Below are 72089 nucleotides of genomic sequence, written 5' to 3' on the forward strand. Positions count from 1 at the left end.
AACCAGCTCAGACTCACCTCCTCCTCTCCCAGATTAGACATTACTCTACAGGCAATGTTACCATACGAGGTGGGATTCCACTTCTGCACAGAAATGTTTGTACTTTCCTAACTTACTGTCATTACTCTAGTAAGTCAAACTACAGAAGAAAACATTTATCAATAGGTGCCTTTACCCCAACTAACGCAGTTTTCTGTTGTATGGAAAAGGGAATTCAAATTGCAGAGAAGAAAGAAAACAAGTGAGAGGACTGAAAAGTAGATATTTAACTTTAAAAAATGTGTGTAAAGGGACATATAACAGAAAAAAGATAGGAAAAATAAACAATAAGCATCTGAATAGGATAGGGGCAGAAAGGGCAAGGGAATACAGCTACCTACTAGCACCATCATAGATTCTGATAAGGGAAGGCCTGAGCAGCCTGGCCCTTCTCCTGCCACATGGATGGAGGTAGGAGCTGAAGGAAATCAACTTTTCTCCCTAGTCTTACTTCCTTCAACAAATCAATGTGAATGCAGTACCACTTCTTCTAAGAAAGCACTTCACTGAGGAGTTTTTTGTGTCTTTCTTGTCCTCAGCACCTGCAAAGTTTCAATTTCTCCCAAGACAGCAATTTTCTGATCAACTTTTCAATGTTTGCTTTCCCTCTGCTCCTTTTAATGTCTGCTTCCTCTCAGCTCCTCCTTCCCTTCCTCCTTTTCTTTACCTTCTCATGGCTATTCCAGTGCTCCTAGGTCTTGTCCATTCTGCTTCAAGCCAGTATTATCAATTTCTCTTGAAACACCCCCACACACTTCTGACTGTAGCAAGAATCAACTGCCTGTTCAACCACAAGGAACAGAGTTTTATGTAGTATTAACTTTAAAAGGGAATCAGAACCAGACATAACAATTCATTGAGAAGTTTACTTTTTCAATTAAATGGAAGGTTAATGAAGATAACATTAGAAGGAATCATGCTGAAAACAAAAAACAGTTCACAGAGTTCTGATTATTGCTTTTTATGTGGCTTGCCCCTTCTGAGTAGAATAATTAAGCTAAGAGGACTATGGCTAATAAAATGTCTATGTGATTCAGTTCAAGAAAAAACAATGGAAATAATAAGGTTGGGGTTTTTTCACTTTTCATTCATGGGAGTGGGGTATTTTTGAGTGTGGGACTAGAACATGAGAATAGATTAAATCAATAAGAAAAAGCTTATTTTTTAAAGTCTCATCACAGTAAAATCCAAAAATTTAAAATTCATCCTGAATGAAAATTTACCTAACGCATGTTTCTGAGGGCAATTGAAAAGCTTTTAGAAATGGTGAAGGATTTCCTTTTCTTTTTTTATGCTTTAATATAAGTATCTTAAAACCAGCAACAATCTAGTGACCTTCGTGATTTCACCCAAAACCTTTCACTTCTATGCAACATATTCAGACAAAAATTGGAGTACCATCACCTCTACATTTTCAGAAATATGCATAATTTAAGTGATGCTGGTTTGTTGGGTTTTCTTTGGGTTTTGTATTATTTTTAGACAACTTCATGAGGAAAAGCAATAAATCCTGGATAAAAAAAACCAAGCAAAAACAAACAACCCCCCAAAACAAACAACCTCCCCACAAACAAACCAAACCGTAAAACCGAAAACAAAAAACAAACAAACCATCAAAACCAAACCAAACAACAAAAAACCACAAACCAACAAAAAACAAACAGGGAACCCCACAAACCTCTATTTCTCAGTTGGAAGTCATTACACATCAAAGTATATACAGAATGTATATACTTTTACCCAAGAGCTCTAATTTTAGTTGTTAGCTCTGGGTCTGACGTAACATATGGGTTGTGAAATTCACTTAGTCCATTTGATGAACCTTCACAGAAGCAGGCTGTTTCAGCTGATGGTTGAGAACATATCCCTTTTCTTCTGTTAACTGTAGAGAGCCTAATAGGCTAGAGAGATTATACTGGGATGCCTACAGCTGGACAATATGTGTACACTTCCTTCTTTACCCATTGAATTAGAACATAAAACCTTCTTTTGTCCATCTCATCTATTTACGTCTACAATACTCTGAATAAAAAATGTCTTACTACAGAAATCTCCAATCTTGCAAAGAGATTAACTTCACAATTGATACAACTGATAACCAGTGCAGCTTCTAAAGACAGGAACACATGGTGGTCAATACAGAGAATTCCTGATCTCGGTCGTTGCTCTTAATGCTCTATCTCAACAAACACAGTTACCATACTAAGGGTATGGGACTTCCTGACGCAATATCTTCATGTAACTCTGTATTGCTGTCACAATATTATCATTTTGGTAGATTCAGTTATTCTAGAATTGTCACAAACTTTTACTCACTCAGTGATATTTAGTTATTGCCTTTGTGATTTCAGATAAGAAACCATGAACTACTTGAATACAGTCAATTACCAAAATGTAATTCTTCTCCTTGTTCTCAAGATATTAAATGTTATTTTGCATTTGACAAGACCTCAGGCTACCTCAGTGATTGCCTTTGTATCTGCCCATGACTGGGAGAACAGAAGACTTTTCTATTTGTTTTCTCTATGAATACTTACACTGTTGAGGTGGGACCACTTCCAGTTTGGCAAAGAGACAGCAGGTAAGCATCTGTATGGAGTCCCAGAACAGATGCACTATTGAATATAAACTGATACCAAAAAGATAAATATATCATAAAAATATTAAACCATCAGATTAGGAACTCTTCCACCTGCCAAGGTTTTGATATATAAATGCAATGTTTAATGGGCTGCACTAACATAATTAATTTATCGTCATTATAAAAGTACACTTAGTTTGTAGCTCCATTTTTTAATCTGATTTGTCCTAGTAAATTGACATCTCCAGCTGACTTTCATGTTCCCACTTGTAGTAACTAAGTTCTTTAGTCTCTTAACATTTAAGATCTTAAAGAAAATGAAATTCTTCATAATCACATAACTTCCAAAATTCTCTTTTCTTCAGTAAAAGTATGATTAGGAGGAGAAAAAGGAAATGTCACTTTGCTTTTCACTGCTAGCAGTAGAAGAAAATGTCTAGTAACATATGCAACCTTGTAGGCTTTTATCCTGCTCTTAAAACAGTTAATCCAACTGGATCTCATGCATACGTTCCTCCTAGATAGATTTCCCTCATTAATTTAAATAAGAGCAGACATAAATCTTGACATAAATCAGAAATAAATCTTGACATAATCTTCTCCCTGAATTTTACTGACAATAAAGCATATGGAGTCTTCTCTGCCAGAGAGAAACTCAGTCATTTTTACACTACTGGTGTGGATACAGGGGATTGTATCAGTCTGGTTGGTAGGATGAATCAGCAAAATAACCGTACCCTTCTGTCTTTTATTGAATCCTATCAGATTAGCAAGTTTTTGAGGATCACATAAAAGGTTCACAAACTAAGCCTTAAATTTATAACTGTAGATAAACAGGCTGTCAGTCACCACCAGTGCCAAAATGCGTACCTGGTGACAAATGTGAATCTGACATGATGAACACCACCAGGATCTAATAGTCTCTCTCTTTCCACTCACACACCTGAATCAGGGGTACTACAGCTGCTGTAGCCAAATCATTGATTTCCTATTGTAAAGTTGTGTACATGCACATGTAACTCATTTAGCATTTCCCTTTCATGTCATTTGTAGCAGGAAGCAAAGTTTTTCCTGTTGGAAGAGGGAAGGAATTCTGCCTTCAATATGAGTGACGGAAAGTTGAAGCATTGACTTTAGTCATCAGTCAGTTGCGCTGTGGGGGAGGTAAGTCAAGAGTCCCTGAAGAAAGGCATTTAGGACTATGTGAAGAGTAGGAAAAGGCTGAAAATAGAGTCCAGAAAAAATGTAAATTTACAAGGCTTAGAGATGACACCTGGAAAAGACTGAGAATATACTCAAAGCAGCAGAACACTTCAGTAATATGTTGTACTTGAAGACAGCTGGAAGACAGCCAGAAGCCAGTGTGTGAGCAAGAACAGGGGTTGATTGACACTCAAGGGGGACAACTCTTCATTACCAGTTCCAATGGCTTGCCTCTTTCTTACTGATCGGATGACCAACCTTAATTTTCCACAGATTTAACCATCAGATTCGTGATGACATCTGATATTCTTTAATCTACGATATCCTCTAGATATATTTCTAAATCTTTTAAGACCCCAGACAATGATCAAGACTCTTGAGTATCATTACTACTTAATGGAAAACACTGTCATGATAGTGTTACTTCAGACAGATAGACAGACAGATATACAGACAGACATTTATATCAATCACAGGTTTTCTTTCACATCCCTACAGACTATATTTTAAGAACACTGTAAACTATATAGAGTCAGCAGATAGGCAGATTTGTAAAGAAAACAAATTAGACAAATATTTTTTTCGTCTCTTCTCTGTCTTGAGAACAGACACATCATCACTGCTCTAAGTAAAACATGTAGACAAGATAATTTTTAATTTACTTTTTACCCCAAGCCCTCTGGGCGCATGGAGAATAAACAGTGATAAACAAGGATTTCTCATCTCAGTAAATTGTAGATGCACAACAAATCACAAGAGAAAAGTTCCTTCGCAAAAATTGGAAATTTAAAATGATTTCTCAATATCCTGCTCGACAACTAATCTTCCACTTAATCTAACCCATATGGATAAATAATATTTTTCCTGTCAACAAGACTAGATTTAATAAGACTTCTTATCCAGAAATGACAATCTGGATAACTTAGGTTATTTTTTTTTTAATTGTAGCTTTATTTTTTTTGTTGTTATATCAGCTCTATGTCCTATACTCAGGCCAGATCTCTTAAGCAGTTTTGACAGGCATAACCTAGGTGATTGTTAAGGCAGAACATTTCTGCATCAGAGGGAGAGACTTCTCAGGAGAAACCTCATGAGTTTGAAGTGCTCTCTCAGTTGGGCAGTAGGCCTTTCAGAGCGCAGTTTAAGACTCAAATCCTTAAATTCTATCTGGTTTATGTGGAAATCCTCTGTTTCAACTGGTCCTCTTTAACAAAAATCTGTAAATTGCCCTCTCTAGTTGATAACTCCCTGTAGGGTATTGCAAAGTTGAGGGCTTTACAAACTCTTTTAAGTTTACTATTCATTATTCTTGCATTGCTTGAAAAGTCTTGTTTCCTTTTTTCCTGTCCAATGTCCTGTGGGTCAAACTCTGTCTTCATTTGCTTTGTTGGAGATTTTCTAAATCTCCAAATATGCTTTATGTAGTTTCTTAAGGTTGAAAGAGGAAAGCTGAATTTGATTTCTCAGATATGGGAGGGGTCACCCCTCCATATTTTTCAAGCTGGGATAATCAGCAATGGTTTTGCTCAAGGATATGGTTTTGAATGAACTAGACTTTATGCTTCTGTGTTAAAAATACTTAAATATAAAAGTCATCTGTGTACATGAATAATGTTACAAGGTTTCCATTCAGGGTGTAATTTTATATTACACTATGTTTATCAAATCGCTGATCCTCTGACTAAACTCCTTAAATATTGACAATAAAGGGATCAGAAACAAAAATCACAAGGATAACATTGATTCAAATTATTTTCCTCCAACATTTTGCTTTATATGATATGATGAAGTGATAAATATGATAAATATTTCAACTATGATTAAAGTATAAGAAAAAAATCTTATACCAAAAGACTACCTAACTGAAGTACTTCTAACCCTTTAAAATAGAATGTAATGCAACAGCATCCCTGTAGATAGTTGTTTTTCACAAGTAGTTTATAATTAAGGCACCATTCTCTAAAGCAAAACAGTGGGACAGAACTGTAAGTCAGGAACAAATTTATGTTAACACTGATGGAGATAATACAGTAAAGATCCCACTGAAAATATATGCTTTCTGTTATTTTTCATAGCTATAATTGTTTGTTACCATGCTCACAAAGTTCAGAACCAGAAAAAGAATAGATTCAGTTGAAAACTTTGGTGTTGCTCTCGTGATAGGCACTTATGACTTCAGATAAATATTGCAGACTTGAGCTTAAAACATATTTATTCTTTATTTTCAGAGGTCCTCATGCTTCCCCAGATATTTTACCTCTTGCATAGACACAGTGACATGCAATCTTCAGATATAAAATCACATACAATTTCCTCTGTATCCCATCTCATTTAGTATAGAGGGGATGGGGATGGATTATAGAACAGCACAAAGACCTCAGCTGTCATTTAGTATTCCTCAAATTTTGTCTGTTTGATACTATAACCAAAGCAGCATCCTTTCAAATGCCTTATGTATATACATATGTATCAGAATTTACATTTTCTAATAAATATTCATCTTGAAATAAATGGAATTTTTCCATTTTTTTCATGACCATTGTACTTAATTTTCTCCCCATTTACAGATGAATTTTTTTTATTTTTCAGTACTTTTCAATCAGTTGTTGAACTATTATAATTATAATATTCATATTTCACATACAATCTTGGAACTCTCTATTCATTTTTTTAAAAAGTACTTATTGGAGTGATTTACAGAAACTTCCATGGGTAGCTACCATTGGAAAAAAATAAGATAATTATGAATTAAAAGCGAAAAATAAATTTTAAAAAGTAATTTAAAAAAAGACAGCTTGTGTCAGTTCACCTAGATTGAGGCTTCAGTGGAAAAACATCTTTTTTAATTGCAGCTCAGAAGACAAGTTCTTCACAACAGAATTGAAAGAAACTCTGAATCAAGCAATTATTTAAATTTCTGCAGCAGGTCAGAATTTGATTTTGTCTTTTATTTCTCCAAGATTAACTGAGAAGCTTTAAAAAAAAGGCTTTCTGAATTAAATATTAAAATGCATGACAGTCCAAACTGTATGCAGCAATTTCACTCACTTTAATATTTAATTCAGCACCAAAACTACATTGCTAACTTAGTTCATTCTTCCACATAAATTTCAATTCACCGATGCATTTACCTTGGACTATACTTCATTCCTTTGTAGCTCTCATCCAAATGCAGGAGAAACTCACAGAATCCCTGTGCTAGGAAAGATTTTGGGTTTGTGCTACAAGTGCTGGAGTTATCTGTGATATTTTTATTACTATATTGGGGAATTGATGAGAGGAGGACTGTCCACATGGATGTCCACTGATGAGACAGTAGAGTAAGACTATGGAGGTCTGGAATGAAATATTTTCTAGGGCAGACTTCTGCTCTGAACTTGAGCTAGCTGTCTATTTCTCTTTGTCTCAATTCCACCCACCAAAAGACAGGGTAAATGGGCCATAGTAACTCTCAATATTACAAGGATTTTAAAAATACCAAACAGCATACTTATAGTTCTTTCCAAAAGTGATGTGAGTGATAATCAGCTTGAAAATAGCAACAGTTGTTTATACCACACAGAATGAAGAGCAGTGCCACTGTGAGCTGTTCCAGGCTAAATATTTCCCAGCCCTTTTGCACTGCTTTTCACCTTTATTCCAAAGCTCTTCACAAGTAGGCAGCTTTAAACAATTAGCGTAAACTGGAAGGAATGACAGGAGGATGTGAGCTGTTGGGGTAAATGTGTGGGAGGCACCATGTTCTTTGATTTCTTCTTATTTCAGAGACCCAGTCCCCCTAGCTATATTTTCCCTTTCTCCTGCTTCCTTTTCTTCCTATTCCGTTCTTTCTTCCTCAACACCTGAAACTCTGAAAGGCCATTTCCTGGTTTCTTGTTTATATTTTGTATTAGATTGGGTCAGAAAACCTTGGCCTTTGCTCACAGATGCAACTCAAAGTGTCATGCTAACACACCGTCTGCCTGTTTACCCACTCCAGGGCTGGAAGCCTTGCAGCTGCCTCAGCACCATACCATACCTGCATTAATTAACACATGCTGATTAATCAGCACATGCTGATGTAGCTATAATGCTTTCAGAGCCTGAGAAGCATCTGTGTTGTGCTGTGTAGTTATAGGTGTTCTAGGCTGTTACTACACATTGTCACAAATATCTTTGCATTACACTTTATAAATGCTTCCATTGACTAATTCCTACATCACCCACTTGGGTTTATCTTTCCTTGTAATATCAGTCTACCTATCTTTCTTTTCTGACTTCACCATTACAATTGGCCTTCCTTTCAGGACTTTTACCCATAGTCTTCCTTTTCTTGTTTTGGTGTCTCTGTTCTACTGACACCTCACTCTTTTGTTTTCCTTTCAGCTTTTTAAAACATTCTTTTATTTATTTTATTATTTCTATGTTTAACCTTCTCTGTACTCTGAGCTTTCTGAGGCAGAGTACAAAAGCATGACTCACAAAGCAACAGTGTTTTTAAAGAGGAAGTCAAAGTTTAAGGCCTACAGTGCCATTAACCCCTGCAACCCCAATGGGTTGGCAGCTACTGGTTTTTTTCTCATTTTATATTTTTGTAGCTCACTTTCTGCTTTCCTGGAAAGTGAGTCCTAAGGCAATAGCAGGATAAAGGAAGTCCTTATATTAGACCTGCTGCCTTTCAGAATTTGAAGTCTCAGAATACAAAGATTTTCATTCCCTGGTACCTCATGGTATCTTTCTTACACAGAGAGAAAAAAGCTGCCGACAGCTGCTTCCTGTGTTTGCACCAACTCTTGGAATTTCTCTGCTCCCATGGGGTGTTACTGAATGTATCATTCTCCACATGCTCTCCAATGATGGAAGAGCACTGCTAAAAGCATAGCGAAGAAAGCTATCACTTAAGGCCTCATATATCCTATAGCTAAAGGACTGTCTGCAGCTCCTTTTAAGGTTGTTGAAATACAAATTTCAGAAAACACTAATTTATCCTGACAATTTCTATTCTACTTTTGCTAAGCTATCCCTACCAAGTTTTTGCCACACAGTGCACCAAACAAATACATGGTACATCAACAATTTCTTCTTTCTCTGCACAAGAGATTTGTAATAGGAATGTTAAATTTGCTAGGAACAGAGATTGTATGTCTGTGAAAGCACCAGAAGGTGCTCTTATCCCAGAAAGGGAAAAAAGAATGACAAATTTGGATGACACAGACCATCATGAAGATCCCAGCACATCTATTTACATGTGATTTCTCAATAACACCCAGAGTAGGAAAGCAAAGGACAGTCTAAAAGAAAGGATAGACAAAAGCCATTTGGAGATGATGGTAGGAGACGCAAAGAGAAAGAGGAATGTGTCAGCAGTGCTGCCTAAAGGTTCTCAGGGGTCAAACAGAATGGAGACATACCATCCACAGTAACCATCAGATCATAATTCACATCCAGAAACCAGCCCATGGCTGCCAACTGTGTTAACCAAATGTTTCTTTTCTCTTCCTCTTTGTCCAGCCTTACTCCGCAAAAAGGCGGACAGTCATCCTCCATAGGAACTGCATGGCCCACAGTGTTCAGCCATATTAAACATATTAAAAAGCTATTTTAAGGAAAAAAAAAATCTATCAAGACATAAATCCTGAGACAGCAATTTAAACCAATACAATTCCATAGGCACTACCACTTTCTAAATCTTAGTTCCCTTGGAGCAAATACCAAAGATAGAATATCACTATCTGAAGGAAAACTAACGAAAACTTTGTGTTTTCAAAATAGAAGGTTGTAAAATTAACTGGAACAGCACAATGAGAAAATAAATCCAACTCTGAATACAGCTAAAACAGTCTCAAATATGAATACTTATTGAATTTGAACAGATTCCTATTATGCATTCATAGAGTTTCTGTAAAAGTCAACATGCAGTCAAATCATTTACACCAATATACCACAGTGTCAGCAAAACCAAGTATGGTTGGCCGAAAACTTCTGGCACAGCTCTTACCCTGCAATAAAAAACTTCTTCAAATGGTTGTTTAAATGATAGATATCATTCCCCTGTGCAAATATTTTTTGTCTCAATCAGCATCTGTGGTTGATTTCAACTATTCATATCAGGCTGAAAGACAGGTTCAAAGTGTCTTCAGCAAAGCTCTGAATGCAGTATCTTTAAAATATTTACAGCAAGTGGTCTAAACTAATGGTTAGTCTATCTGATGATAAACCTATTCAGTAATTAACTTCTCTGCATTTCACTCTAGGCAAAACCTCTGTTTGTTATGTGATGAATCGGTGCTATATCAATGCCTTGTTGCACATACCACAAATACCACTGCAACTCTGGTTGCAATTGCTCAATTCTCAGACAATTTCCATGAGAATGGGCTGCAAATAACAGAATTTGGAGAGCAGGGCATAGAGGGGTGTTTGTGTGTATGTGTTTCTTTTTGAACCTACATCCTGGGTGAATGCCTGGATACAAGAGTAGGCTCCTGAAAAAGCATATATAAACATATAAGCCCCAAAAGACCAACTATTCTGCAACTTCAGAATCAAAATTAATTCTCTCATACCTTTGGCTGACTCACTAGCTGCTTTCAAGGTTAGAACCAAGACCCAAAATTAACATCAAAAGACTGAAACCAATGACAAATAAAAGGAAATGAAAAGTGTAAAGATAGCATTGTAGAGAAACATACAGAACAATTACAGATTAAGAAGATCTTAAAAGACTTGAGTATTTATCAATCCTCGTGGCTATAGAGAAATGAAGTCTGAAAAGGACATGCAGACATCAGTAACAGTATTATGTAACGTGAAGGAAAATTTCAAAGTACTGAGATCTTATAATTAGATCTGGGGGACTAGAATTCAGCTTCCTAAACTACTCCTCAGAGACAAGTATAAGAAAAAAAAACACTAGAGTTTTAACAGACTAGTAGTCAAACACTTAAAAAAGTGTAGTAATGGGAGCTGCTTTATGCTGATGATGCCACCCTTGTCGCCCACACAGAAGCAGCTCTGCAGCGTTTAACATCCTGCTTTGCAGACGCTGCTGAGCTCTTTGGGCTGGAAGTCAGCTTAAAGAAGACAGAAGTTCTCTATCAACCTGCACCTCAGGAAGTCTTCCATCATCCCCATATCACCATTGGCCAATCAGAGCTCAAATCAGTCCAGCAGTTTAATTACCTAGGTAGCCTCATCTCCTTGGATGGTAAGATTGACAGAGACAGACAACAGGTTGGCAAAGGCATATAGTGCCTTCAGAAAGCTTCATAAAAGAGTTTGGCGAAATAAACACTGAAGAAAAGTACCAAGATCAGTGTTTACAGAGCCGTTGTGCTGTCTACTCTCTTATATGAATCTGAATCATGGATCATCTACTGCCACCACCTGCATCTCCTAGAATGCTTCCATCAGCGCTGTCTCCATACAATCCTAAACATCCACTGGTCAAATTATGTGACCAATACATCTGTTCTAGAACAAGCAGCAGTCACAAGCATTGAGGCCATGTTGCTGAGAACGCAGCTGCGTTGGGCAGGGCACGTCTCAAGGATGAAGGACCACCACCTCCCTAAGACCTTGCTCTATGGTGAACTTGCCACCGGCTGCCACAAGAGAGGAGCCCCGAAGAGAAGATACAAGGACTCCCTGAAACAACATCTCAGCCTTGGCCATATTGATCAGCATAACTGGTCTATACTCTGGCCTCCAATCAGGAGCTCTGGAGACACATCATCTATAACGCTGCTGATGCTTTTGAGAACACATGCAGGATCACTCTTGAGGAGAAAAGACAACGCGGAAAGAACCGTGCCTTGCAGAATGTACCTCCTAAGGAGTCTTTCTGCTGTGCCTTCTGTAACCGGACGTGCCTTTCTTGTATTGGTCATTTTAGCCACCAACGCGCTTGCAACAAACGTGGGTAGAGCCCTTCCCAAATCTTCATTCACAAAGCCCAGCCATGATGATGATGACTTCCCCACTATCAGGGACTGAGAAGGTGGTGTATCTTGCACCTGTACAGCTTAAAAACAGTTTGCTTTTTCTGAAGTTTTTGCAACTAAAACCACAAAATAAATATTGAAAAACAATCCTCTATCCTCAGTTTCCAAAGGTATTAGCACCAATGTGTCAACTCTGTAGAGAAAGCTTCCTTACATGTGTATTGTTTAAGGTTAAGAAACCTATGAGCCTAAGGAGTTCTATGAGCTTTGGACAGCACCTTATCAATCTGTAGAGGTGCTGGGTGACAAGTGCTGCAGAGCAGAAAGAGAAGTTGCTAAATGGAGTCCACTCCCCCACAACATTTAGTACAAGTAAGTTTTACATCCCATTGTGTTCTCTCTTTCTATAGCAACACACAGCCTGGTATTTCTGAAGACAACATTTACAATACAATTGGAGAAGGGTTTCCATTAGCTATGTTACACAGGACTGTAGTTACATTATTAAGCACCTTACATCAATCTACGAGTGAGCAAGTTGCAGCTGTGGGACTGCATACATGAGTGCTTCAAACCTTGATGAAACTGAAATATATACCCTGGCTCACTAGGTGTACAGTCTTAAAGAGGAGTATATCCTTAATCGCATTTGCAATAAAGTGTTCACAAAAGACAAGTTATGGTTGTAAGGGTTGACTGATGGCCCAAATTTTAGGCGTTTGGGATAATTTGGATGGGTACTACTTCTGAAGATTGCAAACGAGAGATTTTTTTTTTTCTCATGAAGTTGGTGAGTCAAAGGGAAGTAGAAGATATGTGAACTGGACTGAGTTCTTATTGATTTATACCTCACAACTGACCCTAAAATGTGGATGTCTCCAGGTGGATTTGGCAGCCTCAGGCTGAAATGTTATGAACTGATTAAATTCATTTGGAAAGGGCATTTTGAAAATACTAGTTAACAAGAAATCACCTTCAAAGGTGATTCTCTGTTTCTATATGAATATAGACATTATTGACAAATCCAGATGGTAAAAAAAATAAAAATATGCAAGCAGGCACAACCTGTATCATTAATATGAAAACTGCCCAATATTTTCTGGTTTTTTCTCTAAAAGAAACACTTAATATTAGCATTTGCAATAGTTGTCTAGAATATTATCTCCTGTATGAATCCACCAGATTGAAAGAAAAGGCAGGTTTTCAATTTTTTTCAGGAAATGTAGATGGGTTTGAAATTTTAATATGTACTTATGCATTTTATTTTATCCTCTGTGTAATTCTTTGGTATTTCTCTAGCTTTTTTAAAACCCAGTAGCTCTCAGAAATATCAGAATCTTTTTTTCGGGTTGATTTTTTTTTTATTGAAGTCAGAACACTCCAAATCAATTCGAATATCAAGGGAAAAAGAAATATGAATGTATATAGTCAATATTTCAGGATTTATTTCTAGCTAGCTAGTAAAATAAATTAATATATCCCTGAAATATTAATTTTCATTAAATACTGCTACAGCAGAAATTTAAACTCAAAATAAATTATGCAAAACATAGTAGTAACAACACTGAATAAACTTAAGTTCTATTTCTTTTGGTAAACTTAACTGCTCTAAAATCAGGCAGAAATACTCAATAGCAGCAATAGATAACAAAATACACTTTACAATATTTTGCCAACTTTTCATGCTAGTGCTTTGTACGGTAATAATAATGGAGAGAAAAGGTCAAATCCAAATCTATTTCCCACTGCATATTCTGTTGATATTTATCTACCTTTAGTATTTAGGTAAAATTACATAGCTGGTTATTAACTCCTTGCTACATGGGATCTTTGATAAAAAGAGTTATTTTCCTGCATAAATACTGACTGCAATAACAATGTACCTGCAGTCATCCCACTCAAGTCATTCTGTGTTCTGAATTATTGAACATACTGTTCTCATCACAAAAGTTCTCTCAGTAGTTTTAACTAGAGAACTTATCCTGAAAGCACATTATCTGTGAATAAGAAAAAACATGCTAAGGCAGGGCTAGAAGAGGTCTCCAGATCCACAAGTCTGACATCCAGCAGGAAAAGGAGCTCACTTAGATTATCTCTGACCAATATTAAACTTATTGACTACATACAGCATTAACTGAAGGAGGTTCCACGCTCTTCTTTGGTAGGCTATTCCAGTGGTTTATTAGCCATACCATTTAAAAGCAGTTTCCTCATTTTTTATCAACATCTAAAGTTAGTCCCATTTTCTCCTAGTACTACTGGGGTGGGGGGAAAGTAATTCCCATCTTTTTCTTAGGAATTTGTGCATCTTGCAAAAGAGGTAATCTCTTTTTAAACTTACCAGAGTTGAATTCTTTCATGATTTTCACTGTTTTCCAGACCTGTTGGATTTCTTTTTTAATGGATATCCTTCACTTTAACTATAGAGTTCTTCAAGGATGATACTTAAAACTTCACACGCTCTTCAAGAGTTTCATCCACATCAGAAAATAATAATTAACTCTCATGCGTTATAAGCAAAACTCCTGCTTCTTCATTTCAGTTTATCTGCTGTTTTACTCCTACAAGAAAAAGAAAAAAAGTTTACTTGACCTTTTTCTTGTTCTAGACATGTGGCTTGCCATCTGCTGCAAGCCCTGGTATCCTCCACTGCAGTACCAGTGATTAGCCACTTCACCATTTCTCAAAGTTTATTCTGGTATTTTCCCGTAATATTTAATATATACCTAAGACAGTTAAATCCAGAGATGTTCTAACTATATGCTGTATTCTAACAGCAAAGCTAAATTTGAAAACATTAGATAGAGCTGTACCATCAAAGGCCCTTTTGATTAGAGAGAAAACCACAGAGCGTGAGGTGGGGGGCAGGAGATCAGCCAGTTGCACATATACTGATCAGCAGTTTCACCTGATCAATGTCACCAGTCATTTTGGTCATATCGCATAAGATGACATCAGAATTCTTACCAGAGTAAAATATCACATACTGCTCTCCCATTTCTTTATCCACTAGATGAGCATTTTCTACTGAAGAAAGTAAACTGATTTTTTTGGCGTAATTTGTTCTTGTCAAATTCATCTGGTTGCTTTCTCCTTATTTCATTATCCTCTAGGTCCGATAAATGGATTCATTATTCATTTGGAGTTCTTTTTTTCTTCCATAGTGCTGGATATTGTGTTCATTTTTTCCTCATCCTTAAACTACATTTTCTATATATTGTTTGTTCTTCTTCAGTCCCCTAGGATCTAATCTGTCCTCCATTATTTCTCAAAAGTAATTAATGATTCAAAAAGAGCCTCTTTATTTTTTTAAGCCCTTGAAGAAAAAATACATTATAGTTTGCCAATTAAAAACAGCCAAGGTAATGAAATACTCTTAAAACTATTTTCTCTGTCTGTATTAAAAATTAATGCATTAGAAATCTAATTACACTGTATCTTTATTCTCCCAAACCAAAAGCTTTAATGATATCATTTGTTCAAAGTGTGATGGATACTTTCCTTTATTTCTCCAATTTTTTTCATGAATCTTTTAATCTTTCTTGCCAATCTTCCTAAGCATTTTAGATGCTAGTTTGGTTCCCTGTAACTGAAAATGAGGACCATGGGCAGCACTGCGAAAATATTGAAAAGATCCCCAAACAAAAACCAAACAAACAACAAAAAAACCACAAAAAACCAAACCAACAAAACAAACCCAAAACAACAGAAAAAAAACAACCTCTCTATATGCTTTCATATCTCTCCTTCTCCACTACTATAGAGTGCTACCGTTTCTTTAAAATATTCCATTTTCTTGTAACATATTTAGAGAAGGTAGGAAGAGAGAGGTTCATTACTTAGACGTTTTTCTCAAGAGATCCTGCCTGTCATTTCCAAAAGACTGATTTTTCCCAAGTTTATTAACTTTACTCTGCCACTCTGTTCCTTTCCATGGAATTGTGAACACTGTCATTTCACAAACATTTCCAACTTTAATAGGTCACTTTAACTTCTCCCTTCATTATCCCTATGGATTGAGAACATAAACCAAAATAGTCACATTCTGTACCTCCTCCATTTTCTGAAACAAAAGCGCAGCTGTCAGTGGGGCTTTGCAATGCCACTCAGGCTGTTTTTCCTCAATAACTGAAGTCTAACATTATCCTGAGCTTCTATTCATGGGATAGCTCTTTAAATTTCTCAGACTCATACATATGACAAATAGCGAACTTCTTCTTCTTCTTCTGATGTTAATCAGTGACACTGATTTGAGTAAGTTTGAAAAGCAGAGCAAGATCTTGATCAGCTATTGAATATATCAAATAGAAAAACTTGCCATTTAGTTAGAAAAATTTTCAATTTTTACTCATGTCCATAGTACCTTACTGCATAAGTAATTACACTGATTTATTTCATTATTCCAGGTTTAAAGATAAATAATGCCAGAAAGAAAACTTTGGCTGAAAGAACAGGTTGGGGGGTTGGTGTTGGAATCAGTGACATGGCACTTTACATTTCTTAATTTAACAGTTCTCTCTATAGCTGCACTTGTGCGACTCACAGTTAAAGACTGGAAAATCATGTTAATGATTTATTCATGCCCAATGTGAAATTTATTTTTAATAAAATACAAATAGAGGATGCAAACATATGCAGATAAAGCAAACTAAGTTGGATAACTATCGCTATTTACATAAAAGTATGAAGCAGCACAATTGAAAAACACGTGTAACGTACAATGTCTAATTAATAATTTAATTCTAGAATACAAACACTAGAGAATTCAGAGGTATGTTTTTCTTCAGTGTGACTTGGCTCTCACAAACATAAAATTCAAGAGAACAGAGATCAATTAGGGACCAGAAAGACATATGTAATCAGATACATTGGAGAAAGTTATGTCTTTCACTATTTAATATCTACAAGATTTTTTTATACCAAGTAGAAAAGAAAGAGAACATCCTTGAAGTGGTTCATCTAAAATAGCAAATTAATTTTGAAGTGCTGTTTTCTCTCCACTCACTATAAAAGAAGTCTAAACAAGTTCAGGGAAGACATGAAAGTCCTCTAAATTACATTTGAATCAATCCTCTACAAATTACTGGCTCCATGATTGCCCTCCTCAAAGCTCACATATAACTCAGATAATTATTTCAACTGCAAAAGAATAATTTCAATTGCATACACGATACAAAACACCACCTGATTAAGTAGAAATCTGTGTAATCCTAGGAGTATAAAGACTCCCATTGGGTAAGCAGCACTGATGCCTGAACTAAAATGCTAGGCTGGAGGTATCAATATAGGCAGGTGGTTGAGAAAGAGAAAACATTAAGAAAGTTATCCACCTGCTGATAAATGCAGAACACTTGGTGTGAAGCCATACCTATGCATCAAGTCTAACTAGGACAGTTTGTAGTTTTCTGCAGTGTTTGTTACCACAGCCAAAGAGGCTGTGCCATCCTTCAGAGTATAAAGATGACACTTTTACCCGGTGTCCTTTTTCCTATTTTACATTTCACTATAATCACCCTAGACTCCACTTCAGCAAATGTCACCCCGTAACAGAGATGTCAAGAACACTGTTAAAGTAGCTTCACTATTAGTATTCACCACTGGGACCCAACCCTCTTGCTACAGCAGCTACAAATCCCAGGTCTCTGCCACAATTAGGCATTAAACTGTATGAATAGAACAACTCGATCTACATACAGTGCAAATTCAGTGCACCCCAAAACTGAATGTGTGCAGATCCAACTGCACTATGGTTGCATCTGAAACTTTTGCTCACAGAGGACAGATCTTCTCTGCTGTCAGGACATGACAACAGCCTCCTTCCAGATGTCCTCTTTCCTGAGGGCCCAGAGGACATAGGAAAAGCGAAGGTGCGTCTCGTGAACAGTGCTAGCAATGACAACCCATCTCTCTTTGGCACCATTGACAGGGGGAAAAGCCTTAGCCTCAAGACAGTAAATTCATTCATCATGCCATCAAGAGGAACCACAGTTATACCAGGAATGTTGGAAGCTACCTTGGCAGCCTGGTCCTGAGACTTATCTGGAGGAACATGGAAAAGCAGCAGAAACAAGCTGAGCCAAACATCTTGGGCTAATGGCTGTCCCTCCCTGTTCTCTGTATTCGGTAACATGTTGAAGCAACTTTAATGACCTACCTCTTCAAGGTAACCCCAACATACAGTGAACACCTACTGTAAGATGTTAACTGGACCCCAGAGGTTGCTAGGCTCAAAGCTACATGACTAGAGGATTAAACAGATATAACACCAGAGGGAAATTCTGTATATGAGTAGATCATAGGCTTTATGATTGCAAACATACCATCTCGGAAATTGTCAGTCTTCATATTTTATTAGTGCTTTTAGTGAGGGCAGAGAATAATATCAGAATGATTTTATAACGAATCTAATTAATCACAACAACATTTTGAAGAGTCTTTAATTTTCAATTTTTGTCATTTTGCTGAGATGTTTTTGCTACTTTTTTCATTGAGAACTGAAAATACAGAACTTTAAACAAGCAAGAAAAAAAAACCCAAAACCCAAAGCCATAACATTTAGATTCCTAATACTTATTTGCAGTTAATAGTTTAACAGATTAGCCTCAGTTTGATATTTCAGGTCCTTCAAACTGTAATTACAGAGTAATTCACAAGGACACTTTCCAGAAGTTAGTGTAAATGTTAAAGGAAAGAATGCTTCAAAGTCTCTGAGGGACTCTAATTTTTTGTGAACCTGGCTAAGCTATGCAATATGCAAATTGAGGTTTTACTAAGAATAACACAAAAAGGCTGACAGAGGGTTCTTCACAATCATTTAAAGAATGATTGTGAACAGAGGGTTCTTCACAATCATTTAAAGAATAATACAATACCAAGTAAAGCAATATATACCTGTATTTCTCCCACCCAATGACACTTATTTCCCTCAAGCTTGCTAGTTTTCTGTCTGCCTCCTCTTTTTTGTAAGCTTTTAAACTTCTTTGGGAACAACAGGTTTGGCAAACACATATACTTCAAAGTCAAGCCCTACCATCATTTACTGAGTGCTTATAAATCACCTGGTAAATACCTAGAATGGATTTTCCACTGCCTTGGCAGTCAGACTACAAATAATGAAAGATGGTCGATTTAGACAGAAAATGACCATGCCAATAGATTTAGTAGTTTGGAAATTGGGCAGCCTTCTATATACACAATATAAACAGATTTGCTAATCAAAGAGATCATTACTCAGCCTTAAGCAGGTATAGGTAAGTAAATTTCATATTAATTGCTTACTACTGTCAAAATCCTCAGTTCTGATCAACTGTAATAGCTGTTGCATCCACAGTCAAGGAAATACCCTTAACAAAAACCAAACATTTATGAAAAACCTTATCAGAGTCAAAATTGCCAGATATTATAAAGGAAAATTAGAGAGACTTAAACTACACTTGGGTACTGCACTGGGAATGGTGAAGGCTTGCAGACAAGAGTAGTTATTTTAGTTATTTATTTTGTATTTTGTGTCTTCTTAGCAGTTTTTGGTATGTTCAGAAGAAGCAGCTGTCTCTGAACCTATTTTATTTCAGTAACTGGAGGAATCCTGAATTCTACATAAAATGTAATATATATATATATATGTATATATATATGTATTTTTTCAGTAAAATATATAAAACAAAAGATCACAGAACAAAAAAGCAAATAGATATTCAATTCAGAATATATATATACCCACAAATACATACAAAAAAAAGAAAACATACCAACAACACTAGAGAGAGCCAAGTGTGGAGAAAACATCACTGGACAATATTGCACTTGGGACTTGGAAAAAGCTGTTGTGAAGAACAAGAATGGAATAGATTAGATTTTTAAGAGTTAGGATGGGAAGAGAAGGAAAAATCTCTAAGGGATCAACAAGCTCAAACAGGATTATATTCACTAGTAGTTTTGAGGAATGTTAAGCAGTATTAAGAAAATGTTGCATATGAGACTGTTTGAACTATCTATCAAAAGTAAATAATCTTTTCTTAGTTTCAGTCCTGGACAACAGAACTTAGAACAGGTAACATTCAGAGCATAAAGAAGTAAGCTAATCATCATTACAAGTATGCTAAAATGCAGAGCAAGGGAGAAAAGTAATTGCATGAGAGTTTATAAACATCTTCCACAGGTTAATGCAGCTATTGAAACTTGTTGCATATGACAGAAACAAAGGCCAAGCTAAACCCCTTTTATTTTTTAAGGTCTTAGAAGTAGGGAAAATTAATATTCACAATCATTTGAAGAACAATAGGGTTGTTTAAGGAAATGTTTCCCTTAGAGTCATATGTACAGACTTTGAGTTGTGCATAATACATGAAAGCAGAACACACTAATGAACTAAGATGATAGATCAGCTTTCACTGATACAACCACACTGTTACAGATGGATTAAAAAACAAACAAACAAACCAAACTAAAAAAGGCCATGCAAAAAAAAAACACAAAACCAAAAAAGAAAAAAATCAACCACTTAGCCCATACTACAGTATGCCATCCATTTTCACTACATGATCAAGTATAGTGCAGAGATCCCTGACTTAGCAGAGTCAAGAGCACTGTGTTCACAGTGATTAAGACAGACATTTTTAACAACTTGTACTCAAGCAAATTATCCCTTTAAGAGGCAATAGCACTTGTGACTCTTTAGAATTCTAGGATGCATATTTCTGCAAGATGTTTTGGAGTAAACCTGAAACCAAGCATCCTCAACATCCATGACATAGAAAATCTGAATGGGCAAAATTAGAAGACCCATAGAAAACACAGCACTTAAACACCTTTTGCCTGCTACTTTCTCCTAAATTCAAAGCATGTTTCAAGTGCAGACTGCTTTCTGAGTCTCAGCTAAATTCAGCCTCATAGTGGAATTATATTAAGAGACTTGACAAAAGAAAACACTCCACTTTCAAGTGAATTTAAATAGTACAAATTTAGAATGCTCTAAATTCAAATTGCTGACAGAACTTTCATAATAAAAAGAAAAAAGAAAAACAAAATCACATAACGGATATTAGTGCAGTACTCTGGCACACCTATCAGATGTAAATGCACTCTTTCAAATTTACTAATAAGCAAACCTGGACTGGGGCAGGCCCCGGTAGCAATACAGGCTGAGAGATGAAGAGATTGAGCACCCTGGCTAAAATTTAGGGTTAATGACGGATGAAAAGCTGAACATGAGCCAGCAATGTACATTATCAGCTTAGAAGACTAAGAGTATCCTTGGCTGCATCAAAAGCAACGTGGCCAGCAGGTCTAGGGAGGTGATTCTGCCACTCTGCTCTCGTGAGACCCCATCTGGACTGCTTCGTCTGGGGTCCTCAGTACAAGAAAGACATGGACCCAGTGAAGTCCAGAGGAAGGCCACAAAGCTGATCAGAGAGGTCGAACACCTCTCCTCTGAAGAACATTTCTCTCTGCTGAGAGAACTGGGGCTGTTCAACCTGGACAAGAGAAGGTTCCAAGGGAGATCTCATTGCAGCCTTACAGTACTTAAACGGAGCTTAAAAAAAGATGGGGACAAAGTTTTAAGCAGGTTTTGTATATGGAAATAGGACAAGAAATAATGTTTTTAAACTAAAAGAGGATATATTTAGACTAGGTATAAGGAAGAAATTCTTTACTGTCAGGGTCATGAGACATGTTGCCCAGATAGGTGGGAACATGTTGCCCAGATAGGTGGTAGATGTCCTGTCTCTGGAAACATTCAAGGTCAGGTTGGACAGGGCTCTGAGCAACCTGATCTAGTGTAAGGTGTCCCTGCCAATGACAAGGGGGTTAGACTAGATGATCTTTAAAGGTCCCTTCCAACCCAAACTGTATTATGACACTATATTCTGGTAATAGTTAACATCCTAATTGTTGGTCTTTGCTCTAGTCTCAAATTCTGAAAACTGATTGCCCTCCATAGCTTTTGCCCCAAGAGCTCTGCAGTTCTCCCATACTAATCCAGAGGGTACCATGAGCTGGTGGATTTTATTCATGATCTAGCCTCTTCAATGTCTTCTGTTTCTGTGGTTAGAGGCATGGGCCACTATTGGTTTAGAACAAAGTGGACTATACCAGCTTCTTCCAAAGGCACTCAGTGATCAGAGATTGAAATACAGCTTAAAGGCATTTCCATTCTTCTGTTCCCCAAGCCTGCTGATGGATGACAGCAGAGAAACTCATCAATAAATTAAATATTTGACTCATGTTTCAACCTTAAAGTTTCTTTGGAATACAGTCTAACAGGTTACCATCTGAATAGATAACTGTTACTAGAAGACTCTCATAAAGACCACCTAATTTTCAGTAGCTGGCTTGCTTTGGTTTAGCCCCCAAAATATCTTTACTAAGGAAAGTCCGTACTGCAACAGATTCTTTTCTCACAGAAGCAGAGCAGAAATATTTCCTTACTAACCACTGTGATCTTGTGTTGGTAGCAACTTTCTGTAGCCATTTATCTCATTTTACCAGGTACTATAGAGAGCAGAACCCAACCTGTATACTGGATGTTCAGATACACTCATAACAGCATATTGAATGTTTTTTTCCTTGTAATCACTCTTCCTAACATGACTGAATGGGCACACCCAAGGCCTGGCATTACCACCACTGCATCATCAGCACTAGAGAAGTAAGCTTAAGCACTTATGGAGATGACAGTAGAGAACACTTACAGGTTCTGGATGCCAATTTGCAAAACTAAATATGAAGAATGGCAAGTAATAGCAGATGACACAGATGTTTATTTGCATTTTTTGGTGGGGCTGTTTCTAACAGAAAGCTACCTGTCCAATGCTCTACCCTGTGTTAATTCTTTTTCTACCTTACCTAGAAATGCTCCACACCTGAAGGTGAAAAGCAAGATGAGTGAATCACAGATAACCTGCATGTTATTTTCTGTGAACCTTTTTCTCATAATTCCCATAAGGTCTCTTCAGACTGTCTTGAGGCTTGACAACAAGTACAGAGAAGCTGAAATACACACATTAGTGCATACACTACTTCAAGAACCAAATGAAGAAAAAATCCGTATCGTTTCAGTTGTCTCTGAAATGTTGCTTCAACACTCCAGATCAGGATACTAAAGCAACTTAGACAATGCCCCTGTTGGGCTCAGTGATTCTCTGTGCCTCTACCCTTCTTAAGTTTCCATCAGTGTGAATGGAACTGCCAGCCTTTGCAGAGAAAACAATCATCATTTCCCATTTACATACAATTGCATTTGTGCATTTGGATGCTCACACATACACCACATTTTCTTAAACCATATTTTGAATGTCAGGGTATAAGTCAACATAAAGGTATCATTTACATTTTTCATAGATTGCTACTTATGAAAATATTCATAAATCAAATTTCTTACATGGCATCCTCCAAAGATGTTCAACAGTGTTGTCCTTTGCTGCTGGGTATGTCAGAGTTTAATGGGAAAATGGCTTCCTACCAAACAACATTAATAAACTTTCAGAGTTTCAATCAGCCATCACACTTATCTAACAAAAAACATACATCAAAGCCTCAGTTGCTAGTTAAAAGCCTTACAAATTACAAAATCTACTATGAGCTTTGTAACCCACTAATACAGTCTGTTTGTTTTCTTCCCCCTGTGGTCTGCTCTTCATAAATTGCCTGGTGTTTTAGAAAGACAATCACAGTAGCAGTACTTACTTTTGCCCACTGGCACAAAGCAACAGCAGAAACACATTTCATCTTGTTCTCAATGCAATTCATTCCTTGACCACAGATCAAATGGCAAAAAAATAGCATTGTTCCATTAAACTTGACAAAAATGGACCAACTTTTTCACCAGGTTCCTGATACAAAATTTGCCAAGACACAAGTAAGTTTTGGACAATCCTGTGTTTTAGGTCCAACACATATGTTTGTGTATCTTCTGGTGTTCTAGGTTTCTGGGGATTCCCAAAATCACAAACACTGAAACACAAAGCATGTAAGTAAAGCAACTTTATTCTATTACTTGCGATAGCAACTAACTGGATTTCTGAAAAGCTGCTGAGCAGGAGAAGAAGATGAAGCATGGTGCTTGGTGGGAGGAAGAGGCAGGTAATGCACATTCAGGGCATCCCTTGGATTAAAGCAGTGTGCATCTTGTCCTCCTCAGTCATCCAACCCAGAACCACCTCTTATATCCCCCTCACAGAAGTTAAATTTTCCAGTTGCGACATCAGCTCACATGTGGCCAGCCTGTGAACCGAGACCACAATGGATTATAATACCAACTCCAGGCCAACAACAGCTTTGTTGTTTCTTCTTCTGAAGGTAAAGTTCCCACCAGTTAACCTAATCTATTGTTCTTCTTTCCAAGGTTCCGTTCCTGTCCTAATCTATTGGAACCTTCATTCCGTTCTTGTCCTAATCTATTGGAACCTTCATTCCAAGGTACAGTTCCCAATAGTGAAACTATACAATATTTTCCCACATCGACGAGCACAACCATGGACCAACTATTGCAAGGTCTCAGATGCGACTCACGTCCCTGATACATCTGGAACAGTTTGGAAATCCTACAGTTATATACCACCAGTTTAACACATTAAACATGAATAGGTCAATTTGTATATTACATGTTAATTACAGAAAAAAACAAGGGAGGCCTTTGCACACTATGCAAACCTAGGTAAATAGTAATAAAATAACTAGCACCTTGGAACACATCTGGTGAGGTACTTAAATAAAATATGCAATATTATTTGCTATTTCTATATTAGAACTTATCAGACATACCAATAACCATGTACCATATTCCCCTAGGGCATGGTTGCCAAGCATAATCCTTCCATATGATTGAAACCACCCACCTTCCTATTAGTCTTAAACTGTACTTTGTTATATGACCTATTTTTAATGTAGATTTGTACAGAATCCAGAACAATAGTTCTCCAAGATACAACTAGAACAAAATATTTATAGTAACACTTTTGATTTAACTAGTGTAACAACAGGTACTCTTACCCTATGCCATGACAATATTTGTCCCCATGTATTCATTGATGAACTAAAAGAATCACTCATCAGGGTAAAAATGCAACTTTTAAGCACATCAAGCCTTTATCAAAAACACTATCACTTTTCAGTACTTCTCTTTAGGAGATCCCTTATCTCACACAATCCTCTAATCATCACAAAATACTCCTTTCCCAATCCATCCTGTCCTCGCCACAAAATTCCAATGTGTTGGAAAAATCTAACAGGGCAAACCTTTTACTCTTTTGAGATAGCTTATGTTGGATTTTAAAAATCCTTTCCTTGCATAATAATACATAAAAATAACTTTCACCATGGAAAGACTGGCCACAAATGTACGATGAAAGTGTACTTCACACTGTTGGGATGGAAACGCTAAGCTACCTAGGCAAAGCCAGTTGGCCATGTTCCCTTTACCAGTGGAGAAAGACAGATCCCTAGGGGTAATTCTGTGTGTAAAGACGTAGGATAGCACCCACAGCAGTGCCCTCCTATTCCCTCACTGCTGTAGACCAAGCTTGGGTAGCTTGTTTAGACTATCTTTCAGACAGAAATTTTTAGATATCCGAAGTGTATAAAAATGATATCCAAAGTGTGACTCTACCTTCTTCATGTGCCACTCTATGTTCAAGATCAAGCTCTACCTCCATTAATCTAAATTATCCTAGAACTATCATTTAGTGACAGGCTGGAGATTTTTGTTAAATCCACCCTCCTCTTTTAAAGCATCAATGAAGATATTTGGAAGATAAATGGCTCAGTTAAATCATCTCTAATGGATATAAATACGTTTAACTTTTTGTGTTTCCTGCTCAAGTAGAATATTAATTTAAATAAACTTGGAAATATTAATGTAAATATTCTGAATATTCATTGAAATATGAAATATTAAAATAACTTCATTTTTTAAAATGTTATTATAGAAGATATTTCTAAAAATAAGGGTTGATAGTGACCAAATCACTGCCAAAAGGTTACCAAGAATTTAGTAGTAAAGCCATTCATCAATGTCTGTGTCCCTAAACTGTTCTTTCCCACACTTGCTCAAATGAAGAGTGGAATTGAATGGAGAATTGTTTCTCTGTCTTGCTTATACATATTAGGAGTTAAGAATGGTACCTCAGAATGATAAACCTCTCTATTAAAATATTAACTGGATAAAAGTTTTCAAGGAACTTCTTGTTCTCTTTAGAAAAGATAAATCTCTTAGCTAAATGTGTATCTTCTGGCATCCTTTAAAAGTTTCCTTCTTTTCCCATACTTCTTGTTAGTAACTTTTGAATCTTGTCCATCAAGTTTGATATGGTGGCCCCCACAGCATTCACGGATTATTAGAAGTGCTCCAGGTTTTAGTGCAAAAAGGTACTGAAAATGTGTGTGCCTCTGACTGTTTCTGTGCTGTTGATACTGGTAAGGACATAATTATTTTTTTAAGAAGTCGTTGATGCTTAGGCTGCAATTAACCAATTTTATTTTTAGGTCATATTCATCTCCAAAGAAAAAGAATAGAAAAAAACTTGAAGATTTCTTTTGGTGCTTCTTGCTAATAACAATGTGAAAGCAGACACAGTTTGTCATGCAAAAAATATAACTTATACTCCAAGAAGTTCATTGGAAAGGAAACTATAAACCCTGGGTTAAAGTTAGGCTGGAATCTCGAAGATCACTGTAGCATATTATAAATGGGTTTATGAGATCCCAAGAAATAGCATAAAGAATGATGAGTCTGGCAAAAGCACCCCAATAATTAATTTTCATTCATTCTCTGAACATCCTTGAATAGGCAGAGGATACCTAAATCTATTGTTTCTGTAAATCACTGTGATCACTGCGTATGCAGTGATATACACAAATACACAGACACTTTTTTCTTCCTCACCCCTCAAAGAGAAAAACAAAACAAAACAGAGTAAAAACCCAACTCAAACCAGAAGAAAATCTTAGACAACCCAAGAGAGCAGAAAATCAAACCAATGCTTATTTTATAACATATTTGTAACAAACAGGTAAGCTGAGAGTGAAGCCCAGGTAAAGCCTGTGAAAAAGTTAATTACATGCTACTAGCAAGCGATCTCAGCCCTACAGAAAAACATTTCAAATATTGGATAGAAAACAGAATTCAACAGGTTTCCTCAGAGACTAGAAAAGACACTCAGAAGGATGAGCTGCTAAGATTTCCTCCAACTGTTATTCTATCCATATTTCCATTTTCTTTCACCTCCTCTCTCTCACTAGAGGATTGTCTACATCATTCTCATTCTACTCTGGACCTTATACCTCCACGCAAAACAAGAAGACATTGTTCTTACTGCTGCACCAAGCGGTAGCTCAGATCAAGCTTTGTTACTAGCTCAAATCTTAATCCAGATTTACCATCATGTTAGCCAAAGTTAATGAGCCCACATTTTAAAAACTGCAGACTCAGTCATAGTTTGTGTGTCAGTGCAAAACGCATGCAAGGATTAAGGAGGAAGCTTGACTGTAAATGAAACTGCAGTAATTCCTGAACTGTATCCTTCCCTCATCTTTGTAGACAGGGTATATTTCTCACTCACAAGATTTATTTATTTTAAAAATAAAAATAAATTTAAAAAAAGGTACCTCTTATTTATGAGGCATCATAAATCATTCTGCTGTCATCATGTCACATAGTAAGAAGAAAGCACTGGACTAGTCAACATGTATCCAAAGCCTTTTGTTTCTGGTGCTCAGTTGTCATTGCTATTGTGAAGTCAGGGCAAGTCACTGAAACAGACCTTTTAACAGAAAATTCTTTACTGGAAATTTACTTTTCCACCAGCTGCCACAAAGAAACAGATGATGCTTCTGAGTGCTCACAAGATGACTGTAAGGTGGCTGTTTTAAAATGGTGTTTTTGACAATGGAGCAATGAAAAAAAGCTTATCGTTTTAGGGTAACGTGTACCTGAGCAAGTTTTTCTGAGGTTATCTGAGCTGCATTAATGTTACTGAAGTATATGAAAAATCCAAAATATTAATTTTCTTAGACATTATATAACTCCATTGTTTATTTTGGGTATTTATTTCAAGTAAGGAATAGTGATAGCACTCCCTCTAACAAGAAAACCTCTAAAAATATGGGTCCTCAAAATTCAAACGTAATAGATTATGCTAAATTTTCATGACTATTGAAAAAAGCTAGGTGGAGAAACAACATCAAACACACATACACAGCAGGAGGGGGAGCTATATTCCAGCATGCACTCCTAAACTACTTAACATTTCCTTACAAGAAACAGATCACTCCTTGCAAGTCTTCTCAATAATACCATTATTATAGCATTTTGGTTCATTTCAGAATGAGATTAGATAAGTATGCTTAAAGCATCTGCGTTGAAATTGGAGTTCATTAAGTGTACGTTTTATGTCACAGCTGTCAGGAAAACAGAACTTCATTTTAAAAGTGAATTTTTAGAAAAATATTTCATCCCTGATATTGGAAACTATAAGCCAAGAATGACTGGGATTTACTTTTCAGTCTGTGAAGGAGTTCCTCTCACTTATTCAGTCTGACCATGAAGGCTGTAATCTGGATGCTAAGCAGTGCCAAATGCAGTCTTTTACTCCTGAAGGACCTCCATTGAGTGAAACTACAACATCCTTTCACATAATTTTCTTAAAAGTATTTATTAACCTGGTGCCAAGAGGTGCTAGTATCAAAGAGGTAAGTGGTTACATGCACCAATATCAAGCTGTATAAATTCAATCCCCAGTGCTTACTTAAAAAACCTTTCTAATATACAGGATGAAAAAACTATGATTTCAGATTACTATTGACACATCATTTTGAAAAAAAGGGTGATAGATGACTCTTCCATAATTATAGAGACACCAGACTTTAATCAATAGCAGACAAATTTTATCTGGACTAATGCTGAAGTTCCTATTCAATCATAAGAGCTGCCATTTCACTTCAAAATAACTATGGATTCCATGACAAATGAAGATCATGGGGCAGATCCATTAAACTTGAAAAATTCAGGAGGAGTGCCAAGAAAACGACACAAATCAATATTTGATATTTATCAGTTTGACAAAAAAGCATTTGATAGAAGGTGCAGAATAGGCTCATGAACTCTCACAGCTTGATATGCTTTGTTCTTAAAAGCACAGTCATATAATAACTCATCCTTAAAAGTCATGTACAAAAAGATAATATTTGAGAAGAAAATCTAAACAACATGGCCTACTCTCAGCAGTGCCAGGTATGTCTATGTTGTTACCCTATGTTTAATATCTTTTCAGTTTTGGCAAATAGTGGGGAGATCAGACCTCAGAGCCTCTGCTGTCTATGATTCAGATGGCAGACGATATGAACTTTGCAAAGGGCAAGTCAAAGCCAAACACTACAGCATCTATTAAAAATGTTTTGCTGATTACTGTGGAGTACAAATAGCTTATTCGTAGACTGAGTGTCCTTAATCATTCCTCTGAAAGTGCAAAGCGCAGAGCAATTTATGGGCCAAATCGTGGCTGGCTTGTAAGTAGCATGAGGGCACAAAAGCCCCAAAGGCTAAATAAACCAGCTTTGCTTTCAGCTTTGTGATTCTGAATATAGCCAGGAGCCATAAGCAGTGTTCTAGTATAAAAGGAAAAGTTTATTAGTAGCCAAAGATTTTATACAAATAACCTTCTCCTGCACCAGTGTCCCCTTTCTCTTCCTACCAGTGTCCCAAGCTACAGTAAAACCTCCTGTGGCTGATTTAAATAGAGAAAAGTGCATACAGAGACCCTCTTAGAATCACAGAATTGTTTACATTGGAAAAGACCTCTAAGATTGAGTCTGATAGTTAATCCAGGACTGCTGGATTTACCACTAAAACTTGTCCCTAACTGCCACATCCACATTTTTTGAACTCTTCCAGAAACAGTGATTCAAATAGTTCCCTGGGTAGCCTGTTCAAATGCCTGACCAATATTTAGTTTAGACAGAATTTTTCCTAATATCCAAATTATATCCTCTTGTCCTGTCACTTGTTAACTGGGAAAAGAGATCGGCCCTCACCTGGCCACAACCTCCTTTCAGGTAGTAATAGAGAGTCATGAGGTCTTCCCTGAGCCTCCTTTTCTCAAGGCTAAACAACCCCATCTCCCTCAGCCTCTCCTCATAAGAGTTGTGCTCTTCCATGCGAACACAGAAGGAGGGAAGTTTGGCTGGATGAACAGCTCCAGCATTGGCCCTGATAACCACTTACACATTTCATGCATTGGGATGCTAGAAGCTTGAGCATAATGCAAGGCTCTGCAGACAGCAAGTCCTCGTGATTTAGCTGCTGTGGTCAGCTGTCCACTTCTGCAGTGAATGAAATGTGAAGGACAGTCACTGCTGTTGCTATCATCGTTTTTCTCCTTCCTTGTCAGGGTGTAGAACAATCTATACCACTTCATACTTACTATAGTGTCTTATAAAGTGTTTAATTAAAAAAAAAGTACATAATAAAAGGCTAGATGCACATGTAATACATGCACATGATGGTTTAATATAAATTGCCTGATGGCCTGATGAAGTTTCATGCACCTAGGCCAGAATATACACCTAAGAGCTTAAGTTTAGTAGCTGCAGGATAGACAAGGGATCAGACCCAGCCAGCACAGGTTTCGGAAGGGCAGGTCCTGTCTGACCAATCTGATCCCCTTTTATGATCAGGTGACCCACCTGGTGGATGAGGGGAAGGCTGTGGATGTGGTCTATCTGGACTTTGACACTGTCTCTCACAGCATACTCCTGAAAAAGCTGGTAGCCCACGGCTTGGACAGGGGTACTCTCTGCTGGGTTAGGAACTGGCTGGAGGGCCGGGCCCAGAGAGGGCTGGTGAACGGTGCTGCATCCAGTTGGCAACCAGTCACTAGTGGTGTCCCCCAGGGATCAGTGTTGGGCCCAGTTCTGTTTAATATGTTTACCGATGATCTGGATGAGGGGATTGAGTGTACCATTAGCAAATTTGCAGATTACACCAAGCTGGAAGGTAGTCTTGATCTGCTGGAAGGCAGGAGGGCTCTTCAGAGGGACCTGGACAAGCTGGAGAGATGGTTTGATTACAATGGGATGAGGTTCAACGAGGCCAAGTACCAGGAACTGCACTTTGGCCACAACAACCCCATGCAGCGCTACAGGCTGGGGACAGAGTGGCTGGAGAGCAGCCAGGCAGAAAGGGACCTGGGAGTTTGGATTGACAGGAAGCTGAACATGAGCCAGCAGTGTGCCCAGGTGGCCAAGAAGGCCAATGGCATTCTGGCCTGGATCAGGAACAGTGTGGTCAGCAGGTCCAGGGAAGTGATTCTTCCCCTGGACTCAGTGCTGGTGAGGCCACACCTGCAGTACTGTGTCCAGCTCTGGGCCTCTCAGTTCAGGAAGGATATTGAGGTGCTGGAGCAGGTCCAGAGAAGAGCAACAAGGCTGATGAAGGGATTTGAACACAAGAACTGTGAGGAGAGGCTGAAGGAGCTGGGAGAAGAGGAGGCTAAGGGGAGACTTCATTCAAATAAATTCAATAATTTTTCTTTCACTATTTTCAAGTGTTTAATTTCAAATATTACAAATTTTTATCCTAAATGAATTACTAGAAATATTTTCTAATTTTAAAGCAAAAATGTACCTACACCAGGATATACACCTAAGAGCTTAAGAAACTTTTAAAACTTTTTCTAAACAAGTGTTTGTTCTAAACCAAGGATTTCTCAAAACCAAGTCTTTCTGTAACAAGTATTAGTCTCAATGAGTCAGTGTTGTCTAAGAAAGATGCATAGCAAAATGTCTTGCCAGCTCCACTTGGTCATGAAGGTTGCTTCCTAAGACACCAATAGATTTACTGACTAAAGACTGGATTAATTCTCCTGCTCTTTTGACTTTGCAAAAAAAAAAAAAGTTCCCAGTGATAAAATGTGTGTGGCAAAGAGTGTTAAAAATTCAATTTTCCCCTCACTTTAACCTGCATGCAGTAAAAAAATGGCCTGAATTAAAGGAACCTCTTACATCATTAAGTGATCTGTAGGGACTTCTTTAACTGTCCTACTGTGAACAAGGCAAAAATTAAGGTTTGATTCCATTTGTCAGGTGTATTGATTCCTTAACATTCAAGTAATAATTATTTTGCAGACTCAGTTGTCTCCTTTCAAACTTGAATTGTTTTAAATGGACCTGACTTTCTGAAATTTGCTTTTTCAAAACACTACACATCAGAAAAGAAAAATTGCTAGATGCTTGGAAGAAACTTTAGGTGTTACACTGGAAACAGTTGAATTCATGAGGTATCTGAAGCCTAAAGAAAAAAGCCACTGACAGCATCAGATTAACAACCAAACACAATTTAGGTAGCAGTCAGCAATTCATCTTCCTTTCATTCTTCAGTGTCAGTCCTTTACAAAACAATTACTTTCGTAGTCTCATGAAACTGAAAGCATTTTCAGAATTGGATTTGGAGAATAAAGAGAAAGATAAAACCAAAACTATATCACTTAACCCGCTAGATAAATTAAAAAGCAACATTTTCCAGTGTTTGCATTTTTATAATGGACAAAATTGAAATTAAATGTTTGATAATACCAGAAAAAGGTATTTGCCTAGAATCAGATGTCTTAGTTTCAACACAGAGAAAAAGCGGTTCAAAGTTTTTATCATAGTTCTCAACAGAATACTTTTCTCACACGTTTTGGATCTTCTCATAAGATATGAACCAAGGTAAGGATTACTGCTGAAATTCAAAGGCCTTTACCCTTGAAATTAATTGGCCTTGGAATGGGCAATACTAATTGAAACCTACCTGCTCCTATATTAACTATTAATGCAGTAGAAACTTCTAACTCCCTCTCTCCTTTTAGAATACACCTTAAATACCCCATCTATATTATATTTAAATACAAATCTTGGAAAAAATAAGCATCTTCAGTTCACCAATACATTTATGACAGACTATTAGGTTCCACATTGTATTTTACTAGCTGTACAGTCATCTCACAACTTGCACTCCTGCCATATCCAGCCCCAGTTCCACAAGATATCTCTGAAGCACAACAGTATTTCTGTAAACTGAACATGAGCACATGATGCTTTGCTGAGCTTAAAACTCACAAATGGATCCAAAGTACAAGAAGTTGTAAATATAGAGGTTTGAGCTGTCCATTATCCCAAAGGTTCATAGTTTCACTGACCCACAGTACCTATTCTCTTTCAAAATGCTAAATAAACTCCGTGCTAAATTTCTGACAGTATTAATTTTTGCACATTGTTGATTATGGTGAATACGGGCGCTGAAAGAAATGAGGCTGCCACCACACAGAGTTCGCTTTCGGGACTTGTCCGCCGATCTTTCCGGCATTCCCCTTTTATTAGGATTCCTTTGCAAACAGCAACTGGTGTTTCTCTTTCAGTTAACTGGAAGTCCCAGGATCATCCTAAACCAGTGCCTTGATCACACACGTTTACCTCATATCCTGTGGTGGCTGTATTCAGCCATGAGAGAAAAACACACACTATCATGAAGACTGTTCAAAGTGGTTTTCGTTTTGACAACATAGCACTTTCTTTATCAAAAACACCAACCAATGCCAAAACACTCCTTTTTGATCCTAATAAACTGAATTCAGGTGCTGCCGGCGTAACTGGTTCCCACAGTTGATTAGCAAAAAATTTAATGAGTATCTGAGGGAAGAAATTTTTTCTTTCTCCTGGATGACTCCTTTTAACTTCTCCATTCTTCTTCACTTTTTTCCTTCATCCATCATAAATTGGAGAAAGTAATGAAAGAACATAAACCACTATTAATCTACCAGTGAATCTCTAAGAACATAACCAAGCTTTTTGTACAAGTTAAAGATATCCAACTGATTTTTAACAATACATATATAAAAATCTAAGAAGTCACTTAAAAATAATCTTATTTTAATGTGTTGCAAGATTATGCATTGTGTTTTGTTGCTGCACAGTTGGAAGATATCCTGTCCTTGAATATTGCGGAGCAAACGTTTTACTGACTGAGCAGCCAACGGAAATCATGGTTAGAATTCAAGAAGACATAGTGACAACACCTGTTGACAAACCCTGTCATCTTCTCTGAAACCATGTCACAGGAAGATCAACCACCTTGCCAAAATGTTGTTTTTTATGATAGCACAAGGTTCCTATAGAGCAAGCTGATTTATCTATCACTCTTGTAAATTAGCACAGAACATTTGCAAATTATAGTGATAGTTAACCTTCTGCTGAACAGCATCACCATAATAGTTAATTCATGGTGAAAATTTTACTTTGAAGTTTTTGTCTGGGAAAGCATATCAATCTGTGCAACCATAGAAACACTGGAAATGAAATTAGGGATAGAATATTTGGAACTCAAATACCTTGGGGTTGAAAATTATGCAGACTTGTAAAACACAGATCTGCAGTTGATTTCTGTCTCATCAGCATGTATATCTTCAGAACTTCTTTCTCATGGCTTCCTCAGACAGCCAGGCCACAATGTTCTTTTAGCAAAAATGATGTATTACATGTCACTCTAAGTATCCTTGTAAGAGCTTCTGTTGGAAGAATTTCCAGCAATATCTGCAGTTCTTCCATCTTCTCAAAGTCGTTAATTGCTCATGACTTTCCAGTTCTCCAAGTTCCCTAGAAAGTGTGATATCAGCATATCTTGACCATGAACTTGAACTGCATTGCAAGACAAGAAAGTAGACGGTTGTTTATCATTATTTGAGCAACCCCAGAGTATGAATTAGGGACTGAATTTTGGATATGTGATACCTCTTCTGCTGGCATACAAAAATAAAATATTTATTGTAACATTAAAAAAAAAATAAATAAACCCATTAACTGAAACAGAAGAGCGTTCCAGTGTGCAGACATTGGCTCACCATTGGTTTACTGCCAATAAAAAGGTTTAAATAGATTTGGCAATTAGTTTTTCTACACTTAGAACTGAAAAATATTTGAGGAAAATAGGTCAAGCAGAGGAACTCCAACTTTTACACAGAAGAAACCTGCCATAAGGAACATTCTGCTGGGAATAACAACTTTCCAGTAAACTTCGTGGCCTGTAATACAGGCTTCTATTGCTTCATTCTTTCATTCAAGACAAAGGAATAATTAATATCAAATGAACTAAGCAGCACATTTCCTAGTTTATACACTACAAACTCAGATTTAAATATTTTAATACTCTGTGGGTGAACTTGAAAACAGCCATTTTGCCTACGGAGACCTATTTGAAAATTAATTCCCAAGAGTGTGTAGAGAGGGCTTTACTATCCTACACTGTTTTTATCATCACACTTTCCTGTTCAGTTGCCTCTTAGAAGAAATGCTGAGTATTCTGTGCTGGCTTATAACGAAGTGTGAAATGAAGAGAAAATGTTGCTATAGCAAAAATCTATTAAAAAACCATTTCTTTCTGACAGTACCAGAGACAGATTCACATTTGATTCTTGGATAAAGGAAAATCTTTCTCTGAGCTACTATCTTTTTACTTAAATCAATACATTAACAAAAAACCCCACTTTGCTGGTTAATTTGCATCTTTCTCAAATTATCAATTTTTCCTATCAAGTTTCGCCATAATGAACCTTGATTAACACCTTAAAACATTTAGAGAAAATGTCTCTTAAAGTTCATTAAACCTTGGTACTTCATAATTGTAAATCTCTTCACATTGTGTTCCTTTCAGATAGATGATGTTCTGCCCATGAATACAAGTCTTTGCAGTAATTTAACATTTGTGACTCAAGGTTTAAAATTATTATGCTCTCCATAACTGCAAAATTCATATTTTATTAAGACAATTTTGCCTTAATGTCTCTCTCAAAATATTTAGTTAAAACAAGAAAAGAGGAAGACCTTACACGGAACCATCACCCATCAGCTATTTGATGTTGAGGCGATTTGGATAGCAAGCCTTGTTTTCATTATAAACACCACTGAAGTTTTCATACTGAAATGCCTGGTATATTTGGTATGAATCATTAAAAACAAACAAAGAACATCCACTGTATTTACAGCACCTACTGGGCTTTCATAAGTTTCATATAGAAAACACATTCACACAGCATACTCCCTTTTTCAAAAGGCTCTTGACAACAAGCAATGCAGAAAATTAAATGCATCTCACAGCATTTTATGAAGTTAAAGATATTTCTAATCTAAGCACTTATTTTCAGAGTGGCTTTGTCCCCAAAAACATCACTTTGTATTATTACTTTCTATCACAAAACTGAAGAAAAATCAGAATATGCAATGTGAACAATAGAGAGAGGTCAAACATCTCATCACAAGGCTGAATTTACAGAAGGCTAACAGACATGATTTAGAGAGCAAATTAATGAATGTTTGAATGCTTTTACATATAAGGAACTCTGATGACTAAGTGCTTATTGCTTCTTTAAGGTCTGAAAGCATCCGTGTAGCAAATTTTGAATAGATTTGCCAGTTGGCAGAGTTTCAGGTTTAACTTTTTTACTTTACTTTTAATATCTTTATACAATTTAAATTTCATTTATTTGAAATTTAACTCTAACATTTTAGAAAAAATCCATTAGAGGCAAAAAAATATTCAGCCACAACAACAGCATGTTTATTAAAAAAATTGGAATGGAGTTTTAAAAGGAACCCATGTTATGCAGACCCATATTAGCAACCCAAAGATGTGCAGTATTAAGTATTTAAAGTGTAAGTTTTACAAGGACATCAGAGTAATTTGGACTATATCTATAAGACTCATGTGTCTTCCTCTCTGAAGGCTCGTTACACACTGAAACGTTTCGAAGTTCTCTCTTGAACTCTGGAAAAATTGAGCCGATACTAAACATCAGTGTCTTGGTACAACATTTACTACCAGATAGATAGACAAATAGATCAACAGATAGATTCACATTTAAAAGTGATAATTGAATGTGAATAAAGGTGGAAAGGGTTGTTAAACAGTGGAATGAACTTCCCAGGTGGGTGGTGGAGTCACCATCCACTGAAATGTTCAAGACATGACTGGACGTGGCACTTAGTGCTATGCTCTAGTTGACAAGGTGGTGATCGGTCAAAGGTTGGATGAGATGATCTCAGAGGTCTTTCCCAACCTCAATGGTTCTGTGATTCTGTGATTCTGATCTCACATGCTGGTCAATGGTAAAGCCACATTTACATTAACAAAGTATTTCCGGAATCCTTTGTGTACTTTCTCTGACCTGAAACTAACCCACTCTTACCTTTGCTTCTAAAGTATTTCCAGAAGCCTTTGATCTTCTCTACCTTTACAAATATTGACAGTTATTGTCTTCTTATCTACCCAACCAAAGCAGAACTTAAACTAGCCTCTTCCATAATATTTCTTCACAGATGGTGCTACAGTGCCTCTGGGGGACCAGCAGCACATTCATTCTCACTAATCCCTGTGGTTGACCAAGGAAACTAGAAAATTTCCAGATAGCATCCCACAGTGTAAGCTGGATACAGAGTGGACAAATCAACAATGCCCAAGATTGCAAAAGAAAGTTAAAAAATACACCTTTTAAAGGATGGAAGAGGTCAGGGAGTGGTGCATTTTATGGGAATCACACCCTGAAGTATTCAGAGCAATTGGTTTAAAGTGATTAGGAAAGCTAATGGAGTAGAATACGTATGGGGATTTCATCCTGCTTATCAGCAGAGACAGTATTGTTGCTTTGGGTTTAAATCCTAATAATGTGTAAATACACAGAGTACATTAACCAGGTATCTAATTATTGCTAGCTAGAGAAAAGTGCCTTTTGTAGAGTGACAAACATTCAAAAGCTGAATAGCGGAGATATTAATTTAGTGATCTGAAAGACAGTAAGCAAGTTTGAGAGCTGCATGCTGTAGCCATGTAGACATAGCATCTGTTTAACCTAAGTAACACAACAGTAAAAGCATATGTGATGAGAGAAATCCAGTCTGCAAGGGCTAGACCTATTCTGAGGAAGTTATTGGACAACATCCAAGCATAGGAAGTTCACAGCTTCCCATTTCTTTTCCTCATGGTGCAAAAGCATGGTACAGTAATTCATTGGACAGAGAGTTTCAAAACAGAATGATTAGAGGGGAGAGAGAGCAGCCCCTGTCTTAGTTGATAGGTTTCACTACACGAGCAAACAAAAGGGCTGGCAAGAAGAGCTAGAGAGGTTGGAAGATATTTGCCAAAATTCAGGTAACAGACTTCTAAGAAAGCATGAAAACCACACAAGTTTTCTATCACTTGTTTGAAGCCAAAGCTGGTAACATATCTTCCCCATCATTAGCATTCATATGTTTTTCTATAAGCCAGATTTCATAAGGGGATTTATCAGGCTGGTAGATTGGCCTAATCAGCTCTGAAACCACCTTTTGATCCCAGGTTTTCAAGGGAAGCACTTTTAGCTCTCTCTGGCATATGACTGAATATAGTTAAGGAAATCAAGGTAAAATATTACAGAGCCTAACAGAAACTATCTGAGAAGAAAATAAAACATTAACAGATTTTTTTAAAAATAAATGTAAGAGTTCATTTAACCTAATTATGCCCCTGCTCATAAAAAGCATTTTTCAAAGACATGAAAAAGGACTTTGCAAATTCTTTTTCCTCCCCTCCCCATTCTTAGCAGAGAAACCTCTTATAAAATGAAGTCATAAAACAGATGTTGGCTAACACTGGCCACCAGTTTTTACTTGACAATTTGGCTGTCTCCTCCTTATTACAAAGCAAGCAGAGCATATTGATCACATTATTGATTAGATGATCTTTATAATCTCTCCTAGACATAAAGTCTACATCGTTATAAAAAAAATTAAGAACATCAACATGAACATCACAAGAATATAGACAGAACGGAAGAGACAGTCTTCAAAAACACTTAATGACTTCTTTGTAAAGCTTCATTACTCAACGATTATTCAGTGTAATATCCTATGAGTGTTTCATTTAATCTTTAATCCTTTCCTAGCTTTATGGCCATGCAAAAGAGATAGCTAATTATGTATCAACTCAGGAAACAGAACATAATATAGGACACTAAATTTTACATATTTTTGTTTGTCTGCTTGTCTATTCTATCTTGCTCTTTCATTATGTTGCAAAAAGAAGATGCATGAGCTTGGATTTCCAGAAGAAATTTATTTTTTGCAAAGCAACACCTGAAATCAAGAAAATTTTGAGATTATTTAGCAGCTTCTTGAAGAGTTGAAGAAAATTCTGAGATGGTTTCACAAAATGTGCTAAGATCAAGCTGAACTAAAGATTCTAAAGTCTGCCTTTTCTTCAGCGCTTTTCTAAACAGGCTTCCTTGTGTTTGAAGTTAGGACCATTGAGGATCTAACCAGTGCTTCTGTTGACAAGCATTTTATATGACTAGGGACTCCATCTCTAAACTAACCTGTCAAAAAAAACCAAACAAACAAAAAAAACACCAAAAGCCAAAGACAAGAGATATTCTCAGAGAATACCAAGCAGACATGATTTAACTCATAATTTTAAATAGTTGCAATAAAGGAAAATATGCCAAAAACATGCAGCAGCACATTTAACGGAGTTTAGTAGTGTTTCACAGAATCATAAAATTCCTTAGGTTGGAAAAGTTTTTCCAAAGGTGGGTAGACAATACATCATCTTGCTTAATAAGGAGGATTCTACTCAACCCTAAGTACACTCAGACCCTACACACCTGGACAGCATCAGGTACAGTGCTGTTGCAGCCCTGACCAGGAGTTGTAAAGAAATACATGATGTAAACTCTAGCTCTGGGCTGCTACTCAGTATTCAGGGATGCTTTATATTTCATGGGAGAGAAGGAAAAAAACCACAAAAGTAACAGAACAAGCGAAAATTCTTCAGCTTGGACAGGTAAGTTACTGCACATCCTGGATGAGAAGCAGAAAGGTGTTACTGTTTCAGCTGAGGTAGAACAAGGAGTCAGAGGAGTTTGCAGAGTGTAAGACAGCAAGAAGCCTATGGTGAAGTCTGTTGCTATAGTTTTAAGGATCACAAACTTGGATTTCATTCAGAGATCCATTCTTAATTTGTATCCATTATAATTCTGTCATTTTAATTAGGCTCATTCCCAGATTAACACAGTACATAATAAACATTTAAAAAATGTCCATTATCTACCTTTTCACCTAATGCAGCTTCTTTTTCCCTCCTCCTTACCCAGGGATAGTAACAAATCTGCAAATAAGAACAAAGGAATCAATTCAGAGATGAAAGTTATGCCACTAAATATTTTTAGGAGTAAATATTACTCTGAACATCTCAACTTATTTTTTTTAGATGTTTAAGGTTAAAACTACAGTACAAATAATATTGAATCAGATGTTAGAAAGCCATGCCAATCTGCAAAAGAAAATTAAAATATAAATCTAGAGCAATTTTAGAGGCTTTGGATTCTAAGCTTAGAGGTAAGCCCTGATATATATAGAAGAAAAACAGAAGGATTATTTCTCAATAAAAATCAATCTCGGGGGGGGGGGGGGGGAACACAAAACCCCCCACACTTATGGCCATATTTTCCACATCTTCCTCTGAATATTTAAGCTTTTTGTGTGAGAATGAATCAGAAACATGGAGGAAACTCTTTTCAAGATTATTAAAAAAAAAAGGAAAGAAATAAAAGAAACAAACTAAGCATACAAACACTATTACATTAAGGCTGAAATCCTTACATTTACATTGAGAGATTTAAAAAAAAAAAAAAAAGAGAGAGAGTTAGATAAAAGATTAAGTAAGAGATTTAAATAGAAGGTAGGTTATGTACACAAATTATGACTTGTAAAATCCATTCTTATAGACTTCTTAGGATCAAGGGCAGATTATTTCATTGAAAAACCAAACCAACTAAACAGAAAACCTCTAACAAACTGTAAGTAGAGGTAGTAATGTTTTCTTGCAGGGAAAGGTTTCTCGCCCGCCCTCTCCCCTTTTCCCCTAGGGATAAGACAATTTTCTGAATACAGCTTTCATAGCACAGAAATACAGGTAAACTACTCAAGGCACCATGTTCCTGTGATTTACTACTGCACATTGCAACTGCTTGTCACAGAAAATGTCACAGATTGTTGAGGGAAATTTAGGAATTCTACGGGAGAGTATTTGCTTCTTATCACAATTTACCACTCTCCTCACTATAAAACATAGTGAGACATCCTGATGTACGAGCTTCTCAATTTTTTTTTAATGTCAAAAGAAAGTAAATAGCAACAGACAAAAGCTGAGGAAAAGGGGACAGTATGGAGAAGGGTCTTACCCACCAGCAACTCCACCATCCATTGTCCCTTCAGCTTAACCACAGTGATTTAAGATGTCCTAACCAATACTAGCAACACTGGGCTATCAGACAAAAAGGCTCTCTGCTTACACAAGAAGAATCAAAAGTGATAAATTTATTTCTAGCAAAACAGTTTTCTTTCACCTATCTATTCATCCAATAAATACCTTGTACTATTGAGTATAGTCATTTAGTCCATAATCATCTGGATATTTTCCTGTATCAGGTAAATTCATTAAAGATTAAACTTTAAAAAACCTTGATTTGGTATCTTGATGCAGTGTTTACCTAGATTCCATTCATTAACGTCCCTCTCTCTTTGTACAGTTTCCTTTCTTTTGCCACATAGCACCATTCACAACAGATGTTTTTCAACTAATTAATAACAGAAATTCAGTGACCTATCACTCACGGAAATGTTACTTAAAATTAGTAGTAACAGAGGATTTGTGCATGTGCATGTATTTGATCAGTTGTACTGGAAAGAGCTAATTAATGCCAGATAAAGTACATTAGGTAAGGTTCTCCACATGCTTAGATTGATCTTTTTGACCAACAACAGATACACAGGAAGCCAGAAGGTCAGTGGTCAGATGCATAGCAGTTGTTAAAAGAGCAGATGTCAAGATCCACAGATCATGCCATTATGGGAAAGCCAGAAAATCTCTCCCAAAAGAATGAAGTGTTGAAAAAGAGACTGCAAAGGACACAGTGTAGCATATGACTTAAATTTGGAAGTTAGAACTGTAACTCGCCAGCTTGTACACCAGCCTGTACACCAGCTGTGCCTGCCTGTGCACAGCTCCTCTATACTCTCTGGGCTTTACAACATGCCAGGACAATGGTCCTACTTCAGGAGGGACTGAAAACTTCTCCAGAGGCTTTCTGGGTATTCATTAAAGGGTAAATTTTAATGCAAATTTCTACTGATGGGGAAAAAAAAAAAAAAAAAAAACAAGAAGAAGAAAATTAAAGGTGATTGTGCAGTAGGAGAGTGAAAGGCAATCAAGTATGCTGGGTATCAACAGATTTCCACTCACTGTTTGCTGTTATTGCCAGCACTTCAGTCTTCTGGTGGTGATGGACTGCTGTGATTGCATGGATTCCTGGCTGTCTTTCAGCAAATGGTAAGACACCTCAGGAAAAAACTTTCCTTTAAAAACAATAAGAAAGAGCTGCATTCATTTGCCATGGATGGTTATATCACCATTTCCCATAACACCCTAAATCAGCCTTCAATAATCTCTCTGTTGATGCTATCAAAATATAGCTATATTTTTCAAGAAACATAAATATGGAAAGGGAAATGAAGGTACATTCCCTATTGTACCATAATTCCAGCTTAAGTAACCAAATAAAAAGGTTACCATATGCCACACCTAGCATATGGGTAACATATGTTGTTGTGTTCATTTTGGCTGGAGTAGAGTTAATTTTCTTCCCAATGGCTGGTATAGGGCTGTGTTTTGGATCTGTGCTGAACATGGTGGTGGCAATATACACGTTTTTGTTATTGCTGAGCAGTGCTTACACAGAGCCAAGGCCTTTACTGCTCTTCATACTGCCACACTGTCAAGGAAGTTGGGGGTGCATGGGAAGCTGGGAGGAGACACAGCTGGGACAGGTTACCCAAATTGACCAAAGGGACATTCCATACCATATGACATCATCCTCAGTACATAAAGAGGGGGGAAGAAGGAGGGGAACATTTGGAATGATGGCATTTGTCTTCCCAAGTAACTGTTACGTGTACTGGGGCTCTGATCTCCTGAAAATGGCTGAACACCTGCCCGCCCATGGGAAGTGCTGAATGAATCCCTTGCTTTGCTTTGCTTGTGCATGCTGCTTTTGCTTTCCCTATTAACCTGTCTTTATCTCAACCCACAATTTTTCTGCATTTTACTCTTCCGATTCTCTCCCCGAACCCGCTGATGGGGAGTGAATGAGTAGCTGTTTGGGGTTTGGCTCCTGGCTAGGCTTAAACCACAACAGTTGTAAAAAGCATTCAAGGATAAGGCTGTAGTTTTAGCATCATTTTAAACCTGAGTGCTGACAAATAGGAAAGTCCCAATGACCCATGTCTGCTTTTTCACAGCTTTCTTCTCTATGTACCTCATACCATTTAAAGATCAAGTAAAATAACATATTAAGCTAACAAAAATCCAGCATCTTTTTCTGTTCTGGTAGAACTGATTATGGTATCCCTTAGTCTAATTCTATGCAAACTTGCAAAGAATAAAAGCAATAGAAATAACAGAACTACCTTTTTGGAACTTGACCAAACCTGGCTCTACTTTAAGCAGTCAGAAGACTTCAGCCTCACAATATAAATCTTAGAACTGTTGGTGGGTTTTTCACATCTGAATTTATTTTATAATTGTTTCTGTATTTTTACTGAAACTAGGGCAAAACATACATCGCAGACATATTTCAAAAGATTGTGTAGCCTTCTACCTATTAACATATCATCATATTTACATTAGTTCAAGTAAATAAAATATAATTTGACCTATGATTGGTCCAATTTACATTCTTGATAACTATATGTGAAACTGCAGCTCAAAACAGCAGGAAGGAATATAGAGAAATGTGTAGCTGAAAGATTTTAGACAGTGAGATATCCATCTGCATAAATGTTTCTGTAGAGAATCCACAGCAGCACTTGCTCTCTGAACACTTAAGAGGAAGTAGAAAAAATGGCAGACGCAGCACAGATTCTAATCTTCCAATGCATTTATGAAGTGAATCTGGAAGAGCTAAGAAGTCTTTTCATTTTTTCAATCTTAGGTTCCAGAAGCAGAGCTAAAAGGGAATTTTGTTCATTAAAGCAAATTAATCAAACTTTGACACGAAAATGAGCATTTAATTATTTTTTCCTATTTGTGAAAAATTTCCTAGGAAAGAAAAAAGAAAATGTTAAAAAAATAGAACTCATATAGGGAAACAGTTTCTTATATTTAGTAGAAAACAGTTTTCAAATGAATTATAACCAACTGTAAAAAATAGTGAAAAATTGTTCATTAATATAAGACCTATAAATAAAGCACCGTTTGGACAAACCTAGAATAAAAGTTCACTTTCCCTCTCTCTGAAAGTACAAGTTAATATAAAGCTTTTAATACCAGTCTAGCTTTGGCAGCAGTCAAATACTTTTCAAAAATTGACACATTTATGTCAAAAGACAGTAAATTAGTTTTGCTATTGGTTGGTCCATTCTTGTCAAAATCCAACTAGCTTTCCATTTTCCTTCATTCTTGGAGCAGTTGTCAAAGGTAAAGCTAGACAGAAAGAATGAGGTTACTGGAGTACAAAGCTCCCCTTTAAAAAAACAAACAAACAAAAAACCCAACAAAAAACATACTTACAAACAGTCACACAAATTTAAACTTTTAGATTTTCACAATAACATTATGTAACACTGTATAAAGTAATCATCCTCATGAAAAACAATTAGGAGTTTTGACTGAAATCTCTACCAAAAAAAAAAATCAATTATTAAAAGAATAATAAATTAGGATGAATCAAAAGCAATGGGAATTTTCTTTACTTGCCAGAACCGAATTTTGTGTTACTTAATAAATCTTCCTGTCTCTTGGCCAAGAGAACTGCTAGGAAATAAACGGACCCATTTGTTCTTTCTTTTGCTGACTTCAAATAGAGCTAACAGTGCCTCCATTAAAAATTTGCTAGAAGATAGTACTCCACTAGCACAGCTATAGCCAGTTCTGCAGATGGAAACAGAGTAAGATTTAATCCTAATAACTGACATGTAACTGGAGTCTCCTGGAGGCACATTATTAATAAAAATATGCACTAAATATGTTATTACGGAATGTGTACTAATATTAAACATAGCTAAAACCTTGCTATGCATAAAGGAGTTCTTTCATAGCACAAAAAACAGAGGATAATGGAAATGATTCTCAGCTTGTATAAGAAACCCCTTAAGCAGGTCCCACAAACACCCATTCAAAACATGTTAACCACCGTAAATATATATAGGAAAAAGGACTTCTTCATTACTGTTAGCTAGATTGTTTTCATGATCAGTTAAAAATAATCAGATACAGTTTTCGTTGAAAATATACTTATTCCACAAACGATAAGTCTTGTGCTTCTGACTGAGGTAAATCAAGAAAGCATTTTGGACTTTTAAAATTCCCCTGCCCATTGACAGCGTTGCTTCAAGACGTACATAAGATATGCTGTTTCTTCTTTTGTACAACTTAGAGATCATAGAATCATCCAAAATTTTATTATGAAATTTTTATATGAAAAGCAGTAATAAGAATATGAAGGTAATTCTGTAGAGGGTAATCATTAATGTTGGTAAATGCCACAAAAATTTAAATAATTTGTGTGACTCATGTTTATGGCACATACTTCTTTTAATTTCCATACCCTTTGGTCACAACATTATTACCTTATATAAACCACCATGGAATAGTAAGACTACTCCTAAAATGCAATACTAAAAGGAAAGCAAGAAGTTATTCCATTCAGCAACTCAGAACTGTGAAGCAGCCAGTTTTTATAAGATGACAATAATACTACATAGCAAGAGACTTTTCTTGGTTTTTTGCAGAAAATAGCAAAGGTGGAATCCTATGTTATAGACACACAACAATACTCTATTTATGGAATAAAAAAGTAAGAAGCAAAGGAAAACTTCAAAAGAAGTGACTGAATGTTTGAAATAAAGTAATCTGGTCAGCAGCAGGCTCAATGTCACTCAGCAGGGTGCCCTGGCAGACAAGGGTGCAAACTACATCCTGGGGTGCATCAAACACATCACCAGCCAGTCAACAGAAGTTATGCTGCTAATTCAATGATTGTTGAGCCTCATTCTGAGCACTGTATGCAGTTCTGGGCCCCATCATTTAAAGAGAATGTAAAAGTACTTGAATCCATGCAAAGCAGGAGAACAAAGCTGATGAAAGGGCTGGACCTCATTGCTCTTCTACTACATCCTGAAGCCATGTGGTAATGGTTCAAAGCTTCATCAGAGAAGGTTCAGGCTTGACATTAGTAAGCATTTCTTAACCCAGAATGTCATCAAACACTGGAACAGGCTTCCTAAAGCAGTGGTTGATGCCCCAGGCCTGTCAGTGTTTAAGAGGCATTTGGACAATGCCCTTAACAAAATGCTTTAACTTATGGTCAGCCCTGAAGTGGTCAGGCAGTTGGACTAGATGGACTAGGTCCCTTTCAACTGAACTATTCTATTCTAAAATCTAGCAGCAGTAACTAATAAGAGTCCCCCGAAAGGATGATATGTGGATTAACTTTCGCAGTTCAACAACAAAAACTTGATACTATCTTAGCATGGAATCTTTATGAGTGACTGGAAGGTAAGTTCCACCAGTTATGTTTCAAAATGATGATTGTAAAAAATGAAAATAAAGAGAGAGCAAAAAAACGGTCAGAGTTTCAGTGGACAGCATCACATCTTCAGCCTTTTGTTAATGAAAGCTAACTGCATATTGGGATACATTATCAAGAACAAGAACATAACCAGCTGATCAAAGGAACTTACCATTTTCCTCATAGCTCTTCTGAGGCCACATCTGGAGTAGTCTGGCAGATGCTTAGGAGCTTGATGCATACAAGTCAGACTAGGGAGCCGGGTTTCCTACCCACAAGGAGAGAAGACTGAGCGGAGAAACAGCTGTGGCATTCAGCTACCTAACTGATTATTAGCTAACTGAGAATTAGCTAATTGTAATTCATGGTCAGATACACAGAACAACATGACAAGATGTGATAAGCACTCATAACAACAAGGAAAATTTCAACTAGAAATAAGGCAAACAGGTTTTAAAATTTAACAGAATATTTCACTTACAAGGAATCTACAATCATCTTCTAGTCCAACTGCCTGACCACCTGAGGAATGAGCAAAAGTTAAAGCATGGTATTAGGTCATTTTCACAGTGTATGGTTAAGTAATAGAATAACTTTCCCCGAAAGGTTACGGAAATGTCATCCTTGGAGATTTTCTGAAGAAGGTGTTAGGGGAGAAGTTATCTATTTTTTAAAGGATTTATCAATATTGAAGTTGCCCTGATTAAATGGAAGTTGTACTAAACTTTCAGAGACATCTTCCAATCTACGTTGTTTCATGACGCTGTAAAACCCAATATATGCACTTCCTATATCTTCAAGTAAAAGATGGAATCATAGAATCATATTGTCCCCAGTTTTGTCCAGGCTACCATCAGGTTGTTTTTAAATAACTGACTTGTTTCCACAGATCATTCCACACACTACTAAAATCTAAATTTAGGAACATCTTCATTATGGTTAGCCTAAACACTAGTTTAAAATTCTCTACAGAATCAAGGCAAAACAAAAGATGTCTATATTTCAATATCTTTTAGAAATGTATTGATCCCTGAACTACCACTTAACAAATCTAATGTCTTTAGTGCTTTCTTCAGCCAAGAAAACCTTTGTCATCTAAAGACATATTCCTTTTCTGTGACAATGTCCTACAATTAATGAAAATCTTGTTTTCTCATGATAAGAAAGAGATCATTGGCATTATTTCTTATTAATGCTTTTTACCTTTCTCATTTAATACTTTCACAGTTCAGCTAAAATTGTTGGGACTACTACTGTCCGTAAAGGGTTTGAGGTTTTTTTTTTTTAAATCTCTGTGTTGGATTATGAAATATCAAGCAGTTGGAGCAATAGACTACATTTTTTTCAGGGTAAATCTCATTGGTTTCCTGTCCATGCTCCAGATTTCTGAAAACTGTCAGTGAAGTTCCCATCACTGTTTATCTTGGTATTCTTTGTTTAATATAACTGTCGAGTTTATCACTTATTTCATGCCATCTTCTACATCATTTTTTTATTGCAACTCCTCCTGTGAAATAAACTACTTTGCATTTAAATGTACTGGCAAAATTATTTTAAGTGACCTTGTAGCACATGGCCTTTTTTAGCAGCCCTGAACTTATGTGGCATCATACACAAAACTGGATTTGAGCCCTTTCTCCAGAACTTTGCACTTAATTCTGTCCTACTAGACTGAACTAGTGCATGCCTAGCCTGGGATCATCTTCAAGAGCCCAAATATCCCCACAGCAACATTCCCTCTAAATACCTTTACCTGAAAGACATAATTTATTTCAGAGCTTCTTCACAGGTATTTAAAATCCAAATCTTTTTCTTTGAGTCAGAATAGCATCTGATAGCTTCCTCATACCCAAAGGACCAGAAGCCACTGCCCTGCCCCCCATTCACACTCCATATAGCTGATCTATTTTGGAGTCTTAAAAAAAATCCCTGAATCCCCAATAAGGCTAGATTTCTTTTCCCTAAAAGGGCTGGCAATTTCATAATAAACATGAAATCAGCATAAACCTTCTAAAGGAAAGAGAAAGTTAAGAGTTCAGATGTATAATTTGACATATCAAATTAATATACATGTTACCCTTAGACAAAATGCAACAAGATAAAATAAAAAATCACTGCAGCACTCCATAGTAAACCACAACACAACATGACATGATGGTGAGAATTGTTTCTTCACAAGAATAATGTTTGGAGAGATATAAACAGTCTCTTAGCTGAAAAGGTTTCAAGTTTGTTACCTACTGCTGTTTTCTGAGCATGATAAATAGCTTGTTGTGCACAGGATTGAGATATAATTCCACTTCCCATGGTAAAATGCAGGCATCCTTATCCTTCTAGCATATATCTGGCTTCCACACATTGCTGTTTTCAATATCCTCTAAATCCTAAGAGGTCTGAGCTAAGAGCATGCTAGGTAAACAAACAGGTACAATTCTTTCCCAAAGGGACAATCAAGGAAATGATTGCAAAGTATCTTCAGTTCCAGTGACTTGCTGTATGCTAACAACCCTTTAATTCCTTCTCAGACCTACCTCCTTGCTTTCAATACCATAGTAAGATCTTTCATTTGCATCAGTTAAAGAAATTCAGCAGAAGTGATCTATTAAAATGGAACAGAGAAGGACATAAAGAAGATGCAAGAATCTGTTTTTCTTTTCTTTATAAAGAAAATGAATGATTATCAAAAAAATGTGCATAATTTAAAAAGTGGGGTAGAATAGTGTAATTACTCATTAAGACCTCCACACTTCTTAGCTAAATATTAAGTTCTATAACTGAATTGACAACAAAACTTCAAAACAAATAGGAAAGAAGAAAATCAAATCCTTCTAAACATTATCAGAAACTGCAAAGCTGAATTGATTTAATTAGTGTGGTTGACTATCAGAAGCAGAAGGAGATGTTAGATTCTTTAACAATACCAGAAAAAACTGCCTTCCACATTATACCAGCTCCTTCGTGCTTTCTAATCAGGAACTGATTTCTAGCTACAAATCACAGACTACCATGTTAGAGCTTAAGAAGGGCACACAAAATACCTAAAATGCAGCTTAATCAGTGTCCCTGTATAAATTTGAGAAAATTATTCTCTCTCTTGTCCCATGTGTCTAAGAGATCTTCAGAAGCTGCTTCCTTTCCTGATAGAGCATCACTCAAAGAACCAGTAGTACCCCTTTACCCCTTCCTGAAAGTGCTGCCACCTTGTCAGAGGGATACACATCTCAGTGTTTTCTCCCCAGCCAGTGTCAGGAGGAAACTGTGTGACAACACTGTAAAATTCCCTATCTGCACACATCCCTTAAAAAGGTCCCTTCCAACCCAAGCTATTCTTGCTCAGAGTGCAGCTTCTGTGACAGCATTGAAAGAAAAGTCTAAGTCACATCTTTCGTTTGCAAGATGAAACCATAACAATTAGGCTTTATTCCAAAGCATTTGCTTTCTCACAAATTTGTTTGCATCTATAATGAAAATCCAACAGTTTTTTTCATAGTCAAAGCAAACTGGAAAGATAACTAATTTGGATAAAAACTAACAAAATTATTGTCCTTTCTAAAAACAAACCAAAACAAAATAAAAAAACAAACACAGAAACACCAAAAAAACCCAATAACTAGGCATGTCAAAGGAAAGTAAAAAAAACTTATAACAAAAAGAGCCTGTTTATTGAAGCTTCAACTACATATATAATAAAAACCAGCACTGTCACAAGTCACCAGTACAACATAAATAACAGAACTTCTAGATGCAAAGGCCAGTGTGGACTGTGCTTAAGCTCCTTGTTGTGTCACATGAAACCCCACCTTATAAATACACTATTTTTTTTAATGAACTAGTTAGCCTTACAGCATTACTTCAAACATTTTAAATCATTGAAGTAAAAAGTGGTATAAAATCAAACCACTGATTTGGGGCTTCAGTTTGTTTTTCTTCATCTCTTAAAAGAGAGAGTCCACTTGCAGTACACACACATGAGAGCACTTATAAGAGAGCAGAGAGAGAAAAGAGCAGAGGGAGAAGGGATATATAACGGCTACAATAAACTGAGATTTTCCTTTGACCCACTTGCTAGGTTGGTCTTGCTGGATGCATGTAATTGAAGGCTGAACATTTCATAATTTGTAAAAAAATCTCTTAAATCACAAAGTTAAGTTGAATCCTGGCAGTTTATAAATAAATGTCTCATAGTGATGTACAAAATGGATTTTTAACTGACAATGAAACTAATTGTTACTGTACTCAGCAGTAGAGAAAAAAAATTACACCCATTGAAAATCATTCACACATCTCCTTAAGTCAAAGCATTTTAAAATATTAATCCTTTTTCTAAAGTTAATTATGTTATCAAGTAATATCTTTTGGTTTGCTAATTTATTATTGCAAAATATTGCAACAAAACTCAGGGAATTATTTTTAAGGTAAACAAAAATTAAAACAAAGTTGAGGCAAGAGAGAGGATGGAGTCTATTAAACTGTGATAGTGAGTAGGGATCAAGGACTTTATTTTTTTTTTTTTTTAATTCTGTGGATCCTCTCAGGATGTATAGTGCTACTGGGCTCAGAGAAAACTATTTCCAATTATTTTAAAAAAGTAGTTTGCTGTGCTGTAGTTTAAGCTTACCTGGTATAGAGTACATGAGAAGGATCCTTCCCTCTAGCACTCATCCTATTTTTAGAGCATTAATAAATTTTGCCTTTGCGTGATCCATGCATCTTAATAGGGTCCCCTAAGGAAAGAGACAGATAATGGAAAGGAGCAGACGTCTCCTAATAAGAACACAAAGGCAGTGTAGGAGTAGGAACCCTCAGAAAACAGATCAGGTTGTGTAGGAAGCCTACCATTTTTCCTCACAGTCTGTTCTTTTCAAGAAACCCACCTATGACAGACTATCTTCTCCTCCTCCTCTTCCAAACGTGGCAGAAGCGAAGGATGCAAAGAACACAAGGCTGCTTTTAGTATCATTAATGCCACTGCTATATTAGATGCCGATATGTGTTCACATTCACATGTGTTTACCTACTGCAACACAGCATCAGGAAGAGCCAGTAGCTTCGGAACCTTACAAACCCTTTCCAGACAGTGAAATGAGAAGACTAAATTAAGGCAACTAAAAGGAAAAAGTGCTTTAGCAAAGTTTGTTGGAAAAATGCCTTCTAAAGCTTTTACATCGCCTACTACACTCTCAGTAGCAAATTTCCTGATCTTCAGTTTCAGCCTAGGTATTTTAAAAGATATTCTAACAGAGGTTTCACTTTGAAGAGTAAGAACATGTACACAAAAAAATACAAAATTGTGCAAGATTTTCTTGTTTAAACAAAACTGAACAGTACTCAATATCTTCTTAGCACTTTTAATATTATTGTGGTTGTTGTTGTTGTTATTTTCCTTCACAGATCTTGCCACAAAATAAATGTAGAAATGGAGCTCACTGCTTTTCTCTGATTTTTTTTTTTCTTGGCAGGATACAATTTGTAATGAATTCAAAGGATAATCCAATTTCAGAAGATAAACCAGGACAAAAAATAACTGTGCAAGAAAACTTAACGTTTTATGCTGACATAACTTCCTGAACTGACTTCTCATGGGATCAGACAAGAATCTGTATTTGAAAAATGCCTGTAGTAGGAGGGCATTAAGGTAAGACCACCGAGTTCAGAAGTCACAAGGAGTCTCACTGGCTTGACTGTGTTAGAAAACCATAAACTCCAGTCACATCTACTCTAAATAGGGTATGGAAAATGGGAAGGAAGCACGTGAGTCATTTCCCTAACAAAATAAAAGTGCAGAGAAGGTAGGGACTGGTGTCCAGTAAAACTTGCCCTGAACAAGCTGAGAACTTAAAAGCACTTCAAGGTTCACTCTTTACAACTACCTGAAAGGAGGTCGTAGCCAGGTGGATATTGGTCTCTTCTCCCAGGCAACCAGCAGTACAACAAGAGGGAACAGCCCTAAGCTGTGCCAGGGGAGATTTAGGTTGGACATTAGGAAGAAGTTCTTTACAGAGCGAGTGACTGGACATTGGAATGACCTGCCCAGGGAGGTGGTGGAGTCATTGTCCCTGAAGGTGTTTAAGAAGAGACTGGATGTGGCACTTAGTGCCATGGTCTAGTAGACGAGGTGGTGTTGGGTCAAAGGTTGGACTCAGTGATCTCAGAGGTCTTTTCCAACCTGGTTGATTCTGTGATTCTGTGAAGTAATAACACCAAAAATATCTCTTTATCATCTTTGTGTCTCACAACAAATCCCAGCTTTACAGCAGGAACATAACTAGCCTGTAGAATTTGCAATACTTTTTTTAAAAAGCACTTTTAAAAATGTAATAAATTGTGGAAATAGCAATATCTACATGTTAATATAGACTTTTTATCTATAAATACTATCTTTAGAAGGTAATTCACACATCAATACATAATGCCTTAATAACTTGAAAAAAAATATGGCATAGACTGGACAAGTGACTCTCAGCAAATCTCTCAGTGGCTTAGGTAAGCTTCAGGTGCACAGTTAGTAATCTCAATTCAGACCTTTATCAAGAAAGCACACTTGCTTAGTGAGACCTTGAAAATTAAGACTTACATCAAGAAACTTGCTCCTCAGGCCTAAATTGCAACAGTATTGATGAAGGCTGATGGGTTTCATATTTTACAGCTTCTTCTCTGGCATAACTTATTCTCTTGATATTTGAATTCTCTTGTCCAAATAATTAGCAGACCTTCCATGCTAAGCCCTCACACTAAGAAGCTTTCTTACTGCTCCTGTAGCTTTATTACTGTGACCATCTGTAAAAGAATTACTTTCCTCTGAAGACACAGGGTGTTAACATCAGGCAAAAGTATATGAGACTGGATGTGGCGCTTAGTGCCATGGTCCAGTAAGCACAGTGGTAGTGGATCAAGGGTTGGACTTGATGATCTCAGAGGTCTTTTCCAACCCAGCTGATTCTATGATTCTATGACTATCATTACAATGGGTATGATGTCTATTTACATATGGAGAGAGGGGAGGAGGGAGAGAGGGACATAGGTCTTCAGGAGTTTATTGACTTAGTTTCATGAACACTGGTAGTTACAACTACTGAAATTCTTCAAGGAACTGAACAGAGCTTGTACATTATTTTTCTTCTTATAAAGCAGTGCTTTTTGCGCTCCATCCCCTTACTGCATTCATTCAATTGCATCCTCTTGATGAAACAAAATTATCTTCTTCCTTTGTCTTCAGTGAAAGAAAACAGAAAAATAGCAGCACTTGTCCCCATTACAGTAAGCACACAGGCATTACTTAAATGCTGTTAGTAGAACTGTAGTATATTCTACCTCTTTTTTCATTTCTACAGTCAAAGCTAACATAAAGCATTCTCTAGCTTTTCTCTAGGGGTAATTTTATTTCAAAAACTGAAGGAACAACTACCTCATAAATCACTTTTCTTTAGTTACCTACAATTTATCAACTGACATCCCCCAGCTGTGAAAAAAACACTTATGCAAACACTGAACATTTTCTTCCCCGTTCTCAGAGAAGTAAAAGAAAAACAAAAGATACATTTAAGAAATAATTCTTAACATTGAATAGCATTTAGGATCCTCAAGTCTTCCATTTTTCTTTACTACGGAAACTTTTACTACACAAAAGTTTAACCTGACTGAAACTTAGTTTCTCTGCTTCTGTAGCGAAAATCCACAACATACAAGCAAAAGCCTACTTATTGCAGAAAAAGTACATTTTTCATCAATTTTTATAAACTTTTATAAATTTTTATGAAATTTTAATCACATCATCTATTAGAGTTCTTCCTGAAGTGTCACTCATCAGTGGCTGCTATGATCTCTGATCATCAAATTAATATCTATATATGAGAAATTAATATCTGTATATGAGATAGCTTTCTTGCTTCTCATTTGTCATTTAAACGAACCCACTGTAAAGTGACTTTCCAGTTTAATTGGATTATCCTGAAAAAATATCATTCAACACATCTTTTTCAGCCTTCCTGTCTCACCAGCAAACTCAAAACTAAGTGGATTCATTTTAAAGAGGAAACCTCTCTGAGAGATCTACAGGCTGAGATTCAGTGGCCCAATGTAAGAAATTGGTAACAAGGTAGACATTGCCATTGAAAGACTGGATTAACTGAATTATTTTTGCCTGTATTTAACAAATACAGAGACTGATATATCCCACAGATGCATATTTCTAGGGAAAATGTGAAATGTCAAAGCTTTATCACTTCACCAGAGCAGATAATTAAGTAATTAGAACAATTAAACCTTGACAGAGCACCAGTGGTCCTCAGATGAATTACAGTCCTGAATTATGAAATCATGAGCAAGGGAAGAGGGAAGACTTTGGCACATATGTAGGACAGATTAAATGCAGTTGAAGGATCAGTTTTACAATTTATGCACTTATCTTCCAGATGTGCTCAGTGGTCCAAAACTTTTACTGTCTAACTGCTTATTTAGATGCCTGCTGGGAACTCATCTAGGTACATTTTTTCTCTGAAAAGTCAGTGAATTAGAAAGCAGGGAGTATATAGTCATCTATTCTCTCACCTTTCTACACCACATGAAAGGGCTAAAAGAGTATGAGTGCCCTAACAGATCTGTGTCCATCTGAGTAAAATACATCAGTTAAGGCACCTGGGAAAGCAAATGCTGAAGAGGCCCTTTGCAAGAAACATACATAAGGTATCAATCACTAAATTATTCCTTTGTTGGGGACTGTCTCCACTTCATTTAGTGCTCCGACTGTGTTCACGCAGAAACACCCTATTTGCTAAATAAGGAATATGAGCAGCATAACCATCACAGCATGGAGTTCAGGTTAAGTTTCCTCTTTTACTATTAGGGCAGGTTTGCTTTACTTAGTTTTTTGGGGTAGGGAATTTGGTTTACAATATATTGGACTGCCTGCAGTGATGAGCCAACTCCCCGTAGAATGAGCTGGCCCTGGGGGCTGGGTGCAGTATGGGGATGGACAGCAGGGACAGCAGCACAGACGCAGCCACAGAATACAGTGGAGATGGATAACACATGTAATTCCCAGCAACTGGCAGCTGTGAAGGCTTCAATTACCAGACTTGTTGCAAGCAAGAGTGTGTGAACATGTTATATGCTGCAATCCTAAGTGAAAAGTTGTTTTTAAAATGAAGGGAGAGGAGAGAAAATGTTATGAGCTCTATGGATATTCATCAAAAAGCCAATACAAAAAATGTCACGGGAGATGGAAAGAAAGACTCTAGAGAAAAGAAGATTAAAGACTATTAACTATTGGTTTAAAAAATAAATTAAACCATTTTTATAATAAAAATATAGTAAGAAAGCCATTTGTCAAATAATTGAAATATGAAATAAGCTATTTAAAACCTAATCATAATTTTTCACAGCAAATTATATAGAACCCTTTTACAAGTGGGGATTTACTTAAACATGAATTTTTAGAATTTTATAGCTTCAAGTCAAACCCTATATTGATATGATTTAATATAAATTGCTTAATTTAAAAAGTAAACCTAATTTAGCTGATGACTTAAAATGGGTAGAAAGTATAAAAGATTATAGGGTAAGGAACAAACCTTTCAGAATGGTTTCTGCAGATTAACCATGTGGGTGGATAAGTAACTCTCAAAGTACAGAGAAGAGAACAGAGTAGCATCAACGTAATGAACAGAAGTAGGTGGATTGTTCCAGTTAGAATCAGAACATCTCCCACCTCATCAAGACTGCTGAGAATGATTCATTCTATGCTACATCATTTTACATGCCATGGCCATTCAGTAGGTTTTCCTTCCTACTTGTCAAAGCCATGCACATAGTCAGAGGAGGTGGCAAAGAAAATGCTCTTTTGAGTATGTACCAGTACCCTTTGCTGTTGTTAAAAAAAAAAAAAAAGAAAAAAAAAAGAAATAAAATAATAAAAAAAACCAACGTTAAGTTTTTAAACAAGGAAGAATGAGGAAACTTAAACCTAAACTGAAGACAGGCAAATGGAGAGAAAAATACAAATCTAAAATACGGAATGTACAGTTCAGAAAAATAGACTTGGAGGGAATGTGGGGGGAAAAAAATCAGAGGAGAGAACTCTGAAAAGCAGTAATACTGAGAACACTTACCTTGTGTTTATATATCAGTCCTTAATTAATACCTAGGTTATACACCTGCCTTATACGCTAGTGAACATTCCTCTAGAGGTTTCCATGGGAGAACAGATCAGGATGCATTCCTCAGGAATAGCTAGAAGAAATTCAAAACAAGAAACCCTCCACTATTGCCCCCCAGAATCTATGCATCTCCTGAAAAGACACATTTTCTCACTGTAAAACAGCACCAAATCAATGGCATTATTTTATAAGTAAAAAGCCTAGAAATAGGCTTCAAATAGTCATACTACTACTTTACTAACAATACTCCAACATTGATCATTAATTTAAAATGAAGTAGAAAACGGATGGAAAGCACAAGCTCGTAATTCATAGCTCTGTGAAAGAGACCTTTCTGAATTTGCAATGACCACTGACAGTACTGAACTATAACCTGGTTATATGACTGAACTGACCATATTTTGCCTCTCATTAAACCTCCCATTACACTTAAACACAGACTGAAATCGATTTTCACTGAACGAGGAACCTAAACATATGTTTAATTCTGAGCACATGCTCTGCTAAATGCAGCAGAACAAAAGCCGGTATCCTATGTAGTAAAAAAGGTTAAGTAGAGTTAAAAGCTTGTGTAGATCATTATCCTACACCATGCATATCTGTTGAATGACTTACGAATATGAGAGTTTGATTATTACTTTTCAGGTCCCCCCTGTATTGCTAACAAAATTATCTCAAGTTTGATGTGGAAGGCTGGTGGTGTTCTTTTGGAATAACTGCAAAAAGTAATTTTCAGAAAAAGTTTCCTTAATATTTTGTTGGCTTACAAACTAAGCAGAAAGACCAGAAGACATGTGCTTTTTAATTGGAACTGAGAACTGAAAATATGCCCAGTGATTATAGAGAATGCCCAGTGATATTGGAAAATCAAAGGGAGTCCTAGGGATTTAATTTAGTCTATTCGGCAGATTATACACTGCATATGGGGACTAGGTGAACAAATAGGAGCACGCTGAGTTCTGACTTATAATTCATAAATAAATCTTTACACGCTGCAACAATTGAAGAATCAATGCCAAGAAATAGCACTGGAATTTGGGGGAGGAGGGTGTCAGGGAGGAGACTCAGAAAGAGAAAGACATTGGAAGAAAGAGAAGAAATTCAGATGGTAAATAGAGTAATAAGGTTCTACTACAACTATGGTTGTCAGCATTGAAAGTTATGACAAAGAGATTAATTTACCAATTCAAGACGTAAGCAGATATCATTTACACCTTTGAGAAAAATGGAGTGGCTAAATAATAGCAGCAATCATTACACTCTTCTAACAGGGAGCAAGTCTTCTATTCATCTGAGTAAGAAAGTGATGTCATTGCTTATTAGAATAAAACATACTGGTAGTACATTGAATCATTCCCATTAAAAAAACCCAAACCACTAGCGACGCAATAAATAGGCAGAAATATGCATTTCCTCTTTGTTATAATCCCACTATACTACATAGCAAAAAAACAACAGATGCACCGTTTAAATAGACAGATTGACCAAAAGATAATTTGCAGTTTTGTTTTCTTCCTCTTTACCCAATACTGTTAATAAACACAAGCTACTCTTTAGTGTTTTATAAATCAAAATGTAGCCTCTCTTTCTGTGCATTCACAAAGCTTCAGTATATGTCTAATTTTGTCTTTTGTGGACTCCTCACACCTACTCTAGCCAAAAAAAATTCCAGTCAACAGGCCAATTTCATAGATGGGTCTAAATGTAGTTATAACATAAAAGAATCCACACCCTTAATCCAAAACATATGGCTTCTACATCACTTCTCCGTTCCTCCCTTTTTTCCCTCAACTCTGTCAATTTACTGGCCTCAAACTCCACAAAATTTCTTTTGCATAAATCAAATTAACTGATTTGAATTTAGCTATTTATCTAGCATGAATCTTTACAAAAATCTCTCTTTTAAGGACTGATCTGAGCCTCCTAAAAGTGCATGTAAAGCTTCCTAGCAAGAATCCTGTATGTTTCACTTGCAATTTTTTCAGACTACCATTCATGCCTTCTCAACTTTCTGAAAAGTGTACTCTGTAAGTACATTTCATCAACAGATAGAAGGGAAAGCTGATCATTAAAAGTAGGATCTTTTTTTGGTTTAGTTTTTGGTTGGTTGGTTGGTTTTTGTTGATTTTGTTGTAGCTTTTAATTTTACACTCTCTATGTGAAAGGGTACTTTCTACCACAAAATAATATATTTTTGAGCTTTCACCAGGGCAGATTCAAACATCTGGCATTAAATATGAAAAGAACTAAGAACTTTTGCAACCTTCACTGCCTTTTAAATGCAAAATGTCTTCTTTGATGTATCCTCCCCAAAAGACACAGCAGGATATTTGTTTTTTAAAGGGCTTGTATCAAAATGAAACCTACTACAAATAAAACTCTCCTTCCGTGAAGAAGATAAGAAAAGAGTAAACAACACATAAAAGATAGAAGTTGCATTAGTAATATACTGGAAGGCTTTGGCATATTCCAGAGAAACCTATTAGGATATATCTTGATGGGGGGAACAGGTGAGTGAGGGTATATTTTATGTATGAATATAAACATAATAAATAAATAAAGAAAACCAAACATCCTCACAGTCAACCTGTATCCTTTTAGTCAGTTGTTGGCTCTGATGACTTTTAGCTGCTGACAATCTCAACAGAAAGTTTTACAGTAGCAAATGCAGCTAAGTATCTAACTGTAAAATCAGTGGCAGCTCTTCCCTTGGGAAGATCCATTCTCACCAAAGCTCAATAATCCTTGGTAGAATCTTTGAGACTTTTTTTGCCATCTCATGTTAGGGAAGGATCCCAAATGTGCTAACAAGCCTGGTAGTCTAAGACATGAGTACAAGAAACATTCTATGCCCGGACAGTGGCCCTTAATAGGGAGTTCCCTGGCTGCCCACATGGTCACAAAGAGCAGCAAGTAACAACACAGGATGAGCACAAGTAGGGGAGCTTAAGAGAAAACAAAAAGGTTATTCACAAACTAACAGCTTCTGGTTCCAATGGGTATCAAATAAGTATTTCCAGCTTGATTTTATTATTTTTTCACTAAATAACCCATACTGTTTTTATCCTATATGATATTGTCCCCTTAAAACTCTCTGCACACAACTACTACAAAATTTTCTGTTGAGATACCCACCAGCTAAAAAGTATGACATATACCACTGGTTAAAATGATAGTGGAGGATGTAGGGTTATGGGGACTTAACAAAATATCACTGCTCCACTTCCCTTCATTAGTTAGTCAAATTTCACTTAATGGAGAAAACAGCTTAAAAAAAAAGGATAGAGAAGGAAAATGAAGGATTTAGGTGGAGCAGCCATGTTTATGCAATTTTTGTCCCATGGTTTAAACAGATTTGCCTGCTGCATGTTTTGGAAATCTTGCTTTTGGTTCTTGAACACTAAAGAAACAGAAGCTGCCAAAAATTTTATTTACATTTTGCACAAAGTTAAAAACTTGCTCTTTCCCACCCGAGAGCAGCTATCACCAGCTTTTTTAAAGCAGTGCAAGAATTTTTTATATAAGGCTAGACCTTCTAACCATTCAAAAATACAGATATTATCTAAAATATTTTTGCTTTCATTAAATTTTATTCATGTAGGAAATAAATAACCAGACTTTCAGTGTACAGAAATACATTGCATTGTCCAGGATTTTTTATAAAGAGATTTACTGGTTGGCTGGCAACTCCCTTAGTAGCTGTATTTTTACACTGTGTAAAATTAGATGCAATAAACCAAGCACTCAAGATAACATCTACCTACCTCAGCAGGATAGGGACAATAACAAATGCAGCTTTTGTTATGATTGCAGGCTATTTTTCTCTGAAGGACCCTCTCTCAGAGCATAAGATAAGTACAATGTAAGAGTAAGTAAGGATCATGAAAAAAGCTTCCGTCTTTAGAGCTCTTGTTCCTTTGTAAGAGTTAGTGTAAAAGCGAATATGGAGAAACTGGAAGAATTTATATACAGTTCCTGTAACTTTGTGACCTCTAGAAAAGTAGCTCTTATCCTAGCATCTGCCAAAAAGATGTAGGATGGCGCTAAGCAAATCATTAGGCTGATTTCACCTTTCATGAGTGGAATTTTCACTTTTCACTAGTGGTAATTAACAATGCACTCTTCACAGCTGACATATCTCTAAAAAGTCATTCATAGCTGGAACATATTGTTGATTGATTTTGTGAACTCACTGAGAAGAGTTCCTATGATTTGTAAGACAGATCAGACTGTTCTATTTGGTGACTTTCAACAGCACTGCAGGGCTCCTTAGAGAGCTTTGGAAATGTCATTACCCATGTCACTGTGCTCAGTCTCACACAACAGACACCTGAACTAATTCTTCCACCTGATGGGAACAGAAGTAAACTATGGTCCTCAAAGCAATCTTGCTGTCACAGGAGATTCAGCTTCACCTCTTCATCACCAATATCAGCCAGCTCAAAAAAAGATATGACTAAATGTAGAGTCTAGAAACACTTGAAACTCTTCTGTGTTTGTCACAGGGGTTCATAGAATATCCTGAGTTGGAAGGGACCCACCAGGATCATTACCTGTCCTGTGTTAAAAACTTCCATTCTTAGAACTTCCCAATAAAGCAGCTGAAAATAGATCTCTTATCTGATTGCTAGGCAAGATTCAAAATGCTGAAAACAAGTCTTTCTTAATTCTATTACGTGTTCTGCTTGCTAATGACAAGTCCATGTGCTCCTTAGTTCATGTAGTGCTCCCTGTTCATCTGGTTACCCTCAGACTACATGAGGTTACAAAATATACCAAGATGTTCAAAAAGCCCATACACCTGTATGCACTATGAACTGTTGAAACACGTAGCGATAGCTTACGGAAATAACTGGCCTTAAAGCTCAATGATGGCTATAAATACAGCTCCTTCTATGCCGTGTATAAACTTCTGTTGCAATTAGAAGAGATACAGATAGACAAATCTAATGGCCCACCTTTCTTGACAGATAGAGAACCCAATCCTCTATCACTTCTCCTCTTGAAACCACTCTATAAGCCTGTACAACACTCTAATATAGAAGGAAGTTTACCAAGAGAGAAAGAAATAAAAATAGTTTTTTATACAACAAACTGGAATGACTTATGAAAGGGCCTAATGACTTAAAAAAAAAAAAAAAAGATGGAGCATCAGGGGTTTTTTTTATGAAACTTCAGTCATTGCTTCCATGTATCTCAGTTCCTTCTCAGTACAACAGGAATATTCATAACACTGTCCCTCAGAGGAGTTTGTTGGAAACGTATTCAAGAAAATGCCTTAGAAGCACTGAGAAAAGCATGACGCACTATACTGAGTACTGCAGCAAAGTCCATGAGGAAATTAATAATTCCAGCTTTAGTGCAATTTCAAATAAATAAAATATAAGGCCAAATACTGAATGAAGAAGATAAAAGTGAAAAATTAAATAGCTGGTCATGAATGGTGAACACCATTCATCCTGTATGCTAAACAGCTCACTGGTCCTATTAAACTAACAAACAAAAACCCAAAACCCTGATAAGACTATTTAATTAAAACTTGTATTAAAACCCAATTGTACTCACTGTTTTTCTGAAAAAAATGTGAAAAGACAATAGTAGATAAATTCTGCAAATGGTGCCAAAGCTCGCTGTAAAACTAATAAAGCTGAGAACACTATAACTGGTGATGCTCAAACTGGACAGCCTGGATACTCTGTAAGACAGGTTCAGCTGAAAAACATGCACTTCAGAACTCCTAAAATACAAAGCTAGTCATAGTGAAATGAACAATACATTACAGGTATAGAGTATGGTTGTATAGATGTACAGTACAGATGTAACACAATGGAGTGGTAGATAATGAGATCAGATTGAGATCAACAGAAAACAAGCCTCCAGTATAAGAAACTAAACATGAGGTTTTGGTGTATAAACGAGGGGAATACAGCAAGGAGATGACTTTGCATAGTATGACGTAGAGCAAGGGGACAACTGTATAAGATTAATGTATTAGTGACCTGATGCTTCTCTGTTTCTGAAATTCAGCAACAAAGACAAAACAAGGATGATTTTCACTCCTGAGGAACCTATGACAGAAAAATTATTCATTGAATAAGGACAGAGAACTGGAGAAAAAGTGGTTAAACCAATTACAAAAAATTAACCTCTTGTCAAATGCTAAGATATTTTATATTGCCTAGTAAAGTAAATGTTGGCAAGATATAAAAACTCTTTACTGAGCTAAGATAGCTCAGTTGACAAAAAAAAAAAAAGGAAAATAATATTAAATCCATTAAAATCTATATCAGTACTGTGCTAGAATTTGTTTTGTAGGCAGGCAGGCAATTTTTTTTTATTTTGGTACAGGAGACAAGCAATCAGCATGTAAGAATATTGACCTGGACTGAAATTCCCACTCAGAAACACTACAGCTATGGAGAAATTATCTGTCAAAGGAATGAGAAAAAGACACATTTTGCCATTTATAATCTCTGTGTTTCAGAAACAGAAGAGACATTCAAACTGGACAATTTCACTCTTTGAATCAGTCTGAGCCTGATTCAACTTCCAAAATCTTATTTTGAGATGTGTGTTTGCTGGCTGTGTGTTGACCTATGTGTTATTTTTCACTTTTTACAGTTCAGATGCTTTTATTCGAAGTGTTAAGCCTGGAGAAAAGTACTAACAATGATTGTATCAGCTTAAAGCACCTTGCTCACTCTCAGTTTTTTCTTTCATGGCAAAAACACAAATTTTAAACAATAAACCAAATTAACAGCTGATTGAACTCTTGAAGAGCTCCAACAATCAAAATAGCACGGGTATCAGTAGTACTACAATGCAAAAAGTCTAAGGAGGGATAGTTAATCTAATGTACATCCTAATATAGGTGTCAGGCTCTAGATTCAGTGAAGTGCTTAAATATACTTAAGTGTCATCCTATCACTGAAAAGTCTTTAGAAGCTCTAGAGAATTCAGACGGAGTTAAATGATGCAGAGAGAAGTAGTGACGGGACAAATCGAAGCAAACACACCGTGACTGGCAAGGTGACGGTACACAGAAAAATGTGTTGCACACAGAACATTACATACTCCAGCAAGCCAGATGTGCATTTTCAAATACACACACTAATGTCTTTCTGGAAACAGAGTGGTGAGAAGCAGACCGGCTCACTTGCATTTTCATGGTCTGACATGGAAACTGCTGTATAACTGTATGTGTCAAACACAATATATAAAGAATAGCTATATATGAAACAAACAGTTGTCAACTAAAAAATTAAACCACACATTGTACATTACAGGAACAGCAATAACTGAGACCCTTTTGCCTCCAGGCCTGATCTATACTCAGGACTCTCCCAAAGTTAGTAAGATGACTTGATGCAAATAGAATCTTACCAAAAGTATCTTATTTGCAAAGAACATAGAGAAAGCCTTGTTTCCCTGAGCAATGAAGGACCTTGGAAACAACCCTACTTTGCAGTGTTAAAATGCCTTTCAGCCAATGCATCACCCACAACTGTTTCTTTCTGGCCTGCCACCCTGCACATGGGATTTCTGCTCAGACATCCACCAGCTGCTCCAGCAGTTGAAACCCTGTTAGTGACATGTTTGGAGAGGCTGGCTGGGGAGCTGTGAGAAAAGCTTGACAGAGGGTCAGGGCAATGGTGGCCACAGGCCAGAACATGGCCAACAATGAGAGCCAGGGAGGGTGGGGAGTGGTGACTGATCTGACATGTCCCTTACACAGGTTAAAAAAACAGGCACTTCAGAGAATGTTCTGTTTGTATATTTATTTTACATGCCTTGTAGATAATACTTTGGTCATTCAAATACTTACCCAGAATAGTAAAATTTGATTTCATGTCCTGCTCATCTTTCTTCTCTTAGAAAAAATTCACCAGCCACCAGCTCACAAGCTTAAATTAGGTGAATTCACTTTGTATTTTAAACTGCATCTCTCTCAGAGAAAGAGGGGGAAAAAAAAAAAAAAGGCAAGGGGAAAGAAGAGGAATAAGCCTAACAGAAAGAAAGCAGAATGAGTAAACCAAATCCATGTTACCGTGTTTGGGACACCAACTGATACATGAACTAAGACATCAACACAGAATGAGGAAATCCAGATTCTGGTTCATGCTTACAGAACAATCTCCATAAATGCTTGTGAACTGGAAGACAAGATTCCTCACCATCACACCCCACAAAGTAAAGATACTAATTGCTGGACTACACAGCCTTTCCTACTTTCCTCCTTTCCACACTTACTTTCTGTAGCTCATTAGATAAAACACATCACTTGGCAGAATGGTTGTATTGCCTACATGTCTTGATGGAAAAAAGGGAGATCTGCTCATTCTTTCAAAACTAATGTCAAAGCGTGTCTTGGAATGGATTTTAGTCTCCATACCTGGAAGCAGATAAGTTTGTGATATCTGGAGAGAAGTTCGATGTGATGTATACTCTTGTGCTTTGCATTTTCTCTGTCCTTTTGCCCAGGATTCAGGGTTTTCTATTTTTTTTTCTGAGTCTTTCAAATATCACAGGGATGTTTGTGAATCTAGATTCACAGAATCACAGAATGGGTAAGCTTGAAAGTGACCACAGTCATCTGGGTCATCTGGTCCAACATCCCTGCTCAAGCAGGGTGATCCTAGAGCACATTGCACAGAATTGCATCCAGTCAGTTCTTCAATATCTCCAGTAATGGAAACTCCACAACCTCTCTGGGCAACCTGCTCCAGTGCACGGTCACCCACACAGTAAAGCAGTTCTTCCCCACCTTCAGGTGGAACTTCCTGTACATCAGTTTCTGCCCTTTGCCTCTTGTCCTGTTGCTTGCCACCACTGAGAAGAGCCTGGCTCCATCCTCTTGACACCCTCCCTTCAGATACTTGTATACATTGATGAGGTCCCCTCTCAGTCATCTCTTCTTGGGGTTCAACAGGCCTAGCTTCCTCACTTTAGATTTTGTCCTTCCTTTGCCTTTCAGAAAACAATACCTTAAGTGTGGGCAATGTCTTACACATTTATCATTTTAGGCTATTTTTTTTTAATTCTAGTTCCTAGCATAGTAAAGAGTAGCTTCTATTGTCTCCAAGTCTCGTATTACTCATTTATTTTGAATTCCCATGAGTTTTAGCAAGATCTTAAGACTATTTGTAGACGACAGTCAGTCACACTTTTCTGGCATAATGGAGTACATTGCCCCCTTCGCCATGCAAAGGATCTAAAGGTTCATCAGTAGTAAAATGAAAATAAAAACTAATAGAACTTGACAACCGATACACTGCAAATAATATCCATAATAATTTTGCCTCTCTGGGGATTCTGATGCTTTTTTTCTTGCAAACCAAGTCAAAGTGAACTTACTAAAATATCTGAATGGACTATTCAGTGTATATACGGTATTTGGCATGCAATATCTAGCTAAACAGCGAAGCAAAAGAACTCTCCTATTTTCCTTGAATCTCAGTTTGTAAACAGATGACGCTACCTGACTAAATCTAGCTTTTCAAATACTATCAAATCTGTCCTGCCTGAGAATATGTTATCCTGCCAAAACAGTATCCAGTATCAATAAATCGAGCTATAAACTCAGCAGCAGTAGAGTCAGACTGATGACTGCATAGGATAAGGCAATTGCCATGCATTCACTCTGCAAGAGAATATAGAACTAATGGTGAAAATCTGCAACATTCTCTGCCTGCAAAAAAGCTGTTCATATACTTGCAAACAATGTTTTCCATTTTCCCCGTCTTCCTTTTATTTTAGCTCTAATGTCTTATTTGTAAGATAATAGAGACATCAAGAAAATCATGGTTTTATTTCCATTACAAACATAACATAGAGGGGAATAATAAATCTAATTTAACTTAACTTAGTTTAGCATGTAAATTGAACTATTGCCTGTATACTTCATTATTAGACCTTCATCTGTATCTATTCTTTCCTTCATGTGTTTATGAAAATAGCCAGATTTGCAACTACTAAAGCTATCACAGCTCACAGGCCCTAAAGTGCCATCATAGTACCATGAAAAGAAACTTTGCCAGAATTGAGGCACATGAACACCGACTGTGAAAAAAACCAGAAATTCCAGTTTGTGGCACTACTGTTGCCTCCTTCTGTCAGAGGTAAGATTCTCCTCTGATGTGCTAAGCAGCCTCCAGGATGCCTGTGAAGCTGAGCCAGACACTCCTAGGGGCTTTCACATGCCAAGAGGATGGCTATTTTCCAGCTGCATGAGGAGAGCAAACTGACACAGCAAAGAGTTCTGACCCATTCTCACAATATTCCTTAAACTGCAGAGTTCAGCCTAAACCTAATATTACTATTGTTTTCAGATACTAACAACTCCTAGGTATATAAAAGAAAATTACATCAGTAGGGACAAATCACTTTCTTTTCCTGGAAAGAACAAGGGGTAATAGAATGCACTAGAAAAGAGAAAAGCATTAATATTAATTTCATTTAAAGGGAAAAAAATGCATTTTAACCTGGTTGACAGCCTCAGAAACTAACTGACAAACTACAATCTATACATATATCAATTTATGAAATCAGAATCCAGTGGATTTCCTATTTCTAAGCAGAGCTAAATCAATTATCTGACAGGTGTGAAGCTATGACCTTAATTGTATGCATTTAGTTGCTTCTAGATAGAACACTGATGTAAATATAAGAGAAAATAGAGATATTAATATAAAGGAAACTGGAAAAGTTACAATGTCAGAAAAGTACTTAGCAGATAGTCAAGTGGAATGTCACTGGGAAATGGAAGGCAATGCAAAATTATTTGTACAGTGAAAGGAGAAGAAATGCTGGGGAGGAATAGCATTGACAGTAATTTATACACATGTAGAACTTGACATAATGAGGAGACCAGAGGAAGAAAATGTAGGTGCAGACTGTTATCTACAGGACTTCATACATCAGAATGCAAGGGAAGAAGAGCATTTAAGAGATAGCAATAAATATTGCCTAAGAAGATAACACAGTCAAGCCAGATAGGAAAAGAATAACATGTTATTACTGATAGAGAAAGGTCTTCTGCTGTTAATCTTTACTTTTCCTTCCTCTACCACCCAGAAAACCTGATGATACTCTGCTGAACCTGAGTTTAACGTTATTTCTTGGAACAGGGTTCAAGTCTAGTTGCAAAGAGCTCCTGGTTACTTACCTCATCAGGGACACACCAGCCAGGGAGGCCTAGATTGGCCAGTTAATAGTCCAGCAGTGAGAAAAGTCCTTAGATATGCATTACCATTCATAACATAAAGACTCTGAACTAGAGACAAATAAAAACAAATAACAAAAAAGATTCAAATCAACAGAGAGCTTGTTTTTAAGGTGTAATGATCAAAGAGAAAATCACTTGCTTACAATTACAGGAACATAAGTTAGAGAATCAAACAAATTTCCTAGACCACAGGTAATTAAAAGTAGCTTGATTAGAGAAGAAAATTGATACAATATGTGCTTTATAGTAGCACAATATAAATTTCAGCTCTGTTCATAGCATGTTCCCTAAGGAAAACAATCCAATTGGAAAAACCTAGGCGTAGTCCAAATGGCTTTTCTCTTTCTAAATCATATGGTTCACAATTATACAAATACTGTTTTAATGAAATTCTTTCTCTGATGATTTGCAGTATAAAGGCAGACATCAATGGTTATCTTTAGAGAGGATATGAGTACTGTGCACGATAAAATGGTCAATAGACAACTTATTTAATTAGATCCTTCTCTATTTAATGTGTGGTTGATAATGGTTTTGTGACCTTCTGTTTCTAAGGAAAATAAAGGACTCCACTTTGAAAGCTTTTTTTATTTTGGCAAATTGTCTTCTTTACAGTTCTATCAGGATATTTGTGTACCACCGAGGAGGAAGATACTAAAAACAAAGATGAGAAACATAGGCAGCAGAGTATCTTCCCATCAACTCATGATGTCATGAAGTTGTGACAGCTTTTGCTATGTTGAAAAATATAATAGGATATAGAGATAATACTGGATTTCTTGTTTTGATTTTACATTCCTTACTTGTTTGGTGAAATGCACTGGAGCCAAGAGGACACAAAATGACTAATCTGGAGAACTCAAATGTATTTGGTTCTTTCAAAGTCCTAATTTCTCACAAATATCCACAAGAAGTACAAGAAGCAGAGAAGGAAAATAAGACAATATTATTTCTTTGCCAAGAGTCAGTCTATAGGTCAGAGAATTCTCCTTTAAAAGTGGTATCACTCTATTTCCTATAGGATGCAATAAGAAAAGTAATTTCTATAGCCACTTTCAGAGATTCAGGTTGAGTTTTGTAATTCCCACTGATGTGAACAGAACTCAGGCCAATAAAGCCTAACAACGTGCGTTGGAAAACAGGAAAGAAAAACTTAAAATTCCAGCTCTAAAAAACCCCAAAATACTTACTGCTGTTTCTGTGATCCAAAGGATATGCAAACTGTACCCCCTACCACACCCCAATGGCCAAGGTTCTAATTAAGAGCTTAAAAGTGTTTTTGTTACGTTTTTATGAGAAGGAGGGTGTATGAGAAGCAAGGTTGGACCCTCCTGTGGAAAACAGGAAATGAAAGGAGATGGGTTTTTCTGAATCAGCCCTGACTAAGTATAATAAATTCTTACAGTTGATTCTCTTATGGTCTACCACTACAGAGGAGGTTAAGGAAGAGAGTAGAAGAGTTTTAAGTCAGCTCTGTGCTACATTTGGTAAGCCTCTTCAGAACTCAGTATGCTCCTACTATAAACCAATGGCTTCCCACACAGCTTTTCATGCCACAATTTCACAAACTACCTGACACCTGCCCTTCCCTGGATCACGTTCTGCTTCCTCTTGTGACATTTCAGGCACACATTGAACATACTGCCCATTGCCAAGTTGTTTCAATTAACAAAAGAAGCAGCAAACTCATTTTCTCTAAGGAAAAGGAAACGGTGTCCTACTGGAACAGCAAACTGAATTAGTTAAGAGGAAAGCTGTCAAAGAGTTGTCACTGCAAGGGAGCGTGATTGCCCCTTTTGGCAGTGAAGAGCCATTAGCTTAGCTCAGCTGTACATACCTTCATCTAGCAGTGCTGGGTCACCAGCTCTGTGCTGCCACCTCTCCATTTTAGTAAACTCTGAAGTACTCAGAGTGAGAGAGGTATGTCCTATGTATCAAGTTCTAGATACATTTAAGTAAATTCCTCAAAACAGTTCAGGTTCAAAACAGAAGTTATAAGAATATAATAAAATGCTAATTTTTCCTTAAGGCTCTCTTTCAAGATAAACATCCTTAAATATCTTAGATAAAATCACATTAATAGAAGTGTTTTAATGTGATTTTATCTAAGATATTCAGTGTCATTACCACGTAAAAGTCTTAATACCAAGAAAACATTTTTCATAAGAACTATGAAAGAAATCTGAAGCTATAGGAATATAAATGTTATTATCAAAATTAATTTGTAAATCAGAGAGATACTTATAAGCGAATATTGCCAAGAAGTACACAGGAACAAAATTTGAACACTTGCTAGGAAAAATAAAAAAAAATTAAAAAATGAAGGAATACATAAATGTAGAGTTTGAAGGTAAAAGACATCTTTTCAAGTAATTCACCTGAATGAGTTAAAGCCCGGCCCCCAACATGTCTACATTTTTACACACATCAGTTGGGTAGCATTTCGTTCTGTGGCAACAGCAAAGCACAGAGCAAATTAACCAAATCTAGCACCAGTTGCACTGTTGACATTTGCTTGCATGTTTCTATTTCACAAAACCAATTGTTTTCATTCGTATTCATGCCAGCATTTACGCATGTACACAGAGTTTATCAAATGCTAAAATGTTCTCTTGAAAGCTGGAATCACTTTTCTGTCATCCTGTTGAAATCATGACATAGAATAAAGGAGGATTTCAGCACAAAATTTATATACACAAACATTTCACATGTTTAAAACTAGACACATCTCACTGAAGTAACACCTTGTGGGTACTAAAAGTCATGCACACATGCAGCCAAGTGGAGAATGCACAAACTCAAATCAGCAGACAAGGGAGTAGAATCATTTAAAAATGCTGCCATAGGAATAATTCTGTCATTGTTCTTCTTAAAAGTCATGCTCTGAGTGGCCTGTAGCAGCTGCAGGGAGGTAATCGAATTATTCAATCCAAAATAAGTTGCTCCTGTACAGTAAGAAACTCTTTGTATGAGAAAGGTGTATATGAGAATGGACATAACATGCTGAATGGCCTTGGACAGTACAAGCAGAATTACACATAATCATGAAGGAAATGGCCCGGATGGCAGGGACTTTAGATCCTGCAGTGTTCAAATGCAGCTCCTCACTATTCCTCCTCACGCAGCACTATCGCTGCCAAGGGCAGCACAAGTCATGGACAAAAGACATCCATTTGAAGGACAAGTTAAAGTTTTTGCCAGTGGGTATAGAAAAACACATGCTGAAGCACTTCAGGCACTTTTTTGAAGTTTACTGTAGTTGAAACACCCTCCAAATCTGGAGTTAAGAAGTGTTCCCAGATTTCTCTCCCACACTAAGCTAACACATCCCCCAGCTACGCTTTTCTCTGGCTGAAAAATCCATCCTGTACTAACTTATCTTTAACCATGTGATGACAGGAGTACATTGTCTCCTCAGTTTTGCATATATCAAAATTGTTGGAGGACTTTTACCCTTCAGTTGCAGAGAGGTATGGAGACAGTAAGGAAAGGTATTGCAGGTAAAGGTGGCAATCCCAAGGTGAGACAGCACAAGGAAGGTCCGGATTCCATCACTGCGTTTATAATGGACCAAATGGGGAGGTCATTTATCCTGGAGTTTTCCCTCGTGGTCCGTAACAGCACATTATTTTATGGGTGTCCAGCTTGAGGCATTAAGATGTGATTAATTGCTTGATACCACAAAGTATGAACTACATAAAATTAGGGTAAGAAACTAAAAGTGGGGGACATCCAATCTGAGCTTCATGTGCTCCATGTCACCATTGTAGGTTTGTGTACATTAGCCTAGATGAGAGCTGCTGTTTGAAATCCAGCTCCACCACTTTAAAAGCTGTGAAGTTTCTAAGACACAGGGTCTTGACAACTCTGGTTACCAGAAGTAAGCCATCCCACTGCCTCAATCACTTATATGAAGGGAAGTAAAAAAAAGTGCTTTAGGGAGCTGATCCTTATTGCAATTGAGTTCTTAGTTGTTGCTTTTCGGATCCGCTCTTTCTTCACACTATGCCTCTGGGCAATAGCAAATTCTCTTGGCAGTCATACGCAACTGCTGCCTTTCCCTCTCGTCCTCAGCACTTCAAAGCTGCATATTGAAATGAAAGATTAGTATGGAAAGATACGTATATTTTTACGTGACACCAATGCTTTAAAACATTCAAACAGTACTCCTGAAGTCCCATCTCAGCTGCCGATTGCATATTCAACATCATAAATATATTCATTGTCGTTTTAGTTGTTACGTGTTCCTCAAAATTTTAAAATGTTTTGTTATAAATCCACTTACACTATACTATGGATAATTTATATAATTTCTTTTTTTTCCAAATTTGTGAGAGGTGTTATGGC

General features: G+C 36.8%; 1 long non-coding RNA gene across 1 annotated transcript; it reads right to left on the reverse strand.

The window, feature by feature from the left end:
* Positions 1–31053: 31053 nt before the first annotated feature.
* On the reverse strand, positions 31054–42672 carry LOC116795191. Its single transcript, XR_004359985.1, has 3 exons — positions 42504–42672; positions 34128–34142; positions 31054–31065 (listed from the first exon to the last, which is right to left on the reverse strand). It is a non-coding gene; the product is annotated as an uncharacterized LOC116795191 (long non-coding RNA).
* Positions 42673–72089: the final 29417 nt, after the last annotated feature.

The sequence above is a fragment of the Chiroxiphia lanceolata genome, chromosome 1 (genome assembly GCF_009829145.1).
Source record: "Chiroxiphia lanceolata isolate bChiLan1 chromosome 1, bChiLan1.pri, whole genome shotgun sequence".
Taxonomy (NCBI): domain Eukaryota; kingdom Metazoa; phylum Chordata; class Aves; order Passeriformes; family Pipridae; genus Chiroxiphia; species Chiroxiphia lanceolata.